We start from the raw sequence: 70,191 nt of genomic DNA, 5'->3' as shown, positions 1-70,191 counted from the left end.
AAGGGGGCAGGGGCTGGCCAATCTCCAGCTGCCAGGCGGAGGAATTGGCCCACAGGGCCCCATGAAGCTGGCCTGGAGCGAGGCCTGGGGAGGTTTCTAATTAGTGGCGGGTGTAGGTGTGTGTCAGCCTGTGTTCATTCAAGGAACTGAGTGGAGCCAGGAAGTCGAGAACGGGAGGGAGACTGCTCCCACCCAAGGCCTTGGTCTGTGGGGGGTGGGGAGGCCAGAGGAGGCCGTTCACTGTGTTTGCCTAAGATGGGGCTCTTCCAGCTGGGGGGACCCAGGTTAGGGTGTGGGGGTATGGAGTTGTTGGCAGTAAGCAAAGGATGCCACCTCATGGGGCAGATAGAACAAGAATTGGAATTGCTTTGTTCTGGACAACTGCTTCTACTAAGGAGTCCACTGTTTGTTTGTGTTTTCCCCCCTCAGCTCTGTGGTAGCCTCAGGATTCCCTCCACTTGTCAGATGAAGAAATCAAGGCTGGCTGCCTTCGGGGTCCAGGGCCAGGGCAAGCACAGTCTCAGCATTCTCACCCCAGGCCTCTGTTACCAAGATCCCACTTGCACAAAAGCAGTGAATTCTATATTGCTTCTTGGCAAAGCGCTTTTCCTGGGAGGTAGTCTTCAAGACATAACTTCTCAAAATGCTTCTGTATGCAACTCTGCAGGGAGATTCTTATAGACTGTTGTCTTTACTTCTGGATGGAGAGGCCAGGTGATCTCTGGATGGTACACTTAGTTTCTAGAAAATAATGAGAATGGCAGTTCTCCTGTACCCTGGGCCCAGCCCCTGTGACTCTCCAAAAATCCTGGGTGGCAGGGAGGGTGTGCTGGGCGGGATACAGGGCGTAGAATGGGCTGGGCTTATTGGTTCATAAAGGCTTTTGAATTTGGATGGGACCAGCTGCCAGACGACTGATGGCCTCCTTCCCTGGGAAGATGGGGGGCCCCGTCGAGAGGGGGAGCAACAGGAATGGAGTGCTGGGGTTCCTGGGCTTGGTTAGCATCTGTCTCTGATGATGTCAGTGACCGGATACCATTCTGGTTGATGGAGAGCTGTGAAGCTAAACAATCCGGGTTTGGTTTTGGCTCTGTCGCTGACTACATGACTGTGTGCAGTCGGCCTCCGACTCTATGTGTCTTTTATCAAGCACGAGAGCGGGTAAGGAATTATCAACCTCATGTGATGGCTTGACGATAAAACGAAGTTGTGTCTACAAACCACGGAGCACAGAGACTCACATAATCAGATGACATTATACAAGTTCCGATCCCTTCCTTTCTTCTGCCCTGAGCTCAGCATAGAGAGCAGGAGAAGGGCCAAGGCCTGTTCAGATGTTTTCTGATGGGTCGTCTTGGGAATCCTGGTGGCGGGTGGTGTGGCTACCTGGACCGCTGCTCTCTGCTTAGGAAAGCTCTCAGTGAATCCAGAGTGCAGAGCCCATGGCTGAGGGGTTTCCATGGGGTGGTCATGGCCACGAAGTTGTCTTTTTTTATGGTTCTCTCAAGCTCAATGGCCAAACCATGGTCCATTTTCACCCCAGTGGTGAGGTTCTCTGCAGAGGCTCTGCTGGTCACTGGTTTACTGCTTTTAAACCAAGACTGCAGAGGCAAGAAGGGCGACAGATGTGATGCTGCGTCAGATCAGACACAATCAGTGAACTTTTAGCCAAAGAAAGAGAAAAGCATGGTGACCTATTTAAAGACACTTATTTATATTCAGGACACTTCTTGTGCTGGTTTGAGAGTGTGGCTGGCAGTCCTGGACATCTTTGCAGATTTTAAATTTCTTTTTGCATCCAGGGTCTGGTTTGTCAGGTTGGCATACGTAGGAGCAGTTTTAGGGGAAGAGGCCCATGGAAGAGGAGGGTGGAGGGGAGGGTGGGAGGCTCAGTCTGCGTCGCTGTCTGGGGGCTGGGCCGTGGGGTCACAGCGTCAGAACCGAGCATAGGAGGGCTGCAGGTGTAGCTGGTGGTGAGGTGCTCACCTAGCATGTGGGAGGCCCTGGGTTCCATCCCCAGTACTGCCAAAAGAAAGTGTAAGGGACAGTGGTTTGAAATGGGTCTTGGGAGAGGCACCTGTCCCTCCTGTCCCATTTCAGACTTCTGTTTCCTCACTGCCTTTCTTTACCCCTAACCATTCTTGCTGCTATGGGGTCTGGGTGGTGAGGGAGAGACCAGAAAAAGGAGAAAGAGAAATAGTGTAACAAGATACATTAGAGGTGGGATGCTCCCGGCCCAGCCCGCTTTTCTCACGTGTGAACTTGGGTTGAGTACATCCCACGTGCAAGCTAGCGGACCAACTGTATAAAAGCAGTTGTCTTGCTGGAAGGGCATAAGAAAAGCATTTTAAAACATCAAATATAATCTGAGGATAAACCATGTCCAAAGAAATGTCTATTCCTCAGATGCAAATAAACAGGTGACTCTTAGCCTTTTGGCCAGGGCTCCCAAAAGATCTTGATGTTAAATTATGAGATCCCTTTGGGGTGAGTAAAGTCACAAAAGAAAGGGAATCGAAATTGATAGATATTGGAAGAAAGAAGCACAGCAACTTCCTCCCAGAAGAGCAGATGGAGCACATGGGTTGTCTCCCTTCCTGTCCTCCTTTGATCAAGTATAATTTTTTAAAGCTCTATGGAAGCCAAGACCAAGCTTGGGTCTTCCAGAAGCTTCCGTCACAGAGTCACTGCTTTTCACTGAGGGGCTTCAGGTAAAATGCTGGGAAGAAGTAGAGTTGAATTACTAAGGTATTCTGGCCAGTGATGCCTTTCATTGACTCCGACAAGTGGACCTCGGACACTTGGAGGCCACATTGTCCATTCCTCTTTCTCCTCAAAAGCTTCCCCTGAAACTAGAGCAGAATAAGTCTGTGATTTTCTCTTATCTGCAATTTGTTATCTGTCTCCTCATGAAGCTCCTGGAGGGTTTCTAACCTGGATCTCTCTTGTTTCAGTTGAAGCTGTTTTCTCTCTGGTCTTCAAGCAGACAGAACAACCATCCCCTTTCTCTTGGGTGTTACTGGCTGGCCGTTGGACATCTCTACCACTTTGTCACCCTGCAAGTGTTCCCCCTCCCCGAGTCCCTTGGGGCTGCACCAGTGTGAGCCCATCCCCTGTCTTTCCATATTCTGGCGCGACCCATCTGGAATTCTTCATCTTGCTCCTCCTACTTCCGTGACCCTCTTTTGCTGTTTATGGGTCTTTGCCCTGACTTATTTCCCAGTTCTCATGGCACGGAGATATAGCTAGGAACCCATGACCAGCTCTGATTTGTGGGCAAGAGACCTTGGTGGCATTGCATTAGCCAGTGAAAGTGGTGTTGGAGTCGGCCATATCACTATTGTTAGGCCCTCTTCCAGGGGCACTCTACTTTTAAGGATAACTCCTGCTTGACGAGGAGGGTGGGGGTGGAGGGCGTGAGAAGCAGTCCTGGGACTCAAACCCAGGCTCCCGTGTGTGCTAGGCCAGAGCTACTCAGCTACATCCCCAGCCCAGAGGAAAAAAAAAATTTTTTTAAGAAACATTTAAAATGTAGAAAAGTAGGGCTGGGGTTATGGCTCAGCAGTAGAGCGTTTGCCTCTCACGTGCAAGGCCCTGGGTTCAATCCTCAACACCACATAAGAATAAATAAATAAAATGAAGTTATGGTGTCCAAACACAACCACAAAAAAAAAAAAATATTTAAGGAAAAAAATATAGAAAAGTACCAAGAACAACAGCATAATAGCGGTCTACAACCTAGAACTACAAGCAGTTAATATTCTGTCTACTAGCTGAGTACTTAGCATTTATTTTTCTGGGCTAAACAGATTTGCATGCACTATATGATGGATGCTCAATTTCACATATTTGCATAAATGTACATATATATGATGCATATACAACTGTGATGGATGGCCAACATTCCAAGTTGTTCTCTGAAAATAAGTTGAAAATGCCTGTAAAGAAGCATATGCATTCCTCTACTAATTGCATTTATTCATTCACCTATTGAAAGACTTTTGAGTCAGGTTGCTGATCGTTTTTTGCAGCTACAGCTAATGCTTGTAATGAACGTTTTTGTGCACACAGTCAGTTAGGTGAGTGCTTCCTGTTCCCATCATCTCTGGTTCAAGTTTGCACCAACGTGCTCTCTACTCTTTTGGGACTTCACCAACAAGGTCACCTTGCTAGGTTCCCTGATGGCTTGAGTCTGAGGAGAAATGTTCAGGACTCATGGGAAGGAGTGAAAGCTGATAGTGCTGTTTGCCATCTTGATATCAGTTTCTCTGGCTCTTCAAGGACAGCGCAGCTTGCACAACCTCAGAGGACCTTGGCTGAATTTTGAACATGCTTTTGTTTTCTCAAACTGTCTGCCTTAGCCCTGACCCTCCCCGGGTCTTTGAGATTCCAGGAATGACCCTGGTGTTTGTAAAGCAATCCTTTAGAGTGTGCACAGGCGGGGAGGCTCTGGAGAGGCCCCACCGTCTCTGCTCACTCAGGGGGAGCCTGAGATGAGCCTGCAGTGTAAGGGCATGCTCTAGAAATCTCCCTGATGCCTGGCCAAGAGAGGCCTCTCTCTCTCTGTGTGTCCAAGTGGATGTGTCTGTTTACAAACCACGAGCAAATGGGTAGAAAGAACTTCTGAGGTCAGGTCTTTGTGAAGTGTGTACGTGAGGCATCTTTCTCCCTTCACCAAGTTCTTCAGGAAATCCAGATTAGAGGGAATCATGAAGGAATGGGAGCCCTGGAAAGGCCAAAGTTCACAATATGGGTCCCTTGGCCCTTGCCCAGGCTTGCTGTCTCTGAATCTCTAGGGTTGGCTCCAGGGAGATTTTTGGCAAGTTCTTCAGATGATTTCTGGTGGACGGTAGTTAGACCTAGTCTAACTCCCTGAACTTACAGAGAACACGCCGAAGCCTACCCAAGTTCAACACTGTCCGGCATCGCTCGGGAATGGTGAAGTCACAGTCAGAAGCTTGATTATCTAACTTTCAGGCCAGGCTAGAACCGTTTGGTCCAGGCTTTGAACCTGAATCAGTGTTCCCGGGAAATTCACCAAGAGTTCAGGCGGGGAGGGGATTGCTTGGCCAGGGAGCGGGTGCTCCATTCTGTCCTCTGGGTGCTGCTTGTGTCTCTTGGGCTCTCTCTTCAGCAGTTTCCTGAGTTCTTCACTCAGTTGGGTGGTGGGTTGTCCGTGGGAGCTGGGTGCCCTGGTGAGTAGTTGGGGGGACTTGTGAATCCTTCACATTCACGAGCCATTTCCTCCCACGAGGGGGATTTAGGGAGGAGGTGCCATGAGGTGCCACCTATTATGCGGTGACTGGCCCGCTGGCCTCGGAGGAGTTTCCCAGAACATGGTGGCATCTGAGAGACATCAGGCTTTGCTTGCCTGGCTCCCTTGCAGGGCTCAGGGCCCAGGGGATAGGAAAGGATGGGAAAGGAGTTTGGAATGAAGTGAAGCTGGGTGTCGGCAGTGGGTAGGTGGATCTAGCAGCTGGGAGAAGGTCAAACTAAGCTGAAATGTGTCCTGGGGGGCCAGTCTGCACCCAACTGCTGTGCTCTACGACAGACATCCCATGCATGGTGCAGAACTCTAGCGTGACAGGCCACTGCTGCCTGTTGCCTCTGACCTTTTTTTTTTTTTTTTTTTTTTTAAAAAAAAGGTGGGGGAAGACACATAAACAGTGTCACTCACCCAGAGAGACTAAGGTCCTCAGGTTAAACTTTAGCTCAAAAAATAACAAACAGGACCCTCTTTCTAACCTCTGGTTTCTCCACCTGCAGCATGGCCTGAATGACGAATCCCCGCCTGTTGGTGGGCTGTGTTGTAGACACAGTGGCCACATAGATGGAACTGGTGACTATAATCGACAGTCCAAAGGGACTGGCTTCACGTTCTCTTCATTTCCTGTGTGTGTTGGCCAGTGTCCCTTGCAGGCATGGTTCTTATGAGCCACTGCCCCTTGCCTCCTTTGTAGTTTCTTCCCTCCCTTCCCCTAAATTCTATAAATAAAGTTAATTTAGGCAAATCCAATTTTGCCCAAGAATTTCCAATCAATGATATTTAGCAACATAAAGTTTAACACAACAGAGCTAGAGATGTGGCTCAGTGGTAGAGCGTGTGCTGAGCATCTGAAAACCCTGGGTTTCATTCCCAGAACCATTAAAAAAAAAAAAGACAGGGCTGAGGGTATATGCCATTGGTACAGTGCCTACCTAGCATGTTCCATCCCTAGCACTGCAAAAAAAAAAAAAAAAAAAAAAAAAGAAAAGAAAAAGAAAGAATAGAAAGAAAGAAAGAAAAATAAAAATTAGAATATTTTTTCTTCCTTGGACCTTGGGAAAACAAGTGACAAAATAACATAGCACACACACCAAAAAAAAGAAAAAAAAAAATAACATAGCACAAATGAAACTCTCCCTGAAGCACTAAAAAGCAGAATTCAAACAGCTAACAAAGTGAAGCTTTAGAAGAAATATCCAGGTTTGGGAGTTTAACAGCTTTAGCAGCAGAGAACTTGCCTAGCACAAGAAAGGTCTTGGGTTCAATCCCCAGCACTGCTCCCCCCACAAGAAAAAAGAAATAACCAGGCAGTGTTGAAGAACTCTTAACTCAGTTTTTCCTTGCATTTGGGGGGAGCAGTGAGGTATCATCAGCCCATCTTGTCGTAGCCCATCTTTCATTTATCCATTCAAGAAGTAGATCATTCATCTACTTCTTCTAAAGCTTGATTTCGCCCACAATGGTGAGGCACTAAGCAACTCAGTGAGATCCTGTCTCTAAGTAAAATACAAAATAAGGCTGGGGATGTGGCTCATTTATTGAGTATCCCTGAGTTAAATCCCTTGTACCCATCCCTAAAAAAGAATAAAATTATATCCTGCTTTGTGTGTGTGTGTGTGTGTGTGTGTGTGTGTGTGTATGGTACTGGGGATTGAACCCAGGGCCTTGTGCATGTGAGGCAAGCACCCTACCAACTGAGCTACATCCCCAGCCCTAAAATTGTATCCTGCTTAAGTAGTAACCATCATTTGAGCAGAATTATTCCCATTTTTCAGACTTTGGAAATTAGAGCTCAGACAGATTAAAGGGTGTGGCCCTTTAATGAGTAAATGGTGTGAGGAATTTGGGTCTTGGTTCCTGATGCTCTTGGCCCATTTGAGTTTGTTGATGAATGGTCCACCACCGTGGATACTGACACACATTATATCTTTTGCAGTTCTGGGAATCAACCCAGGGCCTTGTGCGTGGTGGGCAGGATCTCTATCCCTGAGCTACACCCCCAGCCTTGCTTGCTGTAGATACCATTGGAGAAGTTGCCTGGGGAGAGAGAGGACAGTTATGGTTAGAATATATTCTTTTGCCCAGGATATGTCAAGGTTAAGTGCATTTTGGGAGAAGTTAATGAAGAAGGAGCCATTGAGTTCTCTACCAGGGTGGAGCAGGGAAAGCAACCAGCATTCATTCCTCTGGCCCAACACTCGGAAGCAATCCTCCAAGGGCTTCCAGTGCCATTACCTGCGGCAGGAGGTGAGATCACTGGGGGCAGGACAGGTCCAGGATGGGATGAGAGCATTTCATGGTGCCCCAGCTCTTAGATTTCAAGAGAGCCGTGCTGTAGGAGAAGGCTGGAAGATGGGTAGGATTTCTACAGAACCAATAAAAGAAAGGGAAATATGTAGATTTATTTGGAAGACCTGTGAGGTGTAAGGGGAAATGTCTCATGTTCTCCCCAGACCTGGATAAGGACCAATGCCACGTACTCTAAGCAAGAAGGACTGGGAGGTTTTTTTCCCTAAGAATGCTTTAAGGTCTCCCCCAGATCAGGAAAAAACTTTCTTTTTTTTTTTTTTTTTTTTTTTTAAGAGAGAATGAGAGAGAGAATTTTAATATTTAGTTTTTGGTATTTGGCGGACACAACATCTTTGTTTGTATGTGGTGCTGAGGATCAAACCCGGGCCGCACGCATGCCAGGTGAGCGCGCTACCGCTTGAGCCACATCCCCAGCCCAGGAAAAAACTTTCAAGTGGAGTGTTGAGGTCACACCATAGCAGTAGGAGAAGATAAAGCTCTGTAAGACACAAGGGGTTTTGTTGTTATTTTTATTTTTGGTAATGGAGATTTAATCCAGGGGTGCTTAACCACTGTGCTATATCACCAACCCTTTTTATTTTGAGATAGGGTCTTGCTAAGTTAGGGCCTTACTAAGTTGCTGAGGCTGGCCTGGAACTTGAGAACCTCCTGCCTAAACCAAGGGTTTTTGATTCATTAAATAAGGTCATTGATGCTGCAATCAAACTAGATTGCATTGGGGGAAAAGGGACATGCCAAATTAAGTTTGAGCGCCATTGTATTAATGCACAGAGGTAGACACAAAGCTCTTTCTGCTGGGGTATGAGCTTTCAGTGGGCCTCCTTGTAGTGGGTCAAAGGACAGTTTAGGGGGCCACAGGCCAATTGTGAAGGACCTCTGAGACGGCAGAGAGGGTGTGTTTTTCCCTGGAAATCCAGATGGGAGTTTTTCTAGGCCTCAGGTTTACATCTTTAAAATGAGACCATGATCCATCTCCTCTCATTCCAGCTGTGTCTAAGGTAGAAAGATGTGGTGCTACACCCAAGGCAGGACTCTTCAAGCCCCCTGCTCGGTGGCACTAGTTTTGTCTACCCCTTCCCCCTGTAGTAAAGCCTTACTTTCTTTATATCATCCTGCAATTCCCTGCTTCAGTATTGACCATTTCCTCAGTTACTGTGTAGGGGAGAATAGCGAATGCTTACCAATCCTTAGGGAGAAACTCAAAGTCTCTTCAGGAGCCTTGGAAGTCCCTATTAGTTATCTTTCAACCTGAAGCCTTTTCCATGGATGTCATTTGGGTTGCCAAGAACCATTCTTACGGTGGCCTCTGTGCCTTATCCTGCAGAGCTGCATACATAAGTGGTTGTTTAATAAATAAATATTATTCTGGACCTAACTGTCTTAGCAAAAAATGCAACTTGGTAATTTTGTTCCGAGGGAAAATTCCATCTCTAGTTGCAACTCCACATCTGGAATGTTTTCTTGCAGATGGCTCCTGAAACCTAGAAGAGAATATATGGGAGGAACTTGGTAGATGTGACGATGCCCTTGTCTGACTCAGATGGAGGGCTGGTGGGGAGGAAATGGAAGCAGTTAGCGGCCAACCCAGGTGCTCCTTCCTGTCTCAGCAGCCACGGCACTGGCATGCAGTGTCCCCTGGGTCCTCTCAGTAGTCCACCTGAGCTGGATGCCATTTGTCCTTGGTGGGCAGGTGAGCAGGGGAGACACAGAGAGCTTCAGTAACTTGCCTAGAACTGCAAAGCCGCATGGAAAAGCCGTAGTTCAGACTTAGGCAGTTCAGTTAGACTCTGGGGCCCGAGTTCTCGGACCTCTTTGGCTGGGAACAGTAGTAAGGTATCAGAGTTTTTCTCAGCCTCTGGTCTGCTCTGCTCTCTACCAGTAGACATCTCATTCTCTTCCCTGGACTTCTACTTCAAGACGTGTTCCCAGCTGGTCACTGACCTCAGGACCCGAAGCCTGTTCCAGAGAGACAAATGGATGCTGTACCGCCTTTGAAAAGCGCCTGCGTCAGCAGGCCAGGCCATGGATTTCCTCATCTTAATGGCATGTTTGTTGGCAGGGGTGAGATCAATAAAGAAATGGAACGAACGTACCCTTGAATCCAGATGGCCTCTGTGAGGGTGGACAAACTGACCTTCACCTCAGAGAGACTAGGGACATGTTAGGACAGGATGTCAACTCTATCCTCCCAGGAAAAAACTTCCCAGTGGAGCCCTGTCTTCTGGGATCCAGAGCCAGGGTCACGTGATTGACGTTCATGGGCCCTGGACATTTTTGTCTTTTTTATGCCCCTTCTTCCAAAAAAGCATTTTAAGGACACTTTATGGCTGTTTTTCTAAGAGCAAACATATCAATATGGTACATTAAGACTTTTTGACTAAAAAAAATTTGGTTTTTTTTCCTTCTGATCTTCTAGGCACCTAAGTGCTGTGCTTGCTTTGCTTAATGGACAAGTCTGGCTGCTTTCAGGCCTGAGCTCACATTGGTGTCTGTGTGTTCTGTCTCTCTTCAAATGTTTTCAGAGGGGGCAGAGAGCCTTCTGGCATACAGTGTTGGATTGACCTGTAGGACTCCGTTTAGGGCTGCTTCTTTGGCCACTGTCTGTGGCACCAGCTCCCAGGAGGGCATGGGAAGGGGGAGCAGCAGGCAGAGCGCTCTGGGATGCTCAGAGAAGGCCTTGCTCCCTGCTGTGGACCGGAGCGGCTGGGGATAGAGGGTGGTGGCTGGGTCTTAGCCACTGCAGGAGAACGTAGCGGAGCTAAATGAGCCATATGTGGGGCCTGGGAACTTCCTTTAGAGTCAGGTTGACTCCAGTGATTCTCAACCTGGAATCAGTGTTTGCTTCTCAGGTGCCATTTGGCAAAGTTTGAAGACATTTTTGGTTGTCCCAACTTGGGAGGGTGCCAGTGGCATCTGGGTGGTAGAGACCAGGGGTGCTGCTCAACATTCTGCAATGCACGGGCCAGACAGATCCTGTGACAGAGAATTATCTGGTGAACTGTCAGTCCTGCTGTTGAGACCTCAGTTCCATAGGATGTTGCAAGCAGTGGTTCGGTTGAGGGGAGCCTCCTCAGAAGCTGCAGGTGGGTGAGCTGCTTTTTCTTTCTTCCGCTAGAAAATATGTAGCCATCATGGAGACTGGCTGCCTAAACCAATCCTCAAGGTGGGCCTCTTCCCCAGAGGGTGGAGCCAGGTGAATTTCTGAGTCATAGGCCTGGAGCCCAGGCTAGAAGTTTCCAGAAGTGATGGAACTATGTGTCCAGATTCCCAGAGCCCTGGTCTTCTTTAATTTCATGGAGCCCAGTCTGAAAGTGGTATGGAAGTCTCCAGAAGGGAGGAAGCCAGATGGACAGGACTCTGAGGAGTGGTGATACTGAGGGAGATCTTGGGAGCAAAGGCTTGGGTGAGGGTGGATGGAGGTTCCCATTTGATTCCAGGTGGCTGGGAAGCTGCCATGTTCTCTTCCTCCTGGGTTCCCATTGTCTACAGCCGGGAGAGGTAGGGAGCTTGCCCAAGTCCAGGCAGAGAAGCTGGTCTGGCAGTGGAGCAGGATGGGGCAGTGAGGATGGGGCCGAGTCCCCCCCCTGTGGCAGCATCTGCCTGGTGCTTCAGAGGTTGGTTTTAAGGAGATGGAGATTTCCCTGTGGAAGAGCATTCCTATCGTCCGGGCTTGGCTCACCTCAGCCTTTTGTCCACCACCTCTGTGTCCATCTGAAGAAGTCAGTGGCAATCTTAATGGTTGACCCCTGCTGCATGGCCCAGTCCCAGAAGGTGACCCTCTGCAGACCTGGTGGAATAGAGGAAATCTGCGCAGCATGACGGGTGACTTGGTGTCTCTATTCTGGGGAACCTGGCAGGCAGCTGAGCAGGAAAACCCAACCTGTTTCTGGGGCCCTTGGGTTTCTGCTGCTGCCCACCTCAAAGCCCAGCAAGGGGGAGTCAGGGTGGAAGAGGAGAGCTTGGGTCTGGCTGCTGGGGCTGATTGAACCATGATGGAATAGGTCTCTCACCAGCGTGACTGCAAACACTAGGTCCTCAGCCTTCCCCTGCTGGTGCTGGGGCAGCTGGAACGGGCTTGAATCTTGTGTGATTTATGGTGCAATTTAGGCTATTCAGCACCCCTGGAGAAACAGCCATTCTAAGTGGAGGAAATTGCCAGGTTTCAGAAGGTTTGTAAAGTTAGGAAATTTCAAATTCTTCTCTAAAGCTTAACAGTTTTGGATAGAAATCTCTGTTAATGCTGAGCACTGGACTCTCTCCCCTTTGGTGATACTCCAGGGTCATCACCATCAATAAAATTCTTGTTTAGGGCTAGAAAACATGTTTGCTGTGCAAAAAAAAAAAAAAAAGAAAAAAGAAAAAAAAATCCCCTGAAGTCCTTATTATGTTTGTTTGTTTTGGGGTTCCTGGGATTGAACTCAAGGGCTCTCTACCACCGAGCTACATCCCCAGCCCTTTTTATTTTTTATTTTGAGACGGGGCCTTACGAAGTTGCTGAGGCTGGTCTCGAACTTGTGATCCTCCTGCCTCGGCCTCCTGAGTTGCTGGATTAGTCATGTGCCATTGTGCATGGCCTGTTGGTTTCTTAGTGTCCTTTTCCCCTCCTGTTTTTGGATACTGCTTGTCACCGTCCACACATATTCCTTCTCTCTCCTTTCAATTTCATTGATTTTAGTCTGTGGTGGGCTTGGACAGCAGACATCCAGAAGGAAGGCTTCTTGGAGCAACGGTGTTGGGAAGCATCTTCATGTGATGGTTCTCCTCGGGTCTCAGGAGATTTGAAAACGCGTGGTCACAGTGACAGCTGTTTTGATGCTCAAAGTCTTCTTTTCCTTTGCTTCCTGGTTCCGAGGCAACAGATAACTGAGGCAGTCTTCATCCCGTCAAAAGTGATAACCATGAGCAACATGCGTAGTGTTTCTGTCCCAAGCAGTTTCAGCTGCTTTACCTACAGCATACTTGCAGTAGTTCTAAAGAATGAACTATTATTATCCAGGCATTTTCAGTTAAGAAAGTGGAGGCACAGAGAAGTTACGTTCAGGGGAAACACAGCTGATAGAGAAAGTAGCAGAACTGGGATTTAACCTGAGTACACCCCCCTCAGCCAGCACTGCTGCTGGTGGATGCTGGGTAGTCAGTGAGAACCCATTGGTATCTGCCCAGTGGGAGGGGAGGGGAAGGGCTGGGGCAGGGCTGGGGCGGATACCTTTAATGTTTCTGATCTTGGAGACTATGTGACACCCTCCCTTTGTATCCCTTGTCCCCAGGGCTGTAGCTGGTATGGAAGAGGTGACCCTCCCTTAGCTGAACACAATTCACAGCAGTTCAGAGGGCACTGCAGCTCCTCTTTAGTGGCTCTTTCCACCATGTAGCACTGCCCAGGAGAGGGACCCTGGGGGCCACCACACTACCTGAATTCTAAAGGGACCACCACGCATTTCGTGCCTCATCTCAAAGTCCTGTGTAGAAATATTTTAAGAGCCATTCTGTTTTGTGATCAGGATTGTAAGTTTTATAAGGCACATTAAAGGGGAAGAGAAGATGGAAGATTTGTTGAAAAACACCCCCTCTGCACCCACCCAGATCTTGCTGGGACCTGCAGACTCTGGCTCTGGGCAGCGTGGTCCAGGTCTCTGTTGGCTCTGCCTGTGTTCACAAGGGGCCCTGGGGCTGGGTTGTCACTCCCTGCCCTTGTAGAGCAGGCTGGGACTTGTCTCCTTGGTTACAACCCTATGCAATTCTGTCCCTCCCGGCCTCCTCAGCCAGGGTGAACTGGGATAGCTGGGCGCCACCCTCCAGGTCCTCTCTGCCTGGGCTGTGCACACAGTAGTTTTAAGAAAGTCTGAAGAGACTTGATGTTCCTTGGAGCATCTTGATGAGGCCTTATGCCCTGTGACAGGCGGATACTAGGAAGTCCAGGAAGCCAGAGATCTTGTTCGTGGGGTTTCCAGTGTGACAGTGTTGGGGTACAGAGCACAGACGTGGAAACAGCAGAGTCAGTCGGGTGGTGCTCTAGCAGCCTAGGAGCAAAGCACTCTGGGAACTTCTCAGCCAGGAGGTGGAATGGCTGCCAGGGACTGGTTCTGGTTGACAGTGTGGCTCTACCTGACACTCCCGTGCTGGAAGTGTCCGGTGATCTTTGCGGCATGAGTCTTTAATCTGTACCTTTCAGACCATAAGTGATGAAGTACTTAAACTTGAGGTTAGTGGTGGGTCAACCTGAGAAGTATCGATGAACTCCAGAAAGGATCTAATTCTATTCTATGCTGAGAGCCTTGGGTAGGTTCACCCTTTCCCTGATCCTCTGCCCTATCCTGGCCTCATAGGATGGAGGCAGAACAGAGTAGGGGGTTCCCTGTTATTTCTTTGGAGTCACACAGCCTGGGTTCAAGTCCTAGATCCATGACTTAGCAGGTTTATGATCTCAGTCCAGCAGTTGGCCCGTGTGAACTACAACTTCTCCATCTAGAGGTTGGGCAGCGTGCCCTGGTACCACTAAGAGTTACTGGGAAACAAGTGGATGGTCCACATAAACCACCATGCGTGGGCCCTGGCACGAGGCTGGCGCTGGTTGGGTGTTACTGATCTCTGTTCTGCCTGTCGTTAGGGGTCCAGGAAGGCCCAGCTCCCTGGGGCTGTGTACCTAGAGCTCTTCCCTCCCTCTCTCTGCAGACAGTGGAGATGAGCACTCTGAGGGAGGCCTGGTGGAGAACCATGTGGATGGGACCATGAACATGTTGGGAGGTGGCGGCAGTGCTGGCCGGAAGCCCCTCAAGTCAGGCATGAAGGAGCTGGCTGTGTTCCGGGAGAAGGTCACCGAGCAGCACCGGCAGATGGGCAAAGGAGGAAAACACCACCTTGGCCTGGAGGAGCCCAAGAAGCTTCGGCCACCACCTGCCCGGGTCAGTGGGGCCGAGTCTGGTTGATGGGGGAGGGCGTGGGAAGGGAGTCTTCTGGCTGGGGAGGGCACCCTCTCAGGACCACGTGCTGAGCTGCTGTCTCAGAGCATTTTTGTTCCCATTACTGCCACTAATAGATTCAGTGACCTCTGGGCCATAAGATGGACTCGATGTGGTTTCTTGAAGTTTATTTCTTCTAAAACCTCTGCATTTCTGCTTGACTCTGGGACATCGATGAAGAAAATTGAGCCCAGGCATGATGAAGCTTGCTCATGCTTGCTGCAGCGGGTCCCTTTCCCCTTTCCATCTGAGTCTTAGTTTCTCGGGTCTGGGCCCTGATTGGGTTTGTGGCAGAGACAGGTGCTTGGGCCATGGGTTTGGTATAGACACTCTGGAGGTAGCCCATTTTGATCTGTTAATCACGGATGGAGAAAAGGAGGGAAGGAGTGAAAATCACATGCATATGAGTTTCTTTAGGGATGGGTTGGGCACAGTGAAGTCACCGGACTGGTTGTCTTTGGCCGTACTTACTAGCTGCGTAGCCTTGGGAGTCTCTTCCCGGGGACACGTTGCTTTCAAGACTATATCCACGGCCATCGTTTGTGTGTCCGTTCTTCTCACTCTGTGCCTGCTGCTTGCAGACCCCCTGCCAGCAAGAACTGGACCAGGTCCTGGAGCGGATCGCCACCATGCGCCTTCCTGATGACCGGGGTCCCCTGGAGCACCTCTACTCTTTGCACATCCCTAACTGTGACAAGCATGGCCTGTACAACCTCAAACAGGTGAGTATGGGTGCTAACCCGGGCCAGAGAGGCTGCTTCTCAGCCGGGGGCCCTGGTGGGCCTGGTTCCTGCCCCACCCACCCTTAATCCTCTGAAGCCTGAGAGCTGAGCTGAGACGCAGGCTTCTGTAACCATGGGGATGGGATGGCAGTGCCAGCTGCCAGGCCAGGGAGGGTGGGGCTGACTCCACTCTCCCAGCCACCTGCCCATGGTGCTAGTGTCCAGGTGGGGAGGAGCCTCCAGGAGAAGTGGACATAAAGCAACCACCTCGGATTTTACAGAGGAATACAGTCACCTGAAGCCCATTTCTGGGTCCACACCCAGAGGCTGATTGGGTGTGTTGGATGGGGACCAAGAGTTTGCATTTCTACAAGCTCCAGGCGATGCTGATGGTTGTCCATGAACCACATTCTCAGAGTTGCCAATTTAGTCCAGTGTCCAGGTAGCTGCCCTGGTTTTCAGGATCTCAGGGGACGAGAATCGGGGATAGAGAAATACCGTGGAAAATCTTTCTGAAAAAACGACCAGAACATCGTTCTGAGTACATTGGAGAAAGTGGAGGAAGTTTACCAGGAGCCCTTTGCCTTCCTGGCTTCTCCTTTCTGTTCTGCTCTCCTTTCTGTATTTGAATGATCGATGTGCATTTGCAGTATTTCCCTCCTAAGATTCTAAATATTTTCCACATGGACCCATGTGTGGCTTATCACTGTAGTGATGAAACATTGATCAGTTGTCAGTTTCCGTAGCCCACCCCTGGCTTCCACCTCCACATCCCTTTTATAGGGAGGAGTATGCGTACGATTCCTGTAGGAATGAGACAGAGACAGTGCCGTCTGCAGCTCATTCTGTTTTCAGGCAGAGGTTCTCAGCCCTGGCTGCACACTGGGATTTTCTGGGAGCTTTATAAAAGATGGATGCCTGGGCTTACCCCAGAGATTTAGGTTCTGGGGTCTGGGGTGCTTTCTGGGTCAGAGTTTTTAAAAGCACCCTTAGTGATCCTCATGAGCAGTTGGCATTGAATTGAAGGGTGGATGCAAGGAGCCAGGAGATGGGGTTCAGGGCTCTGTTGATCCCTTGGGGGTCTCACGCCCCACGTCCTTCACCACATCTTGCCTCTTGAAACATTACTCAGGTGTTAAAAGCTCTCTGTAGATCTGTCCATCAGATGTAAGGCACCTACTTCATTTGGAGCGCAGGAGAAGTAATGGTCCCTTATGAAAAACAGGCTGTGGACTGTACATGTAGGTAACTAAAGTGATCCATAAGTGTAATAGTTAACTTATGGTTTAGAGAGTGGGGACCCTGGAATGTGCCTGCCGAGTTTGAATCTCAGCTTGGTTCCTACTAGCTGTGTGACCTTGGGCAAGGTTTTTAACCAATGTGCTTCAGTCCATCCCCTACCAAGTGGGGATCATAAGGGTGACCTAGTTCTCAAGGTGGCTGTGAGGGTTATGGGAATGGTGGTGCATCTCTTATATAACTTACGGCACACACTTTTATTCTGATGTGAGTTTTTTCACCTCACACTACACTGGGTCCTCCACGGGGGGGACCTCCTCGAGGGTGGGAGCTGGGCCTTTGCCTGTGGGAGTCTTGAAAGACAGTCCTACTGACAGCAGTGATCCCTGGGCCAGCAGCCTCCGCATCGCTGTGGAGCTTGTTAGCGGGCAGAGTTGCAGATCTGCCTCACGCCTGCTGAACGGGGATCTGGGTTTTGTCAAGATTCCCGGTGCACCTGGGAGGTTGGGTTGTGCCACCCTGCAGCACTAGCTCGGCTCAGGGTGGCTGTTGAGTAAACCCTCAGCTGAGTGCAGGAAAGAAAGTGGATGGTTGCCGGGGCGTCTTCCAAGTTCTCCTCTTGTCTCTTCTAGTGCAAGATGTCTCTGAACGGGCAGCGTGGGGAGTGCTGGTGTGTGAACCCCAACACTGGGAAGCTGATCCAGGGAGCTCCCATCGTCCGGGGGGACCCCGAGTGCCATCTCTTCTACAATGAGCAACAGGAGGCTGGTGGGGCGCATGCCCAGAGGGCACAGTAAGCCACAGTCAGCCGGTGCCTGGCCCCCGCCACCTCTCCAAACACAGCGGAAATGAAGAGTGCTTGGGTGGTGGGTGTGGAGGATTTTCCAGCCATTTTGACATGTATTTATATTTGGAAAGAGACCAGCACCGAGCTCGGCACGTCCCGCTCTGCCCTGCCCCTCCCCAGCTAGAGATGCTTGCTCCCTCCCCTTCTTGCTTCTCCCTGGGGAGGAGGGGAGTCTGTGCTGGGGGAGTTGGGTGAAGGTTTGGGCAGGGGTGGGGAGAAAGAAATTTTTATTTTTGAACCCCTGTGTCTCTTTTGCTTAAGATTAAAGGAAGGAAAATTAAAGAGTGTGTCTTGCCTGAATCTTTGGGGCCTCCCTGGGAAAGAGTTCCTGAGGCTTGTTGAGCCTTCAGGAGATTGGGAAAGGTACTGCTCTAGCCCCCCACCTCCAAACCCCCAGTGGGAATTAGCTGGCAGCGGAAGGGCAGCCTCCTGTGTCCAGATCAGACACCTCAGTGCAGCCCCAGGAATCTGCTGTCCCCTTTCTATACTCTTAGGGGAGTCTTCCTGCCCCCATGGGGACCCTGGCTGGCCCTTTATGGGGGCAGGGCAAGTGGTGGGAGAGGAGAGGTAGGGAGCATAAGTCTGTGTGTTCCTCTCTGCCACAGTGAGATGACGTTCTAGTGGAAGATGGGGAACCGGAAACGCTGACACTGGGGCGCTCTGGCCCTAAAATAAAGGACAGTGCTCTCTTGACCCCAAGGGGGGGCATTTCAACTCTGCCCCAAGGAAAGAGTGGGGCTGTTGTTGACCAGCCTCTCTGCGAAGGTCTGAACCCTGACAATTCAGGAGCAGCTCTCCGAGGGGCCCCAATAACTATCCCCCCTGACTGGCAAATGTCCACTGGGTTCAAAGGACTGTATGTGTGTAAGTCGGGCTGAAGGGCTGTGGAAACGGGGTGACAGTACAGGAGCAGGGGTTATTTCTTAAGCTCTGTGTCCGAGCTCTATCACTTTGTTCTGGTCCCCCTAAGACCTAGTGGAGCCTGGGGGTTCCCTCTCCCTGCGTTGCAGTGGGCCACGTGGTGGGGAATGGTGGCATCATAAGGCCCACTGTCCCCCTTCTCAGCTCCTGGTGCTGGCATGACTTTTCGGGGTACTCCCTGCCCCTGTCAGACCCTCTGGCCACTGGGAGGCCCCCTCCAGTGGCTTTGCCCTGTGCACCTCCCCGCCTTCTGTCTAGAAAGCCTGGAGAGGCTGAGGACACAGGGGTCCTTGCCAGGTGTGACATGAGCGTACTTGGAGTGCGAGAAATCCTAGAGAACAGAGAGATCCCTGCCAGAGGCTGCCCCAGGCCACGCCAGCATGAGTCCAGCTGCCCTGAATGTACGTGAATTCGGTTCATCCTCGCGAACTCATGAGAAAGGCATTGTTAGTAGTTTCACTTTACAGATGAGGGAAAGGTCCTCAGAAGTTCCCCAACTGCCGCCCCGGGCCCGGGAGGCCCCCTAAATCCACAGCAGGCTGCTGCTCAGCCTGGGTTATGCTGCCCCCCTGTGGGCAGAAGCAGGACATGACGCTTGGAGAGACTGGAGTGGTTTGGGGGCACTATGCTGAGAAGCACAGTCATTCTCTGCCTTGGCACATGTTTCAGTGGACAGAGACACTTAAATGCCAATGTCAGGATCTCATCTTCAGAGATTCTGGACTGATGGGTGTGCGGGGCAGCCAGGCAGGGTGTCTTTCTTTTATAAGGTTTCAGGTGTTCTGATGGGTATAGTCAGGGCTGAGGTGAGATGGATGGGTTTGGATGGTTCCACCATGCACTGCTGCGTTCCCATGGGTCGAGTCCCTGTCCTTTTTGGGGGGTGGCGGGTATTGAACACAGGGGTACTTAACCATCGAGCCACCTCCCCAGCCCTATTTTGCATTTTATTTAGAGACAGGGTCTCACTGAGTTGCTTAGCATCTCATCTTTGCTGAGTCTGGCTTTAAACTCATGATCCTCCTGCCTCAGCCTCCCGAGCCGCTGGGATTATAGATGTGCACCACTGTGCCCAGATGTCCCTGTCTTTTTTGAGCTACACTTTTCATTCTCTGCCTAATGGCAATGCTTTGAGCCTTGAATAATGGTGATGTCCCCATGAGACTGTGGGTGTGAAGTGCTTGTACAACTGGAACACTACCAGACAGGGGGGAATTTTCACGGGATGTTACTGCATCAGCTCTCTGCCAGCCCCGGGCCCCAGGTTGCCACCTTGCTTAGGTCCTTTCCTGTAACATTCTCCAGAGGGCTCCTGAGATGCTATAGCCATTCTGCCCATTTCATGTCCTTTGCCCATAGGAGGAAGGGGACTTGTAGTGTGTGAGCAGCACCTCTGCTGTAGTTCTGCTCACAAGAACCACACTAACTGTAATATAGTGCAACCAGGAAGCCTTTGTTGGAGGAAGGTTTAATTGCATCTATGTGGGCAGGCAGCTGGCCCACAGGGATCTTGGAGTCCAGCGCGTCTCTCACCTGAGTTCAGGCTCTAACTTCAAGGTTGGCTGTTGCCAAACGTGGGCCTATACTGTCACCTTGTGGCATCCTGAGGAACTACAGCTTAGCCTGTCTTGGGTGGTGAAGCCTTATTTCTTGAGAGGCTATCCTAGGAATCCAGAAAGAGTCAAATGGGGATGCTCCTTAATTGTGGAGTCTTAGACCCCTCAGATTGCCTGGAATTGCAGGAATGCACCTGTGAATATGCATTTAAATATACTTCCTGTGTGATTTGTACATAGGACTGGAGACTTAAATTGTAGGGCAAAATGAAAAATTGGAGCCCCCTGTTCAGGAATCACTAAGCATTTTAAGACAGAGACAGAAAAGCATTAAACCAAGCCCAGGGCCCTGTGTGACTGCACAGATGCAAACCACCCAGATTTGCAGAATCCCTGCTGTAGTCACTGAATCTTATGTGACTTTGGACACATTTCTAACCTCTATGAACCTCATTTATTTTCATCTTTAAACATTGGGGTCATTTCTATCTCAAAGAGTAGCTTTGAGAATATGAAATTTTTTCTATCACCTAGTAGGTGTTGCTTAAATACACTTATCACTGTATCCCAGGCTCAGTGACAGGGTGTCAGGGTGCGGAGATGAAAAAGATTATGGCCTTTGCACTGCAGGGCTGATATTCCAGTGCAGCAAAACAGCTTCATAAATCAGCGATACAGTCACGGGATACAGTGTGATGGAGGTGTGCCCCCCAACAGGTGCTCTAGAGGCGACTGGGAAGAACAGGTAGGTCTGCTGCCAGGGAAGGCATCTCAGAGGGAGGTGCAGAGATGGAGTTGTAAGGAAGAAGCAGCAGTTAGGGGAAAGGACCATGCGTGCACATGTGTGTTTGTGTATGCATGTGTGGGAATTCATGTGTGTGCATGTGTGGGAATTCATGTGTGTGCATGTGTGCAAGGAACAAGATTCAGGAGCAAAGGCTTCAGTCCTGAGCTGCACCATGAACTTGGAGATGTGCAGGTGGTTGAGATTGTGTTTGCTGATGCGAGATTCAGGCAGAGGACAGCTGAAGAGGAAGCCAGAGAGAGGCCCCTCAGGAAGGACAGTGGGTGTCTTACTAAGGCCTTTTAAACCTGGGGCAGAAGTCAGGAGGCATCAAGGAAGGAATTTAGGCTCAGATTATACATAATTGGGTCTGTGTTTAGAAGGTGGACTGCTGTGAAGCAGGGAGCCCAGGACTCGGCAGCATATTGGATGTGGGTCTAAGGGAGGCGTCAGGACTGGTACCTAAGGGTCCAGTTCAGAGAGCTGGGTAGATGGAGGTGCCATTGCCTGAGACAGGAGGAGGAGCAGGGGGAGGAGGACAAGGGCAACAAAGAGGGTAAAGAGAAGAAGGAACAGGGATGGCTCCAGGGAAGATGACATTGAACTTGAACTTGAACTTCATAGGGTATATAATGTGGTGATAATAGAGGAAGGTGCCTGAACTCCAGGATGAATTCATGAGGATATGCTGAGTTTGAGTTTCTTGGGGGGCACTGGGTGGGGAAGGTGCTTTGCCTTTCCCCTAACCCTCGAGTTCAGCACTGTATGGGGGAACTATGTTGGAAGGAGGGGCTTATCCAGGACTGAGGGGCTGCCTCCAGGCAGGTGAGGCCCAGACAGAGGGCAGAGTAGGAGGGCTGAGGGATTAGGAAAAAAAAAAAAAAATGGGCAAGACTTCATCCTGACTCTTCATTAGGCAAAATGCTGGCTTCGTGGGTTTTGCCCCGTTTCTCTCATTTAATCGTAGGATTGAAATGAGAGTGGGATTTTTCAGAGTTTAGATGTGGAACCCTTCAGGGTCCCAAGGCTCGAGCATAACGAAGTGGGTGGGGAGGAAGACCCCTGGAGTCAGAGCGTAACAGAGCTCTGTTACCTGGGACCACCACACCCTGGGTGTGAGGGTGGGAGTCAAGCAGATGCCAGGCCCAGCTCAGTCTGCAAGTCCCCCGCCCCCCCCCTGCCGTGAATCATAAGGTTGCTAAGGTGGCTTTTGAGTTAGACTGAATTGTGCAGGTGGAGAGCAAGGAGTGGAGTGGCCAAGAGCCAGAATCTTAAATGGCCACATACCCCGTGCAGTAAGTCAGAAGACAAAGGCTGTAACGGTTGGAAGAGAGGGAGTGGGGGAAGGGTGTGTGGGCTAGGATCATGATAGCTGGGGATGAGATGAGCCCCAGGGTGAGAGGAGCCTGGGGGAGATCCTGGCTCTTGCCCTCTCCAGGCATAGTGTGGATGACGGCAGGGTGAACCGATTCCCAGGGAGATTCCGGGGAGGTGGCATCCTGTGGCCGGCCTTCCACACGTTCCTCTTTTAGGGGGGTGGGGTGCTACCGGGGATTGAACTCAGGGCACTCGACCACTGAGCCACATCCCCGGGGTCTCACTGAGTTGCTTAGTGCCTCGCTTTTTGCTGAGGCTGGCTTTGAACTCTCAATCCTCTTGTCTCAGCCTCCCGAGCTGCTGGGATTATAGGCATGTGCCACTGCACCTGGCCACAGATTCCTCTTCCCATCTCCTTTCAAAGTGCCTGGAGAAGGAGCCTGTTCCCTCTCTGCACCTCCTGCTGCACCTGTCTTTCATATGTTCCACCCTATGTCCCCTGCTGGGCACTAGCTGCCCACACTGCAGGGTGGGAGTCAGGTGGCCCAGCATCTGGATTGCTGTTCATGGTCTTTGGGGCTAGACCGGCTCCTCTGGAGCTTGAGGGAACCTGGTGCTGGGAGGTCTCAGGGAAGAGTCTCAGCCATCCCAGGAGGGTATGTGCTTCATGAAAGGCCAGTCCCCCCATCAAGGCAGGGACACCCCAATAACTCCATGTGACTTGGAGCAAAACACCAGGTTCCCGAAGGCTTCAACCCTTGACCTGGGCCAAATACAGATGCCACCACCTCTGTCTCCCCAGGTGTGGTGACGGCCTGGGAGGCCTACAGGGCCCCTCGGAGGGATCCTGAGGGGCGGCCTGCTCTGCTAGGCTCTGTGATTGAAGAGAGGAGGGAGAACAAGAGGAAGAGCCGAGGGGAAAGGGGGCACGGGAAGAAGGAAGTCAGGAGTCTGAGGCGGAAGGTAGGGGCTGTGGCTGAAATCTGAGGGCCATTTCACATCTTTGTTCTTCACTGGGCACAAACAGCAGCGGGGGCTGGGTAGAACTTGGAGGTAGGAGCCACCTTGACCAGAGGTTCCCAGGAGCTAACTGCTTAAGAGGCACCAGAATAAGGGACTGAGGAACATTCTAGAAATGACTTTCTGAATACCCTCTCCAAGGAGAAGACTCATCTTTTGCTTAAGGTGGATGGAGACCACTTTAATAGCGTGGCTAAGATGAAATGGTATAATAATGCTAATAGTCATAACATGTGCTGAATGCCCATAATTCTAAGTGCTTTGTGTCCATTCGATGGCTGTCCCCTTATGAGGCTGTGTCCACAGAAAGGGAGGCCCTGACAGGTGGAGGAATAAGAAAGGGGTACTCCAGTTCTGGAGGGTGGGGTTGTCTGCGGGGAGAAGCCTTCCTCCACTCAGGGGTCCCCTCTGGAGGGAGTGGGCCCTGGGCCCTGACCCTGCCTAGGTCCTTTGTCCTTCCCTCTGGTTTGTGACCTGCGGGCTTCCCCTTCTGCCTGTCTTCCCTGCGCCCCCGGAGGAAGCCGACGCAGGCTGACCGAATGCATAACTTTATTAAATAAATGCTTTGTCATGACAAGAGACAAAGATCAAGGAGTAACATAAATTATAAGTTGAATAAATAGTATACAGCAATCTTCACTTCTTAATAAAACGTGAGATTCTCTGTTTTTGTTTTTTTTGTTTTTCTTTTTATTTCCTTAAGTACAAAATGCTAAACAGGAGCCGAGCTCTTCCGCATTCAGATGATTTTTTTTTCCTGCCTTTTTTTTTTTCCACAAACTGGTTTCGTTTGTTGGTTTGTTTATTTTTCCATCCTTTTCATCAGTAAAGATTATGAGCATTTATTTATTTTTTTCTTAAAAAAGTTGAAAACAAATGAGAGAGAGAACAGAGCTATGGTATGTCTATGGTATGTAACACTATAAAGAACTACAGTAATATGCTGTGGTTTATTGCTGTCCTAAAAAAAACCAAAACAACCGGTAGGCAACTCGGAATCTGAAGGAATCTTGTCTGACAACTGTGCTATCCGTGTGGGCTACTGTGTGACGGTGGTGGTGGTGGAGATGGGGCTGAGGCTGGTGACCAGGGACCAGAGAAGTGGGGTGAACGAGCACAGGGTGGCTGGGGACCCCTTCTCCTCTGTCCCTCCCACCTTCTCTTCCCCATCTGGAAAGATCTGAGGAGCGGAGGCCAGAGTCTGTGAAATGACGGAACTAGAAACTCCATTAGAAACCCAAGAAAGGATGTTTAAAAAAAGAAATAAAACCTAAGAGAGAGGGGAGAAAAAGGTGGAGAAACAGTGCAAAATAATTCTTGCACTTTAGTGGTTTTTAAAAATAAAGACAGTACGACCGACACCCAGGTTGCTGGTTGGTCAAACCCTGTTCCCTTCTCCCCTTGTTTCAAAACTTGGCCTCGTTTTCTCGGAAGGCCAAAGGTTCCTCGGAGACTAGGGGGTCTCTTCTTCTGGGGCCACTCCTCTCTCAAGTCCCCATCCTGAACTGGAGCCCTTCAGGGGTCTGAGTGGATGGATGGAGATGGGGGGCTGCCCTGCCCCAGGGGCCTGGCAGTTGCCATAGCAGCCCCGTCTCTGCTAAGGAACTGGTGGTGGGAGAAGGGTGGGAGAGGAGGTCAAACTGCAGGGTTACCATGGAGACAAGAGGGGGTGATGGGAAGAGGGGGTGAGGGAGAAGAGGAGGGGCCACACAGGGCCTCCTGGCCCTCCCTTCCTCCCAGGGTGGGGCTGGTGTTCCCAGGCCTGTCTGCCTAGGCCTGGCTGTCCGAGAAACATTGATCTCTTCCTCCCCAGGTGCCCTACTTTGCAGGGTGAGTCAGGGCGGGCTGGGGGAGGAGAATCAGTCTTGACCAGGCCCCCCTCAGTTACCTGGCGATCGTGGGGGAAGACAGAGGTATCTTCTCCACTACTGGAGTGAAGCATGAGTCAAAGGGCAAGGGGAGAGGCTTGTGGGCGTGGGCTGGGGGAAGGCAAAACTTAGACCTGGGCCACAGATAACCCCGAGACCAAGGCCTCTAGGGGAACTAGGAGTGGCCAAAAGCCAGCTGGAGCTCAGGACTTCCCACCATTGCAAACCTGCCTTCCCACTCCATTGGTAAGGGATAGATGGTTCCTCTGCCCTCAGTGACTTCATTTCTGTGGTCTCCCCGACCTGGGCTTGGCCACACATCCCATTTGGGAGATTTAGTTCCATCTGTCCATGCGAGTCCAGCTTCCTTTAGGGAGAGGCCAGCTGCCCAGATGCACCTCTGCAAACCTGGAAGCTTGCAGATTTGGCTGAGTAGGTGGGAACTTAGGAGACCTGAAGTGACCGGCGCTGGTGTTAAACTAGGCCATCACCCCCAACACTTGTGCTGTGGCTGACAGCAAAGAGCTCTCACAAGTAAGTGGCAGAAGCCCGTTCCAGGTCCAGCAAACAGTGGGGTAAAGACAGAGGCCCTCTCAGGAATCAGGTGCAGGCATGGGGTGGGGGATGCAGTTCCTGGCTCAGTCTTTTCTTAGAGGAGATGGCACCCCAGGATCTCCTTGGCAGATCCCAGCTAGATGACTACTGAAGATCCAAAGAATGGCAGAAGGGACATGGAAAAGCTTTAGGATACTGGCCTAAGATTCAGGGAAGTGTGAATTGGGGGTCTGGGGACAGTTGTGCAGAGAGATGGGGGTGCGCTGTCTGGGAAGGTCCAATAAGTTGTCACAGCTGCCATCCCCATCAGGCCCTTTGTCTCGTGAAGATCGACCACCTTTCTCATCCCCAGCCAACTGTCCTGTCTGGGGAGTGGGGGACACTCCCTAAGCTCCATAGCAATGAGTTGGCTTCTTCTCAGTCCCTCTTCGTTGCCCCACGTTTGGCCCTGTGGGTGTTCTCCAGCATGCCGAGCCTTCAGGAAAGAGGGCAGACAGCTTGTCCACAGCCAAAAAGGGTCTCCTTTACCAGTGTCCAAGCCCCTTCTCCTGGCAGGTTATCTTTAGGTTTAGAGGCCAGTCACAAGGCTACCCCTTTGTTGAGGAAGTCAGTGGAGAATGGGATTTTCTTGGATCAGAATTTGGCTGAGAGATGACAGCATCAATTCCCAGATTGTCCCAGGTCTTCTTCCTGTCCTCCATTCCAGAGAGGACACAGTGACTGGCCGGGATGGACAAAGGTCTTGAAAGGCTCTCTGACAGTCCCTCCTGGTGGGCTGAAGGTGGGACATCTGAGCACATCGTCTTGTCCCTTGCAGTCCGTGGCCAGTCTACTGATCCTTGTTCCCACCCAGCTTCTCAGGTCTAAAACCCACCTAAAATTAGTCACCTTCCCTGGCTCTTTGGCCTGGCTTGGGCTCATTTCTATCTCATAGCCTCTTCCCCCATTTTCCTCCCTTCTTCCTCTTGAATCCCAGAAGGCTTGTAAGTTGGGGAAGCCAAGGAAAGTTCTGCTGGCCTCCCTGCTCTGTTGCTTGGCCCTGTCTCTCCACTCCAGCTCCTGTCTTCCTCTACTGCAGCCTCCCTCCAACTTCTCCCTCTTGCCCTCTCTCACGTGGGTCTCTCTCTGGCTGTGCCAGCAGGCAGATGGAGGGAGGCTCTCAAAATGTGGTTCTGCCCAGGTGCGGAAAAGGCTGGGCAGGACCAGCAGGTCAAACTTGGACCTGAGCTGGGCTCGTTTGGCGTGGTGTCCAGAGACCACACCTGAAGGTTTGTACGCTGCGACGCGGTGGACTGGGCAGCAGAGTATGCACAGCATTGGGTGCTGGCAGCACCTGGCTGGTGAGTCCCCGTGAATACACGTGGGAAATCATTCAGACATCCAATATGGTGCCCCATGAAGAGCTGAGCTAGTGGCTCATGGGAAACCACTGACCAGAGGCAGGCAAAGCTAGCATTATGGGTGGTATTAGGAGAATATGGATTTTCCTGGTTTTCCCAGAATGAGGAAGCTCCTCAGTGCCCCATAGGAACTACTTTGAAGAGATAATGCAAACCCTTGAAAGAGAGGAAGAAAGAAAAAAGAAAAAAAAAAAAAAGATTTATATGCCTATATATGACTATACGGAGCCTTGTAGATAAATACAAGCCCACTTTGTCCCCAGCCTGTCCTCCTCCACAGAGGCTGCTGCGCTAGTTGCGAATTGAAAAACAACAACAAAAACAAGGGGCGGAGACCCATGTTTCCGCTCATCTTGAGTCACCCCGGAAGAACAATTCTTTCCCACGTGGGGGTGTGTGTTGATTTTTAAAAATCTGCACAAGGAGTGAAATGTGCACACAGAATTCATATTTATGAATCACCTTAGGGAAACCTGTTGAATATCAGAATATCATTTGGTAACGAATTTGCCTTGTTTTCAGGGGCATGGAAGGCATCTTCATCTTCTGAGTCTAGTGGGGTGAGAAGAGAGGAGGGAGGGGTCAGCCATCCACCTCCCTGGCTGGAGGAGGAGACAAACCTGAGAGGCACTGACCAATCCAAACCGGGAAAACTCCAAGGGGGTCACTGATGTCACGTCTCAGGCCACACCTAGCGCTCCAACCTTTTGGAGCCCAGGTCAGGGCTGGATGCAGCCCTGGTCCCTGGTCCCTCCTTCCTGCCCAGCTTGCTCTCTCCTCCTTTTCCTAACCCTCTTGTCTTCCAGCTCCTCTACGCAAACACTCCCTTCCCTTCTTTCTGTCTTGTTCTTCCTCTCGTTCCTTCTCTGTCCATTCAACTTGCCTCAAAAAGAAAACCATTTTCGGGTTGGGGGGATCTCCTTATCTTTTCCATCTCTGTGGTTGCCGTTTCCAACGTTGAGCCCTTGCTAGAGATTCCGAGGTCCTCAGTTTCCTCAAAAAAAAGTATATATATATATATATTTTCCCTTAAATGAGATGAAATGAGTGGCGTCCTGGGGTGGAGGGAGGCGCTGGCCGGAGTCAGGGCTGGGGGTGGGAGGGGACCAGGGAAGGACGGGGAAGGGACGCATCACTCGATGTTGCTGCTGTCGAAGGCGTGGCACTGGAAGTCGCCGTCCACGTACTCCATGCCGGGCAGCTTCATCCCGTACTTGTCCACGCACCAGCAGATGCCGCGTTTGCGGCCACGGGAAGGCTTGCACTGGGGGAGGGAGCAACGGCCCGTGAGGACGATGCACCCCAAGGCTCTGCTCCTGTCTGTCCTACCTCTTCCCCACCCCCAGTGAGGCTCCCCGGGGTTGAGGGGGCCACGTCCAGCCCTTGGAGATCGGTGTCCCCTTTCATGGCGGAGCCCAGAGCCCCCCATGTAGGCAGCCTGCCCTCAGCTGGCTCCTGCGATGTCTATTTTGTGTTACTCATTTGGGGTCCTTCAACCTGGTGTTCCCCAGAGATCCTCAGGTGGGGAGCACTCTTTGATAACCAGGGTGATGACAACTGTCACCATAAGGGGACATCACATGTGAGCGGTGTTATGTGCCATGCTGCTCAGCTCACCAAAGCTTTAAGGAGATGAAGCTCTTATTCCTCACCATCGGTAGGAATGTCCTCCCTGTTTATAGTCCCCATTCTACATGAGGCACCAGAGGCACAGGGGCTTGAAAAGCCTGGGCCGAGGGGTATAGCTAGTAAGTGGCGGGGCTAAGATGCACACCAGACCTGCCAATCAGAAACTCAGGGACCCAGCCATCAGCATTTTGCCAAGCGCTTGAGGTGGTTCTCTTGGGAGATAATGGTAGGCATCTCAGGCACTTGCGCAGAAGTAGTTTCCTGGCAGGTGCCAGGAGCCAGGAGCCAGCTGAGTCTAGGAGCAGCCCTGGCAGACGTACCTGCTTTCTCTTGTAGAACCCTTTGCGGTCACAGTTGGGCAGGTACACGGCCCGGGGCACCATGCGTGGGCTGGCTTTGAGCTCCTGCAGAGAGGCCTCCATGTGTCTGCGGCAGGGGCCCTGTGCGAACAGGAGGAATGAGAGCCTGGTGAGCCAAGGGGAAAGGACCCAGGTGGCAGGTATGAAGCTCAGGCTGGGGGCCAAAGGGTCTGCTGGGGTGAAGCAGTTCTAATCAGCTGCTGCCAAACACCTTTTCTCCTTGTCACCTGTCATGTGCCTGGGGAGTGTAAAAAGCCCGTGTTTAGCAGTCCCAGAGCCCTGTCACCTTCCAGGACACCCACCTTCAGCTTTTCTACCTGCCAAGAAGTGAGGCCCCGAGGTTTCTGTCTCCAGATGCTCTAGGAGAGTGTTCAGCCTCTGTGAAGGAACGGACCTCGTTCCAGGGAACACACACCTAGAGAGTGGTCACTGTGCTGACCACTTTTTCCTAAAGGAACACTAGCTCTGTTGCTGCTCACCTGGACAAACTCTTGGTCCTGACAAATGCAATTGCAGAAACTACCCTCCCAATCCTACAGTGAGCGGCCACGGCAAGCACAGGTTCTTTGTTAGGCATCTCCTGCTGGTACAGATGGCCAAAGAAAATGTCCAACGTTGGGGTGGTGGCAGAGGAAGAGGTGGGGAGAGAGTCCCTGAGACTTACCTGCTCCGATTCCTGCCTCATCTCAGGGGCTGCAATGACCCGGGGGTGGGCGGTGTTCTCGGCTCCCCCGACGAACTTGGACTGGGTCAGCTTCTTTCTGCGGTCCTTCTTCACTGCCTCGGCCTTCAGCTCGGAGATGCGGGTGTGTTTGGGTCGGAAGATCTTGGGGGAGTAGGTCTCCTCAGCCATCTCGGAGGTGGTGGGCTCCTCGTGCTCACGAGAGTCTCTCTCTGTGGGGAGAAGGGGTCAGGGGTCAGCCTCTAGGGGCTGGGGCACAGTGTGCAGAACCCTGGGCTGGCCTGATACTCCAGGGGAAGTGGGACCCGAGGGAGAGGGCGTTAGGAGGCAGGGATCAGGAAGGCCAGGAAATGGCTCATGAAGCTGCGGGTTGTGGAAGCAAGTCCCTTGCTAGGGGGAGGGTCAGTAGATGAAACAAGGGGTGCTCATGGCCAAGGAACCCTGAGATCTGGGCCGATGGAGGAGAACGGGCTATCCCCAGGCCTGGGCAAGAGCAGTCTCTCTGTTTTCTTAGCCAGGTCTTTATATTTTAGAAACTCAGGGCATTTAGAGGTATTTGGACCTGGGGAACCAGGGGCAGGAGCGGCAGGGTGGTGAGGACCATCATAAGGAACAGAAGAAGTGGACCTGGGAGATGGGAGAACCAGAAATGTGGGACCAGGAGAAGAACAGCGTGGGGACAGATGGCATCTGGTGGCCTTGCTTCCTGCTCTGGCCCTGAACTGGCTCTATGCTCTGGGTCCTGGCAACTGGGACATCACTCAGCTCCAGTCTGAGCGAGTCGGCAGCTGGCTGGGGCCAGAGCAGTTATATATAGGAGTGACTTGGTGACAGTCTAGACTTAGCTGACTTATGACCTTTAGAAGGAGTGGGACTGGTTCATGTGTTTGTTGATCTGTTAATTCCACTGCCCAGCCTCCTTCAGGCCACAGACTTCCAGTAAACTCGTCTCTCAGAGCCACACACCTTTCTGCCCTCAGCTCCCCGGCACCCTGACACCCCAGCTGACCCAGAGTCGGGAGACGTTGGCTTGCTATTTCCAGGATGTGTGAGCAGGGCAGGGGGACGATAGGAGCCCCTCTTTTGACCCTCACTGTCCTCTTTTCATTTTAAATACTCAAAAAAGGTAAAGGTAACAAACAGGGCTCTGGGTGACCACAAATAACGAATGCTTGGTAAAGAAATACATCCTATTCTACGAATACCTCAAAATGGTGATAATTAGGCATCTGGGATGGGAGAAGAGCGGAAGAATTCAGGGGAGTTGAGACGAGAGGAAGTTGCCAGGAAAGAGCAACTCTGGGGGAAGACGCTTTGTCTGTTGTTGTGGCAGGTGTCGGGCAGGACCGCTGACCTCTCAGCCCAGAGGATATTCAGGTATGAGTTGGGGGGTATTCATGGCACTAAGGGCTGAACCCAGGGGTGTTCTACCACGGAGCTACCTCCCCAGCCACCTTACACCTCCTTTTAAAAATTTGAGACAAGGTCTCACTAAATTGTCCAGGCCAGCCTCAAACTTGCAATCCTCCTGTCTCAACCTTCTGAATAGCTGGGATTACGGGCCGCTCCTGGCATTTGGGACATTTGGAGGCCCAGTTAGGACGGCAGGCCCAGTTAGGATGGTCCCCCTTGCGGCCTCTCACCCCTCTTCCCCTGTGCCCTCACTACTTTATCACAAAAACTGTGGTGAGAATAAACGACCAGGCTGTTGTGTGAGCTAGGGATCTAGAAGAGCAGTGACTTGGGATAAACTAGATTTTCTTGGTCGTGGGGCAGATCAGGCTGCAGGTGTGGATGCCGGGAGGAGCAAGGCTGGTTCTGGGGACTCTGAGCAAATGGAAAGTCCAGGACTCCACCTTCTAGTCATGGCTCCCACCTGAGGCTTGGCCTTGGGGGAGTGAGTGGGCAGAGGGAGAGCTAGCCTTGGTCCAGGAGGGCTGCTGGCCCACCTCACTGAGCTACTGGGCTCAGCCTCTCGGGGCATCACCATGCATCTAGTCCTTAGAAAGCACTGGATCCCTGTGGGGGCAGGCAGGTGTGTGGGGGGGGATGTTTGCCATGACAACCTGGGGACATGCCCAGGCTGCCGACCTAGAAGAGACTATGACCAGATAACTTAAGAGGGCTGGCTGCTGACCAGCGGGGGAGCCCCTCCTACAGTGGTCTGTGAGCACTGATCCAGAGAGCTGGCAAATTCAAGGGCAGACAGCCAGGAAGCTGCCTGTACTCCAGTGGCTTTCAAGAGGCCACTGAGCCCACCCCCATGGCCAAGTACACAGGTGTCTCAATGGTGCACTGTGAGGTTCCTGAAGACCTTCAACTCAAGACCCGCATCTCTGAGAAGTGCCTTGGGCCGCCTTTAACCTTGAGTCACCAAGGTTAGGAGTCATCAAGGGAAGAGTTTGTGGATACTGTTCAGTAAACTGTGAGCGAGTTTATTTTGACCCTTGTTGGTCTTTGAAAGTGTTCTGTATTGATCTGAAGCTAACCTAAGAACTTTGCAAAACCTGGGCCTTACAGAGGTGGGCGGGCACCCCAGCCCTGCTCCCTGTTTGCAGGCTCTTTGGCTGCTTCTGAAGGGCAAGCTTAAGGTTTTGATATGCCTCCTAGTTTTTGGTGCCACTTAACCCCGTGGGACCTATTACTTAGGCATCAGGAGAGTCGAGTATCAAAGATACTAATCAGGGTCTTATGGTCACCTGTAGGCTTCAGAGAGACAGTGGAAACTTGGAGGGGAGTCAATGCAGAGCAACAAAGATTAAAGGGTTGGAAAGCAAGACTGCAGTTGGAATGCCAGAGCCAGCTAGCCTACTCAGCAGCTTTAAGGCTGAATCATAAATAGATTGTCAATTTTGGAAAGGTTTAAGTTTTAGATGAAATAAGAGGGCACAAGTAGACTGGCTTACTCCTGAGCTATTTCACCAAGGGAGATAAACTGAGGTTGCAGAAGGGATTTAGGTGGGATTTGAAGAAGGACTTCCTGGTGAAGGGTGCTCTGTGTGTGAACAGCAACAAAGGAGCTTTACAGTGGGCTCTGGAACCTGTTTGACAAGTCGACCAGTACCTGGAAATGGCCAGTAGATGGCGTAGGAGGCCGAGGCCTACACAACCTATGCTCATTTCTAGACTGTAAGCAACTTTAAGATCTGGCATCTACTTCTCTGATAATCACTCTGATCCTTTCCCTCTCTTTGCTTGTCTCCACCATGCATTTAAAGCTTCAGGGAGATGGAAAGCTGGGGCTGTGCCAAGAGTACGGGAAAGGCAGGGGAGGGAGCAGGAGGATAAAGTTCCGCTAGTGCTTTCATTTGCAACTGTGAAAACCATCCAGGAAGGAAGAGATACACACCCCAAACCTCCATCTCTAGGTGCCATTCTGAGAGAATTCTACAGAAGATGAAAAAAATGGAATGCTCAGTATCTTTCCCGTGTCCTGGAAGCTGTAGGGCAGGACCTCTCATTTCACAATCTAATCCAATGATCAAGGGAGCCAGAGCCACCCTATTATCCTCATGTTCGCCTTGGGGTAGGTTCTGAATCTACGGTGACTTCTAGCCCAAGTCCTTCCAACCAACTGAGCGATGCCCCAGTTCTGGCCAACGCTGGAGTGGCCTGTCCAGGTCCCAGTCACACTCGTGCAGTAGCACCCACAAAGCACACGTGGGTGCGCTGCCTTCTCCCCATGGCGACACCAACAAGGGCTTGAAGGCTGTGCCATCCTCCAAGGCCCAGCAAACAGGGAGGACCTGGGTGTAGGCCCAGTTTTCCTGACCCGGAGGCATCCCAGGTGGGCAGCCACACTGGGCACCTCCTCCAGACCTGTCCTCTGGCTGCTGCATTTCTCTTGCAGGGGTACAGTGCTTCACCAGCAGAGGCAAAGGTGTATTTCAGAAGCCCCGGCCCCATCCTGGATAGCAATGGAGGGTCCCCAGTGGGCATCTGCTGATCCCTGAAGTCTAACCTTCTACCCTGGGGCCCTTAGTCTCACACTGGTACCATTAACAACTTGATCCTGTACTGGTGTTAGTTCAGGATCTATCCTGATCTCATGCTCAAACATAGTGAAAAGTGGGTGGCCCAGACACTATGATCTGACTGATAGAAATTGTGGAAACTGAGGCATACTTAGAATTCACACCTCAGGGGGGCTTTTCCAGGCTTCCTCCACCTGGGGAGACTCTCCAGACTCTTTTCTAGCCAGAAGATAAGAAAGGAGGTGCCCAGAATCTCTCTACAAGAAATGCAATAGTGACTGGGTTTCCTCCGGCTCCCTTTGTGGAATTTAAATGGTCCACCTCTGAAGGACGGAGCTTTGTCACTTATCTTTACCTCTCCAGTGGATGGTATTCAACAAGTAATCTTTAAATGCATGAATGAATCTGCGCAAGGGGCAAAGACAAGTCCAGAAGCATTTCTGTAACATGCTGTGGCAGGTGGGAACTTGGTGGATGCCTTGAGAGGTCATCTCATCCATGCCCCTGCCTTGAAGCATGATTATCCTGCTGCAGAAGGGCACAGGGAGCAGGGGTTGGGCAGCACAAAGGTGGGGAAGAACTTAGTTTCCCTGGGTCTACTGGGCTTCTTTTTTTTTTTTTTCCTCCCCAATATGGCAGCCACTAACTAATGTGGCTATCTAAATTAATAAATATTAAATTCAATTAGCAATTGAGTCCTCAGTTGCTGTAGCCACATTTCAACTGCTCTTTCACTACACATGGCTGCTGGCTACTGTGCTGGACAGTGCGGATATAGAACACTTTCATCATCACAGAAAGTTCTACTGGACAGCGCTGGCCAAGGGCACTGATCCGTGCCTGAGAAAGGACGAAAATAGCAAGGCCAGGCTGGATGCTCCGCAGTCCCCCTCCCTTACTCTGTCTCCCAGCCAACGTGCAGTCTCCTGCTCTTGCTACAGCCCAGGGCTTAGGAGGGAAGGAGGGAATCAGCTGTTCGCTGTTTAAAAAAAAAATGTAAGACATGTCTCCCTCCCCAAAGTCGGACTGTTTCCCAGCTGTGGATGCTAATTAACTCAATTGCACTGTGTGTGCATTTGCATAAAGAGAAAGGGCACAGGGTGGCGGGTGAGGAGCCTTCCAGAGGAGCTGGGAAGTCCCTCTTCCTACCCATCCCAACCCTGACCAGCATCTGCCTGGCTCCACTCTCTAAGTCTTCTTTTCCTCTGTGGTCAGAACAGACGTGAGTGTTCCAAGCTCTTTTTAACTGGAGTTCTGAGCAGAGAAGGAGACAGGTATTGACCTTCCAAGAAGGGAACAAATCCAAATAGCTGTCATCTTAAGGGAGCTGTCATCTGCAAGGAGGGAGGACGGCCAGGAGGGCCACACTGTAAGAGTCAGGAGATTCCCTGAGTTCTGTGGACTGGTGGCAAGAGCTGTAGGCTCACCCAGCGGGACTCCTCTACAGCCCCTATTAGATGCAAAATTGGCCAAGGTGGGACTGTAACCCTTCTATCCTGACCCGAGAAACAGACACCATGTAGCACTAGTGGGAGCGCAGTGTGAATCCAGAGCCAGGCTTCCAGGGATAAAATCCCAGCTGAACCACCGCATAACTACAGCAAGCTGGGGTGCCCTTGACCTTGCGCCACCTTCCAGGGAGGAGGACCGGGCTGTTAACCGTCAATCTTGGGGCAGATTTATTTTGACCGGAGTATGAGTTTCTTCTCCTCTCTCATGGGAGTTATGGGAGGATGGTAATAGTACCTTCTCCCTAGGGTAATCATGAGGATTAAATGAGCCGACACATGCTAATTAACTCTCAGCACAGGTCTCTGCTTCTGTAGGTCTCCATTGTCCCTCACCTCCCCCCCCCTTCCAGTTGCTGTCACACATGGTTGACAGATTATAAACCACAAGATCAAGGCTCCTGGAACTGCAGAACGTGATAGCTCTCCCTCATCTCTGGGGAGTGGGCTTGCCAACCCCAGGTGAGAAGGGGTTTGAGCTGTGCTCTGGGAATCTGTCTGTACTTAAGAGGACATACGCTGGGAGTTCTTCCCTCTGTCTAATTTCATTCCACCATGCTGCATTTAGGGCACTAGGTCTCTTTCCCTGAAGATGGAGAAAGATGACCCAACACCCTTGACAGTATATATGTGGTAGGTGTCAAGCTGGTGGCATCCCACAGAGTGGAAGGCTGAAGTTTCACTTATAAATGCCTCACTGTCCAGGGACCAGAGGTAAAGAAGAGCTATTTATTTATGTATATATTCATTCATTTATTCTGAAACCAAACTAGGATTCAGGGCCAGGACTTTGAAGTGATTTGATGGTCCCCGGGAGGTGAGGAAAGTTGGTGATAAATGTCCATGTAGGAAAGACACACGTTAGCAGGACTCCCAAGATGAGAGGCAGTCACCAGGCAGTCTACTCTAAGAGTTGGGGAAAGAAGCACAGATGCAGCAGAAATGTTTCTAGTGTTTCCAGTGCACCTCAAACTTGGCCACATTTCCATTCAAGACTCACTCAGAACATTACACAAGTCCTGGATGGCCATTAGAGGGCAGCAGGGAGCAGGCAGGCTCACTCCTCTGTCCCTGGACGAGCACAGACCTCTGCTTTTGTGGGGGTTTTGCTAGGGGTCAAACAGGAGAGTCCTGACTCTGCTAGGGAGTCCTGTCTGTCAACGAAAACTCAGACACCTCTTGATTCACTTCTGGGGTCCAGAAGAGAGAGTGAAGACAGCAACTCCCTTCTCTGGTGACGGAGAAGCTTGTCAGTTGAGGGGTGAGAAATGAGATAACTTCCTAAGTTGAAACCTAAGTTTCCTCTGGCAGTTCTAACCATTGGGAAAGGGGTTTGTCTCTGCCTCCTTGTTAAGCATCCCTGAAGGAAAGAGCTGCCTCGGTCTCCAGGATGGGTTAAGATGGCTCTTGGCTCTGTCTCAGGTCAACCTAAGGGCCAGATGTGACCTGGCAGCCTGGGCCTCCTGTCCTACTGAAACATTTTGGTATGCCTGAGCCAGGTAGCTCTCTTGGGCTCTTCTTCATCGGTTTCTGGGGCAGATGGTTTCTGTTCTTTCCTTCTGATGCAGAAATCCCCCAGGCCCCTCTGTAACCCCACCCTACCTCATATCTTGTCATCCTGCTGGCCAGCCCTGTGGAAAGCCATGCTGTTGGATGCAGGTTGCCATAGAAACAGGCCACTTCTGTGCCCCCTTAGGTGCTGGGCCACTGTGCAGCCAAGGGGCAGCAAGAGCCCACCTGGTCACATCGAGAGAACTTCTTGTCATTCAGGAAATGGCACCTGGAACTGAAGGCTGGGCTGATTACCATTCCTTCATACCCTCCTTGACCCATTTCCGTGATCAAAACCACCAGTATCAACCAGCCCTGTCTGCAAGCCCATGTAGAACAAGGGATAGAAGCAAGAGCAAGAACAAGAAGGTGCTGCGGTCTCCACTTCCTTCTCCTGCTCCTAAAACAGAGCCTCCCAAAGTGGATGGCTCTAATTTCACCTTTATGACCCCCACCTTAGGAGGACAGCATTTGGCAGCGCTGACCAAGGGCTTCTTGACAGGTTTCGATAGGCCCCAGCAAGAGCCTTGGAGAACAGTAAAGTAGTCCAGAATGGTGGAAGGGGCGCTAGAACTGTAGGGAAGAACAGACTTTGGACCTGTCTCTGCCACCAACTCTGCCCCTTATCTTGGGCAAGTGACTTTCCATTCCTGGCCTCAGCATCCTCATCCATAAAGATGAGGACCTTGACTGTAGTGATCCCCATGGGTTATTTCCAGCTTTAAAATTCTTTGGCCAATACTCAGACAATTCCTGGAGAGAGCGCTAAGCTGAGTGGACAGGCAGGAAAGGCCACTTCTCCTCTCACAGAGATTTCTAGTCACTTCTGTAGATTTGTATTTAAAAAAAAAATCATAACAGAAATCATGGAAAAAGTAAAACTGGAAACAAGAGGAGGATAATCTGAATTTAGGTGCTTTTGTATTTCTGCAAATATGTAATCGACCTTGTTGCTTTGAATAATATACCAGATTAGAATTTAAGGATCGCCTTTGAGAATTGTGACTTTCGGACCGCCTGTGGTCAAAATGCAAAACTAGAGTGAAACAAAACTTCTCCTGCTTGCTCCCTTATCTCTTATGACAATCATTCTCTGCCCTCTGTGTCTTGTTGGTACCTGGTTGTTTATGAAGTTCTTCCTGTTTCTGGATGTAGTGCCTCTGGAGTGTGGCGATCCTTCTCCAAAGTTTTATTTTCTACAATTTAAATATTTAAAAGTTTCATAGGCATTGCTCAGGTAGAAGTAAAAACTTCTGGCAAATCTTCCCTCCCTTTCCACTAGCTCCTCTTCCCTTCCTTAGGGACCCAGGCATCTGCAGGGATTCCTGCTCCCATGCCCTTTGCACTAACCCCCAGGGTGACCTCTGGCTCAGGGTCAGCCCGGCCCTCCCTCTGCAGCTGCAGGCCCACCTGCCTACTCAAAGCCAGCTCAAGCCCCAGGACTAACAGCTGCTGGGACTTAAAACTCCAGCCCTCTGGGGATGCTTGAGAATTGGGGGATGGCATTCTGAAGGAGAGAGGGGGGGCGGGGGGGGGGGGGAGGGAGGTGCCAAAAGGGAAATCAGAGGAATGGAAAGAAAATCAGCCCTCACTTCGGCCAGCCATGCTTGTTCTTCCAGTCTGAGCTGACACAGCAGAAAGAAGGGAAAGATTGGGGGGAAAAGGCAAGAAAAGTCAAGTTAAAGCACCGTCCCTTATCTTCCCACCTCCCGTTTTGGTTGGCTCAGGCACAGCCAGCCTCTCAAAGACTTGTTTCAAAGGGAGGGAGAGCTGGTGGGAAAGGAATCTGGCTCCTTCAGTTTTCCATGATCTTGTTCAACCCAGACATAAATTTGGCCAAAAAAACTAACGCTGGAACTTGACTTCAACATGGCATTTGGACTGGGCTTGGAGTTGAAGCCAGGGTGATGGAGACCAAACCCCTCCAAGTAGCAAAGGCTGAATTCATTTTCACGTAGGTAACGCGTTTTTTTTCTTCTTTCTTTCCTAGAGGCATATTTTCTCTCTTTGCCTCTTATTTCTCATTGACAGGACTGAAACCCAGGACTGCTCCCTACATTTCAAACTTCAGGTCTCTGCCAGCACAGGCGAGGATTCCCAGACCCAGTTGGGTATGCCCAAGACCCCTTCCCCTGACAATGCCAGAGCAAAGCCCCGACCCTTCTTCGACTCGCTCCAGCTCCCGGACATTTGTTAAGCTGGGCCCAATAAAGAGCTCCGGTCTCTCGCCTCCTCACAGGCTCACGCACACCGCCCTCTGTTTCTATATCTATCCCTGCCCCTGAACTGGCCAAAATAAAATGCAGGAGAGCTGCGCTCCCAGCGCCCAGCTCTCCAGGCGACTCCCGCTCGGGTTGCTCAGCAACGCGCCCAGCAAAACACCAGTCTCCGCCCTCCCCCGAGCTTTGGCTGCCTGCCGCCGGACTCTCCTCCACTCCCCTCCACTCCCCACTTATGATTCCAGAAATGCACCTTTTATTTTTTGGGGGGGTGTTATATAATATAAATATATAATAGATTCTTTGGTTGTATATGTAAATATATAATTTAGTATATGTACATTAAGTGGCCATATTATATTGCAATATACAGTGTTATGTATCTATATTCCCTCTATATATCCATGTATCTTGCAACTGCGGGAGAGGCAGCAAGTTCATGCTCAGATTTGGGTGACAGAGGAGGGGACACATGAAGAGGGGGCAGGAATTTTGGCTACAGGACCTAAAGGATACTCTCCCCCACCCCCCACCCGCTGTCCATTTTCTTTTTCTTAAAAACCGTGTCTGCGCCATCTCCAGCCTTTTAGGCACAGCTCTCCAGCTGAAAGGCTTTTTCCAGGAGCTCCCACTCCCACCCGGTCTTTCCGAGGAAGGCGTCAGCCTCGGTAGTGGTGGAGCGCCGCCGGGCACCTGCCTTAGGTCGGGCGGGGTTGGCGACAAGAGCTGGGGCTGGGAAGCGTTGGAAAAGGTGCTTCGAGTTGGGCCAAAGGCACCCAGAAGTTGAGAAGTTGAGTGGGAGTTGAGAAGAAGAGTTGCAGGAAACTGTAAAGGGGATCTTGTTTGAGACAAAATTCGTGTGTGTGAGTGTGTGTGTGTGTGTGTGTGTGTGTGTGTGCATGCGCGCGCTTAGAGCGTGTTGAACTGGGAAGCTGGACGCGCGCTTGCTTTGCTGTTCGCTTAGCAAATGCGCGTGCGCGTGCGCCCAGCGCACACACCTCCTACACCAACTACAACACACCAATCATACCGCCGGGCAAAACATATGGGGCCAGGAAGCAGCTGAGTGATAACTTGCATATTTGCGATGTGACAGGATTGTTACCCAAGTGCTAGCTCCTGGGCCAGGTCATCAATTCATAAATTTTCGGCTGGAAGGGGCTTAACAAAAATAACCCGGTAAATTGGTCCCTGAGGGGGGCCTGTACGTCCCCCCCACGCCCCCCCCCCCCACTTTTTTCCCCTTGTCTTTTTTAGGCTGCAACCCGTTGAACTACTATCACATATTGCAGGGCTGGAGGGGCTAGTGCCTGCCACAGTCAGACTCTACAGTTCGCCAGGGATGGAAGCTGAACCTAGGCAGGTTCTCCTGCCTCTTGGCCTGCGTGGAAGCACTCCTCTCCTACATGTTAGAGTCCATAGTTTGCTTTTAAGAAAACTTGCGTTGGATTGCTTGTGAGTAACGGAGAGGGATAGGTGGGAGTGAATGGCAATGCAATAAACTACACCAAATAAACATTATTTTAGCTAAGTGTTAACACCTTTAGGAGACATCCATAACCAAGTTGACTTTTCAGACTTTTGTAGCGTTAAGATATACGTATTTAAAGTCAGTTAACTCCAAAATGAGTTACTCCAGTTTAACTGGAGGTAACTCCAGTTTAAGGAGGCAGAACTGTTCTGATTGAACAAGCAGCTCTGTCAATCATTTAAACCCCAGACTCCAGGCGCCGAGAATTTGGGGGCGGGGCAACGGGGGCGGGGCAAGCGGAGGGAGGCTTCTGGCGCTTTTCCTCCGCCCCTTGAATTTTGCATTCCAAGGCCCCTCCTGCATTTACGCCACACCCACTAATGATCTGGTTTGAGAGACTTGGGGCGGGGGTTGGGGCTAGGGTGGAGTGGAGGGGACCGGGTGGGAGGGGGGATCAGCATACTGATTGCGAAGTTTGAATCCCCCAGCCCTCTTTGCCTTCCAACCCTATGTCCACCTTTCGTCCTAGGTAAAATCCGAATTGAGGAGACAAAAAAAGGGAACCTGATTTACAGACGAACACCAAATGATTCTTTCCTATCCCTCCACCCCCATGCCCTACCTCAGCGCCCGTATTCTTTCCCTTACTGAAAGGAAAAAAAAAAGCTTTTTGCAATCATATCCAGTCAAAAGCATTGTGTACACATGGGAGGGGCCTTAAGATCCCCATCCGAAAGGTAATTGCTGCTAAAGCTGTGTGTGTGCGCGCGCGGGGGCGCGCGCATGTGTAGGGGTGGAGGGTTAGATACTTCTGAAGGAACGGGGGTGGGGTGGAGGGCTGGGAGGGACAAAGGTGGAATTAGCTCAGAAGATGGGTAACGCCTCTCCAGGCCCCAATTAAACCAGTATTTTAACAAAAGAGTTTTTTTTTCCCCCCAAGTTCAGAAAAAAAGTGGGGGGTGGGGTGGAGGAGGGAGTCAATAACGTAACTTACACTTTTTCAGATCCGATAATGGGTACCAGGGGATTTGGACCTTGAGACCGAATAGGAGCTCAGTCAGTATTCGGATGAGGTGGAAGGTGAGGAAGGGCTCAGGTACGTGGAGGTAGGCGAAGAAGGAGCAAAAGTTAGGGGAGGCTGGGATAGACCCCCAGCCTCCCAGGGTGGCAGAATACTCCAGGGCTACAAGTTTGAGGTGCAAGGACCCTCCCCAAAGACTCCCAAGATACACCCGGCTCTAAGCCACTTGCTGCGCAAAGCGCGCGCGGGCCCAACCCGTCCCGTGTTCCCCGCCCGGCGCCGCGTAACTGGCACACTGAGCGCGCTCACCGATCTTGGCTTGCTCGCGGTAGCTCTTTTCGTTGAGGCAAACCCCGCGGCCGTGCAGCAGGGCGTGCAGCGGCTTCTCCTCGTCTTGCCGGGGGAGGCAGCGCAACCCTTGGGCGCAACGCTCAGTGTAGACGCCGCAAGACTGCCCCTCCGCCAGGGCGCAAGTCATGCAGCAGCCGCAGCCTGGTTCCTTGACCAGCTCACAGCCCAGGGGGCTGGGGGGGCACATGGAGAGAGATTTCTCGTCGCAGGGCTCACAGTGCACGAAGGAGCCCAGGCCCTGGGTCGGCCCCGCATAGGCGGCCAGCAGCAGGAGGACCGTGGTGAGCACCATCTTCTCAGAGTCTCCCTTTACTTTGGGGCGGGGCAGGAGATCGAGAGTGCGGGGAGAAGAGAAAGGTGCCAAGAGGGCGTCCGGAGATTTTTTTTTTTTTTAAATCTTTGGCAGGTAGAGCAGATGCCCTCCCCCAGACACTTGCAAAATGTGGGGAGAGAAGGAGGATCGAGGTGCCTGCGAGCAAGTCCCAATTGCAAAGATTAAAGACTTGCAACAGGTAGGGGGGAAAAGGAGTCGCGCCAGGTGCACGCAGAGTGCGCGGAGGCTAGAGAACCCCCCAGAAGGACCTGGTCAGAATTGCAAGGGGGAAAAGTCACACAATTGCTCACCCTAAAGCAACCACCGAAATAATAAGCTCGGAGGCTGTGAAGAAGAGGGTGGATGGAGGAGTGGGGGAGAAAAATGGATTTGTCTTCAAAAATTTTGCTTAAAATCTAAAATACACCCCACTCCTTTCTAACCCAGGGGCGTGCGGCTGCCACCGAACAGGTAAAAGACGTTGGCGGCAGCCGAAAGGGTGGGAGAAAAGGCTGAAATCAAGGGGGTAAAAAGCCCCCTAACACCAAACCCAAACTCTAACACCTCTTTTTCTCCCACTCTGCCACCACCTCTTCGAAATTCGCAGGTTGTGCGTGAAGTCGGGAGAAGGGTGCAAATGGAGGGGGCAATAAAAGGAGGGGGGAAAAAAGAAAAGAAAAAGAAAAGAAAAAAAAAAAAAAAAAAAAGGAAAAAGCCCACACGGCTTTGCAGCTCTTTCCTGGCTCTTTTTCCCCACCCCCGGCAGAAGTTTCCAAAGAGACTGCGGGCTCCGGTCGAGCAGGCGCTTTTAAATAGACGGCCCCTGGCTGCCAGCCAGTTTGTAGCTGCAATTTGAGCTCCCCAACACCCAACCCAGGCAAGGATGCCAAGGAGCTTTGCAGCACAACTCACACGGGGTGGGGGTGGGGAGAGGCCTTCTAGACACACTGGGGGCTCTCCTTCGCTCCCCGAACAGCTCCCTCCTCCCCCCGGAATGTAAGAAAGGGGCTTTGGGGGACAAGCTGGAGCTGCTGAGAAGAGAAGGGGAGGTCGTGGAGAGGCAAGTGGAAGGGAAAATTCTTCGGAGCAAAGTGAACACAATGAGAGTGACTTGGTGTCCCTCCCCTTCTGTCCCTTAACTAGCCAAGATACTGGCTGGAGAAATATGCATTTTCTTATTAGCTAACTAGATATATACCATGCCCTTACCATGTAAGGTGTGTGTGTGTGTGTGTTTGGGGGACCAGTAATGTACAGTTGTCGGTGATGGGTGGTGAGTTGAGTTTAAAAAAAAAAAAAAAGAGGAAGAAGAAGCAAAAGAAAGAAAACCTGAATTTCCCCCACTTCTGCCAGAAAGTCTGGGAATGGAGTTTCTTTCTAGTAGAGTGACTGTCTTTGGTCATATGATCAAGAAGTGGTCAGGGGGCTGTGTGTATGTGTGTGTGCATGCTGTGTGCTTGCAGGAAGGGACATCACCCAACAGCATTGTTGGGGAGTAGTGAGTTGCTGAGACCCTCTTTGGAGGAAACATTGCTAGATCTGTAAACCCTGTCTGGTGCCCTAAGGTGTCCTTGTGTGGAGTTTTTAGATGGAAGGAAGGCAGATAGGAGTGATAACCACCCTTCATGCTGTTTTAAAGAGGTATCTCTGTTGGGCTGGACCATTCCTTAAGGAAATGGGTGCCAGACCAGGGGAGAACTTGTCCTAAGAGTAATGGGTGCAAACAGACACATCCCAGGGATTTTTGATTTCAGGGCCATGGGACCTGCTCAGAAGAGATCCTGACAACAAACTTTTTGTGCCACCTGATACTTCAACAGCCAGTCTATTAGGCACTGTGGTCCCCTTCTTTTCTTAGGAAAATGAAAGAAAACTTAAGCCCTGATAGAAGGAAGGTGATCTTTTCTGAAATTGACGTGATAGGTGGGCTATGGAAGACACAGGCAGATCAGAAAATGACCAGTGGGCAGTGACCCTTTTGGGAGTACTTGGGGTGGGGCTGTTACCTATTTTACATTTCCCTTCCTCCCTTTGGAAGTTCTCTAACACTCCTTTGGAGAAGGGGCTGCATTTCATGAAGTTTGCCACTAGACTGCACCCTTATCTATGATAAGAATTCTTTCTGGTGGATTGCTTTTAAAAAAAATATTTCTCTTGCTAGTTCAATTCGGGAACATCTCACTTGATGCTATTCACACCCCCAGATCCCAATCTCTCTCCTCACTTATCTACTTGCCGAAAGGCACATTTTAAAACAAGCCTAAAGTTTAAAATTGTGCTTTTGCTCCTATTGCCAAAGGAGTTTTAGGCGTTGGCTGGGAGAGGGAGGAGGAACTGTGTGTGTGATGATTAAATTAAAGAAAAAATTAGTAAGGCTGATTCCAATTGCTTCTCCCTTCTGTCTGGAGTCTTGGGAAGCAGGGAGCAAATTAATATTCAAAAATTTGGTTGAAGCATTTTAGAAGTGAGGGAAGTCATGTGTTATTTCCTCAAGTGTGTCCAGTTCAGACTAGAAGAACAGTGCATGGTGTGTGATCCCTTTCTGCAGGGCCCCAGCAGCTCTGCTCACTGTGGGCACACTGGTAGCATTTGAGATGAATGGGGAAATTGGGTGTCCTTTGGAAGGAACATAAGTTGCCTAGTTCTAGACACCCTGAATTCCCAGAAGATGGTGTCAAGTGACACCTCTTTTTGTACAACTGATTTCCAGTGGCTGAAAAATAGAATGTGGGAGGACAAGGGAAAGGAAGAAGGGTAGAGAGAAGGAAGAAGAGAATGTGGTGGAGCTGGTTCTTAAGGGAGGACAGGGATATGGGGAGAGATCACTCTGCTTAAGACTGTCAGCGATAAGCCACTGATTTTTTTTTTTTAGATTTTTATTATTGGGTTATAATTATGCATAAGGAGGATTCATTCTGATATACTCACACATGCACATGGCAGACATGGACCTATTGCATTCCCCTGGACTTCTTCTTTACCTCCTTTCCTGTGTCCACTGATCCCCATCCTCCTGGTCTCTCTTCTATCTTCATGATGTCCCTTTCCTTTCCTTTTTAGCTTTCACATATGAGAGAAAACAAACAACCCTTGACTTTCTGAACTTATCTTTCTTAGCATGTTCTCTTGTTCCATCCATTTCGCTGCAAATGATGCAATTTCATTTCTTAAGGATGAGTAAAACTCCATTGTGTGTGATATATATATATATCTCACATTTTCTTTGCCCATTCATCTATTGACAGGCACCTAGGTTTCTTTCATAACCTCTAAGCCACCATTATTTATTTCCCCTTCAAAATGGGTTTAGGTCTAGAGGAATTCAAAGACTAGAGCTACTGTCCCAGGGCTCAGGTGAAGTTTCCCAAAGACACAAGAGAAATAAGAATTCTGGGCACCCTGGGATGTTCTAGAATGATTTTTTTTTTCCCTAAAGATTGGGGATTGCCAGTGTGAGTTTTGCCTCGAGGAGTCCATAAGTAATATAGATCAGTGGAGGGGGAAGGTATGGGGTGGTGGGGCTTTTCTGCAAGCCTCTGCTGATTCCATTCCTCCTGTCCTCCATTCTGAAGGTCCAGGACTCTTCACAAATACCTTTAGAAGTTTGCTTCTGGAAAACAAAAAGTTTGCATCAATGAGTTTCATTGGGAAGGGCTCATTTAATCATGCAGATACTAATGTCAGAGGCAGGTGCCTGGTGCCCTCCCCAGAGACCTGCTTTGCTACTGATTCATTTTTGCAGCCATGAACTTTCCTACTGTGGCACAGATGAGCTTCTGTATCTTTTAGCCATATCTTGCTTGGAGATGTAAGGATTTCAATATTATCCTCTTGTGTCCTGTTTTCCCAGAGATCACTCCTCCCTTTCCTTTAAAACATTAACTCTGTATTAAAACCAAGTTTCAAAACATGGGACTGGGTCAAAAATTTGTGGTCTTTATCTGCACAATTGGTTTCAAGAGGCAGATGGCATTTTTATTTTATAAAGTTTCCAAATCCTTACCTGTGGTCATTTTCCGTGAGTTTCTTAGTGATTTCCTGGGCAAGGAGATGCCTGATAACGCAATTTAGAGAAGTTAGGCTTTTTAACAGTACACAAATATTATGGGTTCTTCTGGTTAGGAGGGAATAACACCAGCCAAGGGGTTTTTCCTCAGTCTCTTCTATGTGTTGCTCTTACCATTGTCTCAGAGAAACTTATTTTACACCATCGATTCCATTTTCAAGACCTCATGACATTGACTTTAGTCCCTTTCCCAGAGCATACTAATGCTGCTGTCTCATCTGAGTCCCAAATGAAGATATGCTGACCTTCAAGAAAGAGCACCCAGTTCTCAGGTCCCTCCCTAGGTAAGGGAAGCTCAACAGGACTCAGGTCTGTGGAGGAGCCCCTTATGGTAGCTTTGTGGTAGTGACTTCGCTGAAGGCTAGGTGGCAGAATAGATACACCATTCAAAACACGCCTCCTTTACCAAAGGGGGAGAAGTAGATGCTGGCCGAATTTAACAATGGGGATAGGGCCTGGGGAAAGCAAAATCTTGGATGGAGGGCCATACTGTATAACCACACACGGTGGGTTCACTTATTCGTCACCCCAGCCTTGGCGACGTTGCTCATGCCATCCGGACTCTTGCCTGAGCTGCAAAAATCACCCAGATCCAACAGGCAGCTGCCTTCAGGATCCCTGGGAGATGGCCAATGCTGAAATTGATGACTTTAGGTTCATCAAAGGATGTCCTGCAACTTCTCTGACGATTAATTAGAATGTGATCTTCCATCAAGTGCATAACAGTTTTCCCTTTTCAATTTCAAAATGTTTATTATAGCATATTTTGTACAAAGAACAGAAGCTAATCTAACAGCTGTCATGTACTCTCCACACCTCGTGGAATGCATGTTAACATTTCGCCGTGATTATTGAAGATTTTGTTAGGAAACAGCCCAGTGTTACAGGTAAGAACTTACCTCCTGCTCCATCCCATCCCAGCCTCTTCCCTTGGTCGAAGTAACCGCTCTCTTGACATAGCCTTTTTGCACAATGTTTTTCTAGATTTTATATGAAGTTTTTTATGGAGCAAAGTTAGGATGATTTGGAGGGTCAAACCACATGCTGCTTTAAGAGTTAAAATTTGGTAGTGGTGCCTCTTGCAGTGGTAATTTAACTGGAGTCTCCAGTGACCCTAAGGCTGACTATTAAAGGAGCAGGAGCCAACTGTGACTCAGAGTGATTTTTATCCATGTGTGAGCAGCATATAAGTTAATAGTTTTATGAATTGATGTTTAGGAGGAGGCTCTGGATGCGATCCAGACAGATAGGGCAGAACAGAGAGAGCTCCATAAATGCAATTTTGGGTTGGAGCCCTCCTGTCTTCTTGGAGTATGCGATCTGGCATGTTCCTACAATGGATAGCTCAGAAACGGTTTGAATTTTGGAGAATGAGATTAACCAGAAATAGTGATCTGTTGTTGGTTAGAAGGCAGCATTGGTAGATCCAGATGTAGGAGGGAGAGAGAAGAGGTAGGTTGGGAAATGGAATAAGGGGAAAGAGAAAGAATGTTAATTGCTTGAAGCAGGTTTAATATGAGGCATTTGAGCCTTGAAAAGGTGAAATAAAATCACGGAGCTGGTGGCACCTGGGTTTCATCACAGGTCAGCAGGGAGAGGTGGTAAAAGCTGGCTCACCGCCATCAGGTCACAGGGCAAACTTATGTGAATTAGGAAAAAATGCCCTTCCTCAAGCTACTTTCTTTCTAGTCATCAGAAAGTTGTTATAAGATACAGATTTTTGGATTCTTAAAATAAAAGCAATTCCAATAGACTCTTATTGTTGAACTTAAAATATGTTAATTGTAATGTAACCTTAATTTGTACAAACATATTAAGGTCGAAATTCCATATGCTTATGTCACTGTAAAATCCATCAAAAATGTAAATAAAGTCAACCAAAGCTACCAACCTCAAAAATGCACAATGACAACATTAATTTACTGTGTTGGTTAATGTCAGGCTGATGTGTTGCTGGAAATAAATCAATACTTCTGCTGTGATTATGGTTTAACTGTCAGGGTGCAAGGTTTTTGAGCTGGGCGTGTACAAGTTTGATATGATTTAATCCTTCCACTACTTTAAAAACTACAGTGGACTTATGTCTTGTGTAGTGGTTAGTTTTATAGTTAGCTTGCCATATCAAAATTGGGTACAATCAAAATTTCCTACGAAAATTCCTTACATCACTCGCAAAACAAAATGGAACCATGAAAACTTCACTTTTGTGATGAGGCAGCGTGTCACTCAGTCTTCATGCAGCTTTTCCCCATTATCTCAGGATCAAGTCCACCTCCTGTCTTTTTCCCATCAGCAAACGCCAATGCCATTGTCAATGGTGGGACTTGGTTCTGATGTCTTTGGAGAAATGGAACATGTTCCAGAGCCAGATTAGAAGGTAGTTTTCCAAATGACCTAAAATATTTTCAGCTTTCAAGATTAGCAAATGAAACACACATGCACATGTGGGGACACACACACACACACACACACACACACACACCCTCAATGCAACTTTTGAGGATATATCTATAGACCATTCTAATCTGATAAAAAAATGGTCTACTCCTTCACTATTTTTTTCCTTTTCTATCTTATCTGGGATGGCTTTGTACTTACTCAAGGAGAACAGGAGTGGTATTCAGTGCCACTTCCTTGGTCCAGGATCAGAATGCAAGGAATACAGACATGTATTGACCATGAACCCAAAGCAGGATTCACAGTTTCGCAGACCTTGAGCTGTCTGGAACTCCAGGAAGTTTATCAGCAGAGATTCCACCCCAGCTCTGGGCCTGCTGGTAGGACCTTGAACTTATTATATCAGTTTAACTGGGTAATTAGTGGCTTTTAAACAGTCATGGCCCGTCCTCTGAAAGCTTCCTTTTTAGGCTGGGCACAACTGAGAATCTGAGATATGGAATCTTCATACAAAACGAGTGATGAGTTTTGGGCAAAACCACAAATTAAACAGCAAATTAAAACACAAATTAAAAACAAATAACAAGAACAGTCTGTACTGTTATGGCTGGAGTGTGTGTGTGTGTGTGTGTGTGTGTGTGTGTGTGTTATGCATCAGAGATTGTAGGTTGCAATGAGAAACTGATGTGACTACATTTTTGAAAAACCAGCCTGTACCTCAGAGCAGGGCCTGTCCAAAGTGGGTGGGAGGTGACCCTTGTCCTTGGAAAACCCATTCCTGGGCAGTAAGCTATGCTGCTGGGTCATTTGTCTGTACCAGATGTCCTTGACTCAGCAAATGCAAGTTCCTAGGCCTGAGGCCTAATTTCAGACCATGGCAACCACCAATCAGAGTGAGACAGGGAAGATACCTGAAATGCCTGGGATCCTCCCAGTAGTTTGGGTGATTGATAACAGGAATAGGCCACCCTGCAGTTTAGCATATACACTCTTGCAACTCCTCTTGGCCTAAATGAATCAGTTCAAAGGTGTCCACCACTTGAACTAACTAATCACCCTTACCCACCAGTGAATGTGCTAATCAATGTTAAGAGTTGTTGTTTGATTTTCCTGTGATATGAAATTATTTGCTGTGTGACGTTGTGATGCATAGAGTATCCCCCCCCCCAAAAAAAAAAATTCTAAAGATTCTCACTGAACTAAGGGCCAGGACTCACTCCTATGGGGACCACTGCATCAGAAACGGTTGTGAGTCCAGGCTCCAGCTTGCAATAAAGACTCTTGTGTGATTGCATCAGATTCGGCTCCTGGAGGTTTACTGGGGTCCCACAAATCTGGCATTACAGTATACAGAGAGGTCACAGGGCTTCTAATTTGTTGCTAAATAAGGAGGTAGGAGGTACCGTATATGGCATAATCATTATGACTTACTAGTTCCTTCTGCTTGCAAAGACTTAGAACAAGTAAATGCAGCAATATGACTACCAAGTAGGAGATGGAAGTATTTTATCAAGCCAATCAAGAGGCAACATCTATTTAGAACAAGAATTGAAAGAGAAGATGTGGATTTACCCAGTTGGAGTAGATGTGGAAGTTGGGTTTCCTTGAGCCCTAAGCTTTGAATATCACTCTCCTATTTTGGTTTGAGCAGCTTGACCTTGAGAAAGTTGCTTAGCTTTCTTCTGGCTCAGTGTATTCTTCTGTAAAATGGGTATGATACACATTAATAGGTTGCTATGAGGGTTCAATGAAATAATCTGTGAAATCATTTGGCACCACACCTATGAGACAGTGTATTAATTAGTTTGCTAATGTTGCCCTAACAAAATATCCCAAACCAAGTAACTTAAACAGCCGAAGCTAATTGTCTCACAGTTCTTGGGGCCAGAGTCCAAGATCAAGGTGTCAGCAGATCCTGGTCTGTTTCAGGGCTCTTTCCAAGCTGCATGGTTTGTGGCACCATAAATCCAATCTTCATGTGGCATTCTTTCTGAATAAGTGTTGAGGCCTACATTTCCCCTTTTTAGAAGAATACCAGTCAGACTGGATTAAGGGGGTCCCCTTTTGTCCATTATAACCTCCTCGTAGCTGATTATGTCTGCACCTATACTAGTTCCACCACACAGGGCACATTTTGAAGTGTTGGTGGTTCAGCACTGCATACCCTAACATATGAGTTCCGAGGGGACAGAATTCAACCCATAATACAGAGTAATCTTTCAAGTAGTTGTTTTTATTATTCTTATTCACAATGTCCTCTGTAATCACCTTGATATGGATGGGTATTTTAATAGGCAGAATTTTCAGACTTGCTTCTCTATTCTCCTGGTCTTTTTAGGCTTCAAGAAAGTGCCTTGATAGGAGGCAATCTGAGTCCTTGTTCATGTGGCATTGCTTGGGCTTTACATAGCAATGGCCACAGCAGGTGCTCAGAGGACATTCGTGGGTAAACAAATGAAGTCTGTTAGTTTTTTTCTTTTGTTCTGTTTCCTTCCTTCTTTCTTTCTTTCTTTCTTTTTTTTTTTTTTTGATTACTTAGTAGCCAGACTCTCTTGTTACCTTTTCTAGATTACCAAAATATTAAAGGCAAAAGAAAAGAAACCAAATTTGAATTTCCTTCATTGGTGATTATTAAACCCTCCATAATTGATTGTTTTCTGAAGTTAGTTAGAAACTCAGCCAGATGGGAGAGGGCAGTGGTGGTGGGGGTTGTGTGGTGGGGGTAGAGAGCTGGAGTCTGAGAAACTGATGTGACTCCATTTTTGAAAAACCAGCCTGTGCCTCAGGGTAAAGCCTGTCCAAGGCAGGAGGGATGACCCTTGTCCTTGGAAAACCCTTCCTAGGCACATAGCTACCCTGTCGGTACCAGATGTCCTTGACTCAGCAATGCAAGTTCCTGAAAAGATCAAAAGTATGCTTGAGGTCTAATTTTGGACCATAGCAACAATCAATCAGAGTGAGACAGGGAAGATACCTTAAGTACCAGGTGACCTTCCCAGTAGTTTCGGTGATTGATAACAGGCTTAGGCAACCCTGCAGTTTAGCATATACACTCTTGCAACCCCTGGAGGCCTAAACCTATCACTTCAAATGTATCTACCACTTGAACTAACCAATCACCCCTACCCAACTTGTTCCCGCCAATGAATGTGCTAATCAATGTTAAGACTTGTTGTTTGATTTTCCTGTGGTGTGAAATGATTTGCTGTGTGATGTTGTGACACATAGAGTATCCCCCCAAACCTATAAAATCTCACTGAACTAAGGACTAGGACTCACTCCTCGGGACCACTGCGTCAGAAACGGCTGTGAAGGCTCAAGCTTGCAATAAAGACTCTTGTGTCCTTGCATCAGGTTCGGCTCCTGGAGGTCTATTGGGGTCCCATGAATCTGGCATTACAAGTCTACCCTGGACATTTCCTAGGACTTGATATTGGCTGGGACTGGGACTTTGGAATACATAGGAAGAAACAATATCGGCTCAATATTGGCTCTATTTGGTTCAGTTTAAATGAGAGCTGGGCATGGTGGTATATGCCTGTTATCCCAGTAACTTGGGAGGCTGAGGCGGGAGGATCATGAGTTCAAAGCCAGCCTTAGCAATAGTGAGGCACTAAGCAACTCAGTGAGACGGTGTCTCTAAATAAATACAAAATAGGGCTGAGGATGTGGTTCAGTGATTGAGTGCCCCTGAGTTCCATCCCTGGTACAAAAAAAAAAAAAATTTACCTGAGAAGTGTTATGGTTTGTATGTGAGTTGTCCCCAAAAAGCTCATGTGTGAGACAATGTGAGAAGGTTCAGGGGGCAAACGATCAGGTTGTAAGGGCCTTAACTCAATCAGTGAATTAGTCCCAGATGGGATTAACTGGTAGCTGGATGCAGGTGAGGTGTGGCTGGAGGAGATGGGGAGTTGGGGGTGTGGCTTTGGGATATATATTTGTATCTGGGGAGTGGAGACCTCTCTCTTTGCTCTCTGATCATTATGTGAGCTGCTTCCCCCTGGCACACTCTTTCACCACGATGTCCTGCCTCACCTTGATCCCTGAAGAATGGAGCCAGCTGTCTGTGGACTGAGACCTCTGAAACCGTGAGCCTCCAAATAAACTTTTCCTCCTCTAAAGTTGTTCTGGTCGGGTCTTTTAGTCACAGCAGTGAACTAGCTGACTAAAATGAGGAGCCATGGATCTGACCAGGTACAGGGCTTTATTTGGTCCTTAGAAAGGGATTATATGAGCCAGGCGTGGTAGCACATACTGCAATCCTAGCCACTCAGGAGGCTGAGACAAGAGAGTCACAAGTTCAAGGCCAGCCTCAGCAGTGTAGCAAGACCAATTTAGGGAGAACTTGTTTCAAAATAAAAAATAAAAACATACTGGGGATGTAGCTCAAAGGTAGAGCTCTACTGGGTTCAGTCCCCAGAAACACACACACAAAGGGGTGATGTGTGCCCTTTTCACCTGATGCAATGACTCTCTAATACACAAGCCACATGCATATCTGAATCAGAAGGGTCTTGATCTGAAAATGTCTGGAGCTGCATAAATCTGGCAGGAACTGGAATGTGAAATGAGGGGAGCCAATAGTCTGCATGATTGGAGCCCCAGAGGTGAATGTCATGCTAAGGATCTCCTGCAGTGGTCTTTGGACCCACTCCCCCTACCCCATCAAAAAAGCAATGACTGAAAACCAAAACCATAGTAACAATTACTGATTATCCATGCCCATGTGTATCGTCTATCCCGCTGTTTTCTCCCAGCTGCAGAACAGAGGTTGCAGTGTGGGCAAGATGCATGAGGGATGCAGGCTGGGTGGGACCTGGAGACACACAGGTTCAAGGAGGGAAGCTTCAATTCACTTCTGGCCTCTTTAACAACTTGAGGCCTTAAGGACAGGACTGGCTCATTCTCTCCCATTCTTTTTTCCCCCCTTCCTTCTTTTAAAAATATTTGACTGGTTATTTGAATTTATTTAAAAAACTTTTCATTGTAGAGAATGATTCAAACACACTCAAATGCAGGCAGAATAGGATAATGAATCCCATGAAAGCATCCTTCAGCTCAGCCACCCTTCCAGGGACATCCTGCTCCTTCTACCCAGCTCTGCCTTCTGCCTTCCCATGGGCTGAACATAGCCACGTACTGCATGACATTTTAGTCAGTGGTGGACTGCACGTGTGGTGGTGGTCCCATCGATGATGGTGGAGCTTAAATGTCCCTACTGCCTAGTGACATGGTAGCGGTCCTGACGTGGTGGTGCAATGCTTGACTCAGGCATTGGTGGTGACGTTGGAGCAGACAAACCTGCTACATTCCAGTTGTTCACAGGAAAGCATATACAATTATGGACAGTCCACACACAGTACTACAGGATGATCCTAAATGACTAGGTTATTTGTTTATGTAGTTACTGTACTTTTTATTGCTGGACTGTACTTCTACTCATATTGCCGCAGTCTGGCTGGGCACAAATCACGAGCCACTCACAGCTTTGTAGATTCAAACAGCAATTCTTTTTCCCGATCTCACACCGACAGTCTACAAACACGTTCTGGGGAAATCCACGTTCTCTGTCCAAATCCACACTCCACTGGGCTTCTGTCTCCCAAATATATTCTGAATTCCGTGAGAACTCAAGGGGAACTCAGGCAGCAGGATACGCCCTATTCCCAGCAGGAATAACCTTAAACTGGGAACACACTAAACTCCGATTATCCTACACCCCTACACCGGGAACACCCTAAACACGGATCCGCCCTGGTCCTTGAGCAAGGTCACCTTACATGCAATGTCGCTGCAAAATGTCCTATTTCCACGAGTCCTTCCACTAAAGAAACATGGGGGTACGCTGGCAAGGAAATTGTCATACCTACTTGGCTGATGGCTCCCAGCATCATATAAAAATGTGGACTGTGAAACAGTCTGCCATGGTCTGCCTGCAGCAGCTTCAAACATTTCATGCATACCATACCATGTCTTCTTGCATCTCTCTCTCTCTCTCTCTCTCTGTCTGTCTGTCTCTCTCTCTCTTGTGCTTGATCTAATCTCCTGTTTTAGCCATCATGTCCCTAGGAGTAATGGGCTTCATCTTATGTACGTGTGTGTATATACGTATGTGTATAGGCACATGTGTATGTATGTACATATATATGTGTGTGTGTGTGTGTGTGTGTGTGTGTACACATACACACATACACACATACATTTAGGGACTCGTGTGTAGTAGGCTATACCATCTATCTAGGTTTGGGTAATTACACTTTACGGTGTTTGCAAAAGGACACAATGCCTAATGTCACATTTCTCAGATGGTATCCCCCATGTTAAGTGGTACCTGGCTGTAGGAGAACAGCATGGCTCTTTAGCTTCAGGTGTGTCAGGTTTATGAAGCATTTTTTTGTACCCTAAACGTGGATCCAAACCTTCCTGAGTAATAAATAGGGAAATAGACGATATGCCTGTCTACTAAAGGAAGATTTCAGTGAACAACAAAAAAGACATATTTGAGAAAGGAGCAGTGGAGATCCATGATCTTGAGGCCCTAGAGTCTGGACCTCTGAGAGGATGGGGCAGATGATGTGGGCAGAGGGAGCCCTGAAGAAAAAGGAAGAAGTAGGTGGAGAAGAGACCTCGGGATGAAGCACCCTGCACAGAGGAGATAGCCCGGCTGGAGAGCAGGGCATTGGTACAGATCTAGATGTCACTAACTTTCCTCGAAGGCTTAAGGCATGCTAGCCACTTGACATGCATTATTTTATTTAATGGTCAAAGCCGTCTTATATGGGAGAACCCATTCATCAGCTTCACTTTATAATTGAGGAAACGGAGGCACTGACTGGCTTAACCTAGCCCAGGCTGACCCAGCTAAGAAGAGACTTGGGCCTTGGGCTCCGACAGTTTGAGTTGACAGTCTACACACTCACCTGTCAAGCTAGCTTCTCTGCCAGACTGCCTGGAAAAGCCACTGCTGGTGGACAGTCACTGGGGCTCTGGTTCAGGGGAGGTGCAGTGGAGAGTTGCTGAGAGCAAAGGTCATGAGCCACCAGAGAGATCAACCAGTCTCAGAGACTATTCTAGAAAGAAGGAAAAGAGATGTGTGGTGGCTAGATGAATGGCTATGTGCTGAGAGCCACAGCCGAGTCGGTATGGCCCCTGGCATTTTGCCAACAGTATTGGTTGACAGGCGAGGCATTACTATCCGCCTCGGCCACTACTTTTGAGTTCTCATGCTACTTTGGAGTTCTCCTGGGGATTCCCGGGGATTCCCCAAGAGTTCCCATTGGTTGGGGAAGTGCAGGAGGAGGGATTTCCAGAGGAGATATTTCCGGTGGCTGGTTCCTGGACTAGCCATGTGGCGTTTGGGAGGAGTTGCTGGTGGAGTTCAAAAATAAAGTTTGTTCCAGCTTCAGTGGCTCGTGATTTGTGCCCAGCCAGACTGCGGCAGCTATGGTGGTTAGTTTTTTAATTTTTATTTTAAAAATTAGTAAAATTTTTTTTTCCTGGTGCTGAGGCTTGAACCCAGGGGTGCTTTACCACTGAGCTATCTCCCTAGACCTTTTTATTATTTTATTTTGAGATAGTGTCTTGCTAAATTGTTGAGGGTCTCCCTAAGTTGCTAAGGCTGGCCTTGGACTTGCCAGCCTCCTGTCTCAGCCTCCCGAGGAGCTGAGATTATAGGTCTGACCCACCTGCTTGGCTGTGATGGTTAATTTTATGTGTCAGCTTGACTGGATTGAGAGAGCTGGTACCTTTCTGATGTGTCCCTGAGGGCATTTCTGGAAGAGATTAGCATTTGAGTCAGTGAATTGTGTAAAGAACAGCTGCCCTTCTGGATGTGGGTAGTGTCATCCAATGTATTGCAATCTATTGAGGAACAAAAAGAACAAGAAAGTGTGGAAGAATGTGCAGAATCAAAGCCATTTGAGAAATCTAGGGTATTTTAAAAAGTTTAGTAACAGCTTTATAGAAATAGGACCATTCATATACCATGCAATCCACTCTTTTGAAGGATACAACCCAATGATTTTTTTCAGTACATTTATACAGTTGTATAATCATCATCATAATCAATTTTAGGACATTTTAGCACCTCTGTCAGTAACTCTGAGCTGTTTAGATATCATCTTACAGTCTCTCCAGTGCCCTTAGTCCTAAGCAATGAATCAACTACTTTCTGTTTCTATAGATGTGCCCATTCTGGACCTTTCCCATGAATGGAATATGATACATGATCTTTTGTGGTTTGCCTTCTTTGACTTGGCATGCTGTTTCTGAGAGTCAACCATGTTGTAGAATGGATCAGTATAATGTCATTTCTCTTTATGGCTGAACAATATTCCATTATGTGGACATACCATATTTTGTTTATTCATTTGTCAGTGGATGGAAACTTGGATTGTTTCTATTTCTTGGCTTTTAAGAATGATGCCAAAACGAATATTCATGACTAGGTTTTTGCGTGAACATATGTTTTCATTTCTCTTGGGTGATAACACCTTGGAAGAGATTGTTGGTTCATACGGTAACTAAGTCTATGGTTAACTTTTTGAGGAACTTCCAGACTATATTCCAAAGTAACTATACCTTGAGCATTCCCTGGAGCAGTATATGATGGTTCCAATTGTCTACATGCTTGCCAACACATATCGTTATCTGAGTTTTGATTTAATCGTTTTACTGGGTATGACATTATAGCCCAGTGTGATTTTGATTTGCATTTGCCTGTTAAGCATCTTTTCATGAACTTATTATATTTGCTTTGTAAAGATGTCTATTCAGATCCATTGCCCTTTCAAAAATTGCTTTTTTTAAAAATGATTGACTTTCATTGGGATGCTTTTTGATTATATTCTTCCATCTATCCATTTGTTTTGTTTAGTCAGTTACTAAAACCTTCCCAGATGAGTCTATCTACCAGCTCCACCAGAGTTTTTACAGTAAAATGGGTGAAAACTCAAAAAACAGGGACTGTTCCTTTCCACCTTTGCTAGGAATGGCCTTCTTCCCTTTTTTTGGTAGGTCAACATTTTTTCACCAGCCAAGAGTTATCCCAAGCCTGTTTCACTCTTGGAAACCTCCTCAGTCAACAAGTATTTATTTATTGAGCACTTACTATCTACCAGTTCTGGAGGCAGGAGCTGCGACTCGAATGTCAGATGTAGTTCTTGTACACTCAAGGGTTGCAATATAGCAGGGAAGATAGACAGGAACAAATAAGTACAAATTTGAGGTCAGTCAAGGTGGCCAAGGTATGTTAAGGGGATAGAACAGAAGGTCATTAACCAGACCTTGCTTTTCCAACAAACTATGGTGTTATGGTTTAGATATCAGATGTCCCCCAAAAGCTCGTTTGTGAGATACTTTAAGAAAGGAACATCTGTTGAGGAAAGTTGCAGGAATCATGCAGAGACAAACCAAGAGAGAGGCCATATGGGCTGCAACCAGCCAAGCCACAGGGCGGAGCTACACAAGCCCTTTGGAGAAAATATCATGATGTGATGTGCCCCAGGTGCTGGATGTGGAGCTACAGGACTTGTGTGCCCAGATGGACTTCCTTTGGCCCTATTCCTTATTTCTCTGCCCTATTTCTCCCTGGTGGGATGAAAGTGTTTACTCTGTGCCTTATATGGTGGACATATGTAACATGCTTTTGGTTTTTACAGGGGCTCGAGCTGAGAGTTCACCTTGAGTCTCAGAGGAGACTTTGGTCTTGGACTTTTGGGCAATGCTAAAACTGTTAAGATTATGGGGACTCTTAAAAATGGATTAAATATAGTTTGCATTATGAGATGGGCATGAGTTTTGGGGGCCAGGAGTGAAATGTTATGGTTTAGATATGAGGTGTCCCCCAAAGAAGGTTTAGAGGTGATAATAATTGAGTTATGAGAGTTTTAACCTAAGCAGTGCATTAATCCTCTGATAGGGATTGGTAACTGTAGTGCGTAACTGTAGGCAGGAAGGGTGTGACTGGAGGGTCCCTGTGGGTGCCTTGGGGGTATATATTTTGTCCTTGGTGTGCAAAGCTTAGTCTCTCTCTCTCTGCTTCCTAGTGCCATGCCCAAGTGTCTTTCCTCTACCACACCCTCTGCCATGATGTTCTGCTTCACCTCAGGCACAGAGCAATGGAACTGGCCGCCTATGGACTGAGACCTCTGAAACTGAGAGCCCCAAATAAACTTTTCCTCCTTTAAGATTGTTCTTGTCAGGTCTTTTGGTCACAGCAGTGAAAAAGCTGACTAAAACACAGGAATAGACCACAGTCAGGATGAGTTAAGGACAGAGTTTAAAACACATGTGCGTGCACACACACACATACACACATGGGTTCTCTCTTACACTCCACTTACACTAAAAGGAAATGCAACAAACTATTTTCAAGTATATGATTTAGTTTTCTATGCTATGTGATACATTGCCACAAATGTAGGGGCTCAAAATGACACCCATTTCTTGTCTCATAGACATGATTTAGCTGGGCCTATTGAAATAAGTCATTGTGGGCTTGTTTCTGACTTTAGGGAACACCCAGGCCCTCTTTTGAAAAGCTTTCCTCGGTATGTCAGGCTTACCCTTTTGAGCAACTCAAAGTCACCTGCTCAGGGACCTTAATTATGTCTGCAAAAATCTCTTTACCTTTACCATATAAGGCAACAACCTTAGGAACAATGTTCTGTAACCTTTGCCAGAGTCTAGAGGTAAAAAGCAAGTCACAGGTCTCACCAACACTCCAGGGATGGGATCACACAGGAACATGGATCGTTGGGGACAATCTTGGGCTTCTGTCTCCCATAGTACTTGCCGAATCAATGCCATTTTTGTCCTTAGGTTCTCTACTAGTAAAATTGGGCTAAACAGGAAGATTTCTAAATTCTTCTTCTTCTTTTTTTAAAATCTAAGCTGTATGATAATGACAATGGCAATACTAATATTAATACCAATAATGTTAATTAAAGAAACATACTGATCTCTCTGTAACACCCATTATGTATCAGATAATCCAATTAAGCATTTTCAATAATTGTCTTATTTAATCCTCATGACAATCCAAGAGGTAGGATTGTTCTTATTCTAAATTCCTTTGGAAAATGAGGAAATTTTCTAAGTTTGTACTTTCTAATAGGATAGGTATTAGGCACATTGGACTATTCGAATTAAAATGAATTAAAATTAAATAATTTGAGTTCCTGAGTCAAGCAGAAAGTGGTATGAAGCAACATTATTATAGAGGCCAAGTGACATGTCCAGGATTACACAGGGGTCATCCATGATTCCTAGGCTCTGAGTTCTTGGACCAGTTCTGAATCTCATGCATGAACCCAACTGGCAAGGAAGAAAGACCTGGAGAGGGGAAGAAATGTGGTGACTTACTTTCCTAATTCTCAAGTTCTGTAGTGTTTCAAAGAAGTCAGAGGAGGCCACCAGCAAATGAACCCAACTCTGCAGACTCCTAACACAGTTAGCACTGGGCTTCACTCCGGGTTGCCAGGGACACGCAGAAGAGTGTGTCTCCTGATGGCAGAGATCTCTGGTTTTCCACGGGAGACACCCGTAGTTAGTAGAATGTGGCAGAAGGGTGATGTCTTAAGACAGATGCAGGCCACTGGCCTGGAGGTCGCAAGGTCCACACGCAGGGGCATCCCTACGATACACACACTTTGATCAATGTTCTGTTTCTCTGGTCATATGAGCACCCCACCCCCGCCCCCAGGTCTCTCTGACTGTCCTAGGTAGTATAATCCACTCCGGGAAAGAACATACAGAGTCATATTGCAGGACTGGGCTTTGACATTGGCTGACATCTGGTCAACCTCTCAGTAACAGAGTCGCCCAGGCCGGCCGTGCCGAAGAAACTGACAGCCTTGGTGAAAAATTGGGTTTTCCACTTCTGACTTCCAGGGGTTATTTAAAGTGTGAGGGAAGTGAGGGAGGTGGGGGAGAGGCATTCAAGAAAATTGATGAGGAGCGTCTGGGCCAGTGCCTTTTGGAATCTGCTCCTGTCCTGAGGTTGGCCCAGCCCGTCCCAGCTCACCCCGGTGCCTTTGAAGTGCGTTACCTGGACGGTGAGCTAAGCCAGCTTGGCAGGACAGGGAGAGAAGCTGTGTGGTCTGGCAAAGAGCAAAGCGGAGGGCAGAGGGACAGAGTTTGAATCTGGGCTGACTCACCGTGCCCCTCAAGCCAGGCATTTCACCATTCGGTGCAGCTGGAAAATGAGGAAAAGACCCAAGTCAGGTCTCGCTGAGAAATCCAGATGTTCTTCACAAGGAAAAACAAGACAGTCTCCTTTCTCTCTCTGGTCTCTATTTCTGCGTGTGTTGGTGGGTCTCTAGGAGTGTGTGTGTGTGTATGTGTGTGTGTGTGCGCACTCACACCCGTTTCAGCTTTGAACATCTCTCTTCTTCCTTTTCTTGTGTATTCTCTCCAGGGCTTGATTTTGGTCTGTCACGGTCACAGTCCTCAGGTATAACTGGGCAGAGCCCAGAGTACCCCTGCCATCTATTCCACCATTCCTGTCTTTAATTTTTGTTCTAGTTCAAGTGGAACTCGGGTTTCTGCTGTGTCTTCTCAGCAGTGTGCCTGGGCAGGACTCTGCCCTTTTCCCTTGACAATAGAAATGTTGGGGAATTGGGGATTGAAAATGCTCTGGACCTGCTAAAGCCTTTGCAGGGCTCTGCTTCCATCTGTTGCTGGAGCAACAGCAGGATTTTTTTTTTTTTTTTTTAAATAAGCACTTCCGGTACAGGAACAAAGAGCAACAACAACAACAAAATCACTCCTTTAAAGTGAGCACTTTTCTGTGGCCCTGGATTCCATTTTTCTCCCCTGCCCCCACTCTCCCCCAGGTTCTCAGAGGCCAGACTTCTCCCACCTTCCTGCCATTGCTGTCTTCTTATTTCCTCAAAGAAAAAAATCCACTTTCCTCCCTTCATCCTTCCTCTTCCTATTCTTTTTTTCTGGGATTGGGGGCGGGGTAGGGTGATATCAGGAATTGAATCCAGGGGCACTTAATCACTGAGCCACATCCCAGCCCCCCCCCCCCCCCCGCCCCCTTTTGTATCTTATTGAGAGACGGCTTTGAACTCGTGATCCTCCTGCCTCTCCGAGCTCCTGAGCTGTGGTGATTATAGCTATGTGCCACCAGGTCAGCTCCTTCCTACTCCTTCTTGTTCAGGGGCCTTTGGGGAGTAGATTGTCCTTTAATGATGAGTTTCAATCGACTCGACTTGCAGAGGAAGAACCCTGTTGGGTGGCTGACTCTACCTGAAAACGTACTGGATAAGAGTCATTCAATCTGGGTTGGACCAGAGTGCCTCTACCAAGTGGCTGAGAGACCACAGTCACTTACTACCTTGAGCTTCAGCTTTCCTTATCTGTACAATGGAAATAACTCAGCCAACTGTGTAAGACTGGAGGGAATACAAAAGAGGATCATATATAACAAAGTCCTCACATAGTGCCCAATAAACCATATGAGCTTCTGACTTGGAGTCTAAATTCTTCGTCTTCATCATGGACAGTGGAGAGTTCCCCCTTCTAAAGGTGACCTTGCTTCTCCTCTTGGTTCCTGTTTCCCTTCTGTTTCAGGCATTGCTCTTCTGCCTCTGTTCCTGGGTAGTGAGGGTCAGTGCTTGGAGCCTTTTCAGACCCTGTGAGGGTCCATCCCCAGGTGAGGCTGGGCCAATTAGATTTCCTCTTTCGTAAGTATGAATGGAAGGTCCAAAAAAAAGGCACCCGCTGGGACGCTTGTGGGAGCTGAGAAGTCTTAGGCTGGGATATTGTGATCAGGCCAAGATGAACAAATTTTCAGTAGCAAGCATGGAGGATGGAGCCCATGGTTAAAGATGGGTGAGAGTGGCCCTGGATCACAGGGGCTTTGGCTTTCCTGTCCCAGGAACCCATACAGTCCGACTCCACGCCGTTCCTGTTACTCTTTCCAAAACCTCTCTCTTCCCTTGAGCCCGTTGGAGAGGTTTCCTCTTCATCCACAGACGTCTTCACAGACTTCCTGATTTTGAGTGGTACTTGGCCGTCACCAAAGCCTCTTTTTAACCCACTCAGAGAGCATTGGGACTGTGTCTCTTCATGTAATGTCCACTCTGAAGGACAGGAGTTCCTGACAAAGGTTCATTCTTCTGTCTGTCTTTAGGCCAGGCGTTTTTCACTCTTAGGAAGTTCCTGCAGTATTCTTACTATATTTTATTCTTCTATTTTTCTTTATTTTCCTCAGGGACCCTTGGAATTCCATCACTTTCCTCTAATTTGGTTGGGTTCTAGGAGACCAGAGACCTTTTTCCTGATCCTGAAGACTCTGTTTTTCAAGAGAGAGGCCCCAGAGATCTCCAAAATCCGATCTGAAAGCCTTAAGCCTTAGCTTGCTCTCACAAGACGACTGGTGTCGGGTCTCTGCTCTGCCCCTTTGAGGATTCCCCTGATGTTTGCAGACATTACCCACCTGCAGACACCCAGCTGGTTAAGTGAACCTAATCTAACCTGGAGCGAGAAGGCTGGCTGTGTGAGTCTCCTAGGCCAGTGAGCTTGAGAAACAGAGGGAGAATGCTCCTTCCCTCACCTTCCCAGGCTGACCGCCAAGCTGCCAGAGAGAGACCCGGGCTCTGGGTGGAGCTCATTTCAGAGTGAGTCAGAACATGAGGGAGTCCTGTTTGCACGTGCCCAGCAAGAGAAAAGCCCCACGGGAGATGCTTCCAGGGACCCCAGCAAGCACTTGGGAGATCTTTTTTCCTCTTTACTAGGAGAGAGAGCCCACCAACTTGGAGGGGGCACAGCTGTGCATGCTGTGTGCAGGGAAAGGGCATGGGAATATCCTGGGATGCCCCATGTCATGGCCAGTCTCTGTGCCCAGAGTGCAGGGTTGGGAGCCATTCTCAACAGGCACAAAACCACTCCTCCCGTCTGTTAGCAACAGATCCACTAAGACACCTCCGCCCAGGCCATCTCTGGGATGTTACCTTAGAAACCAGAAAGAGCAATCTAAGCCCCTTTGATTTTTTTTTTTCTAGCACCTGGGAATTAAACTTTTTTATATGAGCCAATACTTTCATCCTGTCCTTAACCCAAACATCCTCTCCCAGGGCTGCAGTAGAGGAAGAATTTAGAAGGAGTGACATAATAACCTTCTGGGATGCCAAAGGTCTTTGACATTTTGAGAATCTGAGCACCCCTTTCCCTTTATCCTTTGAGTCACAGACCACATTCCTGAGTGAGTTGAGGAGCCAGGCAGATGCAGAAAGGCCTGGAAAAAGTCTGCTATTCCTTAGATCCTCAGCCCTGCATAATGTCAGATGGTTATATGAAAATAGGGAAAATTCACAATGGGTCAAGGGTCATGTTCATGGGGGAATATCTACATGGGTTTGGGTCAGAATACCTCTGTTGGGGACCTAGAAGTAGATGTTTATGGTAGAAATCCAGATAAAATCTAGAATGTCCAGTTAAATTTGAGTTTCAGATAAATAGCTAGTTTTAGTGTATATATATATATATATATATATATATATATATATATATATATATAATCATTCAATATTTGAAACATATATTAAAAAGCATTTGTTGTTTACCTAAAATGCAAAACTGAATATTCTATATTTTCTTTGTTGATTCTGGTGACTCCATCAGGGTGGGCACAATCTCTGGCATCTTCAGTCCCTGCAGATGTTGTAGGCACACATTTATTTGTATGTAGGAAGCCGGGCACCTAGACAAATAGGGTGTATGTCAGTGTGGAATTGTATCTTAAGAGGAAGCAATATTTGGGTCAGAGGTCACTTCAGTGTTTTTATTTTTATTTTTTGTTTTTGAATGATTCCACAATGATTAACTTTCTGTTTCCAAACATTTCTCAAGTCCTTTGGAGATTGTTGGAGAATTTCAAAGGCCCTCCCAAAACTTGACCAGTTGATCTTCTTAATTAAATTTCCCACTAGGTCATTTGGAAGAATAAGCTAGCAGGGAGGGATTCTTAGACTCATCTGTAGATCTTTCCCCCTTTCCTTATGTCCTTATTTAGAACTACTGTCATCACACTCCTCTTCTTTCTCTTTGATGAGCCTCTGAGAAGATAAAGCATGAGATAGAAACTGAGGGAGCTTAGGTGTAGTTGGAGAAAAACAAATCAGATCTTAGCAGTTCCAGCCCATGAGAATGGGTGTCTAGCGAGGGCTCTGTGGATGTGGAGAGCAGAGGGTCTGGGCTCCGTTTCTGGGGAAACTGGCGGCCATTGGTCAGATCTCGGCAGGTCTAGGGATGACTTTGGACTGTGCAAGGGGTATGGGGAACATGGGCTGGTAGCCCCAGGCTACCAAGAGCCAGGAGAGAGGGCCAGTTATGACTGCAAGGCTGCAGGGACATCTCAAAGGTTGCACAGAGCTCTGTGGCTGCCTGTGAACAGTAGTGTCTGGATCTTTCTGTTGTAGATGGATTTGCCAGTGTTGGATCCTAGCTGTCAGAGGACCTGACCAGGATGAAGTCGTGTGAAGACTGGGGTGGGGAGGAAACAGCTGGTTACAGGTTTCCAGCTCTGGCAAGTCCTCCCTGTTTGCATGGCTGGACTCGTACCGAGGTACCCAGTGTTCCTGGGTCGCTCAGGCAAGCGTCTCCTCCTCTGTTTCTTGGCTGCCTTATCTGGGGACGTGCATTCCACCTCAGTGAGGGGCCATGTGGGTCCACCAGCATCTTATTCTCCAGACCCACACAGTATAGCTGGCACCAGATCCCAAAAACTTGGGTTTGGTCAAGCTGGAGTCTTTGAGTGGAATCCTGCTGGTTTTCCTATCCCTTTCTCTTTACCATCCCTCTAGCTCCTATTTAGCTAAGGTCTGCAGACAGAGTTGTATATGCTTTTGGCCTCAGTTTTCTCATCTGTAAAGGGGGTGGCACCTCATCCATCCCTCAGCCCCCCTACTGTGACGTCCCTTCCTTAAGCCTATGCTGGTGTTAGGAATTTCTTTGTGAATTTCCCTGGGATGTCCCTGATACGAGAACCTGGACATATAAGCTTTGAGAGGGTCACGAGTTGACTGACGACACCAAATTATTAATAGTGTATGATATGGGTTGTTGGGGTAAAGAATGCTCTTAAGTGTCTTTGTGCCTTTGTGTATCAGAAAGCACATTGTACAGTGCGAGGTGAGGACAGCAGGAGGGGGACAAGTCTAAGACACTTGTTCGCTTGTTTCTCAAAGGTACCAATGGACGAGCCATGGTGTTGGGTCAGGAGGCAGAGTCCATGCTGTGCCTCCAGGAAGCATGTGGTTCTGTGCACGCAGCAGCTGTCCCACACCCAACCTGAGCACACTGCCAGGAACCAAAGAAGGGGGAAGGAAAGGAAAGGGAACCGAGAGGAGGAAGGGAGGAGGAGGAGAGGAGGAGGGTGAAGACCAAATGGCACTGTCATGTGAAGTTTGGAACCTTCCTTTCAACTCTCCCTTATAATTAGCTGGTGCAGCTGCAGGGGAAGAACTCTGCAGCTGAGTTGCGACTTGCTGGGCTCCAGTCCTCAGGACGCTTTGGACTGGCTCCGTGTTTGGGGGGAAGCGCCGGTCAGTGGCTCCCCCTCCCCCTCTGCCTTCTTGCTCTAATTCCCCGCCTGGGAAGGGCTTGGGAAAGGTGGACAAGTGTTTGGTGTCCTTAGCCAAGAAGGCCTTCTCCCCAGGGCTGACCTGGGGGTGCTGGGGAGGGGTTTTAGCAGAGTTCTCTCCAGCTCCTCAAAGGAAGGAGGAGCAATGGAGAAGGCTCTGAAGGAGGGGGAGGGACAGGGTCCTGCAGGGGCTAGAGGAGTCTGTTTGGATCCTATCAAGGCCGGGAGCCTCTTGGGATTCCACAGTTGCCATGTGGGCATCTGCTACCTCTTAGCCTCCCTGAGTCTGTGGTTAGCTAGGGGGAAGTTTCTGGTACTGTGGGTCCCTCAGACTCTGCCAGCATGCCCTGGTGGGAAAATCAGGGCTTCTGCGTGGTTTGGATTGAGGTGTCCCCAAAAAGCTCACTTGTGAGACAATGCAAGAAGGTTCAGAGGAGACATGATTGTGTTGTGAGAGTCTTAACCCAATCAGTGATTAATCCCCTGACAAGGCTTAACTGAGTGGTAACTGAGGTGGTGGGGTGTGGCTGGAGGAGGTGGGAATTGGGGTGTGGCTTTGGGCATTTATTTGTATCTATTGAGTGGAGTCTCTCTCTCTCTCTCTCTCTCTCTGCTTTCTGATCATCATTGAGCCTCTTCCCTCTGCTGCTTCCCTCCGCCATGATGTCCTGCCTCACCTTGAACCCTGAGAAATGGTGCCTGCTGTCTATGGATTGAGACCTCTGAAACTGTGAGCCCTCCAATAAAACTTTTCCTCCTCCATAATTGTTCTGGTCGGGTCCTTTAGTCACAGCAGCAAAAAAAACCTGACTAAAACCTTTCCAAAGTTGGATGACTAGATATGAATCTTGATTCTTATCATCTGCAGCAAGCTACTTCATTTCTCTGGGTCTCAGTTTACTTAACAGGAAATGGGTATAATAGTACTAGTCCCTTCTTAAGGGGGCAGCTCAGCCCAGCCCCTAAGACAGGCGCTTAGATAGAAGCTTCTGTTTCTTTGCTATCCTGGAAGATCATGGGGGTTTTATTTGTGGACAGGACACATCTGCCTTCTTGCCCCACTCAGCTGGGTTGCAAGTAGGGTCAATGAGAGAAGCCAGTGTGGCTCCTGAAGATGGAGGCAATGCCTTTGCATCAGACCAGAGGGGGGCCCTGGCAAGGCTGCCTGAAGGTGGCAGTGCACGGAACAGAGGATCCTGTAGGTCTTCTGGCCAGCACTGCTCATGGCTCAGTATTTACTTTTTTCTATTAGCCATGCCTGGTATGGAGCAAGAATTTAGCACGTTTGCTAGCTCTCCGAGCAGGGCCAACCAGGTGAGCAACAAAAGTTGAGGGAACAGAATGACCCTCCAGTGTCATTCAATTTCTGTGTCGTGTGAGGAGTTTTCCCTGCAGGTGAGCCTGGCCAATGCACCTCTCTTTTATGGAATCTACCAAGTGCCAGACTCACTGCATGAAAAATCTCTCAACTTCATGACATCTCTGTAAGTAAGGGGGATCATTCTGGTTTCATGGATGATCAGCAGATACTTAGTACATTTAAACTACAAGGTCAGACAGATTGAAAGTGCCTCCATTAGATTTGGAATAAAGAGCTGCATAATTCCAAAGCTTGGGTTCTCTATACTAATAAGAGTAATTGCTTCTAATGGAGCCATTACTATGTGGATTATTTTTTCGAAATCCTTTTTTTGTTCTTTCTTTTTTTTTTGGTACTGAAGATTTAACTCAGGGGCACTTTTACCACAGAGTTACAGCCCTAGACCAGCCCACTCCCCTCCTTTTTTTCTTGTCTTTTTTGAGACAGTTTCTTAGGGCCTCGCTGAGGCTGGCCTTGAATTTGTGATCCTCCTGTCTCGGCTCCTGGAGCTGCTGGGATCACAGGTGTGCGCCACCACACCCAGCTATTTAATGAAATCTTAACACCAACCAAGAACAGTTGCTCTCTCTCTTTCCTTTCTTTCTTTCTTTCCTCCCTCCCTCCCTTTCTCCCTTCCTTCCTTTCTTTTTTCTATCTTTTGTGGTACTGGAGATTGTATCCAAGGCTCATGCGTGCCAGGCAAGTGCTCTACCACTGAGCTGTACCCTCAGCCATAGCTGCTATCTTATACATGGTGACTTTGAGGTGTGGAAAAGGAATGACCAGACTTTGATTGTCTCCTTTAGACCCAGATAGTGCTCTCAGGTTTGCCATGGGGTTGAAGTCTGTCTTGCTGCAGAAATAATTCTTTGCTTACCTAGAGTACCCATAATCTTGGGACTCTCCAGCCTGGCCTAGATGCCCTGTAGGAACGGCCTGTGTCCTGCACTTGACCATAAACTCACAAGGAGCTGACAATATCTTATTATCAAATGTCTACACTGTCTCATAGACATTAAGTACTTCATAAATGCTTCTAAATGAACTTGATAGTACTTGTGACACACGTACTAATTGCTTACTGTTTTGTTGTATGGAGTATCCTGCTTGCATCCACCTATGTGATCCCCAAATGTCTCATTTGACAGAGGGACTGAGGCCAGTGGAGGTAAAACAGATTTTCTCAGTGTCACAGAGCAGCACGTGGGACAGAGGGACCCAAGCTGTCTTTCCCCTCCTCTTCACCCTCTCAAGGTTTTCAGAGGTGGCATTTCCTGGAGCCTTTCCGTGTCCTTTTTCAGAGGGGAGAAAGCAGTTTGCAGATTGCTCCCCTTGGAGCAGGGCCGCTGAGGGCATGAGGAACAGCTACCTCTTGTCAATGTCAAGTCCGTGGCCTGGCCAGTCGGCTGCAAAACCACTGTCTTGCCCTTTGCTTTCTACCTCATTTGCATTTGGGTCCCAAACCCATTCCTTCCCTCACCTCCAGCGCCTAGAGAGTTAGGGCTCACCCCATCTTGCAAGAGGGTGGCGGGTTGTCCTTAGAGGTTCAGTAATGTGCACCTTTTCCTCCTGCTCCTCCTTTATCCTTTCTCTCCCCGTCCGGCCTCCTCCTTAAGCCCCAGGTGTCAGTGAGGCACTCTCAAAGGACTGAGTTAGTTTCCTCTTGCTGCCATAACAAATTAGTACAAACAGTGGATTAAAAGAGAACAAGTTTATTCTTTTATTCTGGAGGCCAGAAGTGATCCTAAAACCAAGGTGTTGACAGGGATGGTTCTTTCTGGAGGCTCCAAGGGAGAATCTGTTCCTTGCTTCTTTCGGTTTCAAGCTGCTGGCTACCTGGGTTTCTTGACTCCTGGCTGCGCCACTCAGTCCTCTGCTCTTGCTCTCACATTGCTCTCTCCTGGCTGTGTCTTTACTGCCTGCCTCTTAAAGGACCCCTGTGATTACATGATTGGGCTCATCTGAATAATGTCCCCATCCCAAGTCCTAGGTTTATATCTGTGCCGTCCCTCTTGCCATCAAGGTAACGTGCTCACATATTGCAGGGATGAGGACCAGATACCTTGGTGCAGGGCATTGTTCAGTTGACCACACGAATGTTGAACTGTGCCCCACCTACTCGTCCATTATACCAATAAGCAAAGCTGCCATCGTTTCACAAGGCTCCGTACCTGAGAACTGGACCAAGCACTCTGTACTTGCCACTTGGCTGACTTCTTAAAAAACCCTTCTGCCGCATTGGCACTATTATTTGGCACCTGTTTTATATAAAAGAAGGTCACACAGGGAGTGGTCAAGGACTTGAATTGGAACTCAGGTCTATTTGGTTCCAAGATCTTTCTATTCAACATCACTCTTCCCCTGCCACGGTAGCCAGTCTCCAAGATGGAGATGATGCCTGATGATGCCTGGTCATCCTCTTATCTAGACCTCTCCCGGAGGGTCAGAATTGGTCAGTGGGACAGAATACCATGAAGTGATGGTGAGTGTCTTCTGAGGTCAGGTCCACAGAGTCACTGTAGCATTTGCTTTAGTCTCTCTCGGACACTCACTGTGGGGATTAGGTGCCCATGTCCTCGTGTGTCACAAGTACTATCAAGCAACACTTTGGAGAAATTTATGTGGTGAGGAGCTGAGGCCTCTCACCAACAACCAGCATCAGTTTGCCATCCATGTGAGGAAGCTGCTGTGGAACTGAATCCCCAGCCCTAGTCAGATCCTCAAAGGACTGCAGCAGCCTCGGCTGACATCTTGACCGCAGCTTTGCAAGAGACCTGGAGTCCAAACTACTCACCTAGGCTCCCTCCCCCATTTCTGTTCTGCAGAAACTGACATAATAAATGCTCATTTTTGCTTTTAGCCACTAATTCTTGAAATAATTTGTTATGTACCCATAGATAACTAATACAAAGTCCAGGTTCTAGAAATCTGGACAG

General features: G+C 48.8%; 2 protein-coding genes across 3 annotated transcripts in view; one reads left to right on the top strand and one right to left on the bottom strand.

Moving 5' to 3' along the window:
- Positions 1 to 17,480, top strand: part of Igfbp2 (insulin like growth factor binding protein 2) — a 24,981-nt gene extending 7,501 nt beyond the window's left edge. For both annotated transcript variants that reach the window (XM_076866332.2, XM_076866333.2), the window contains exons 2-4: positions 14,249 to 14,478; positions 15,117 to 15,257; positions 17,129 to 17,480. In XM_076866332.2, the coding sequence (XP_076722447.1) occupies positions 14,249 to 14,478; positions 15,117 to 15,257; positions 17,129 to 17,293 (536 nt within the window). In that variant the 3' untranslated portion in view covers positions 17,294 to 17,480. The remainder of the gene's footprint in view (positions 1 to 14,248; positions 14,479 to 15,116; positions 15,258 to 17,128) is intronic.
- A 5,993-nt stretch (positions 17,481 to 23,473) lies between these two features.
- Igfbp5 (insulin like growth factor binding protein 5) lies at positions 23,474 to 42,611 on the bottom strand. Its single transcript, XM_076866580.2, has 4 exons — positions 41,488 to 42,611; positions 29,417 to 29,646; positions 28,714 to 28,833; positions 23,474 to 28,028 (listed from the first exon to the last, which is right to left on the bottom strand). Exons 1-4 carry the CDS (start codon positions 41,819 to 41,821, stop codon positions 27,897 to 27,899), a joined length of 816 nt encoding a protein of 271 aa, XP_076722695.1. The 5' UTR covers positions 41,822 to 42,611; the 3' UTR covers positions 23,474 to 27,896.
- Between the last annotated feature and the right edge of the window lie 27,580 nt (positions 42,612 to 70,191).

This window comes from Callospermophilus lateralis, chromosome 9 (genome assembly GCF_048772815.1).
Source record: "Callospermophilus lateralis isolate mCalLat2 chromosome 9, mCalLat2.hap1, whole genome shotgun sequence".
NCBI lineage: Eukaryota > Metazoa > Chordata > Mammalia > Rodentia > Sciuridae > Callospermophilus > Callospermophilus lateralis.
The sequence above is the reverse complement of the archived record's forward strand: the minus strand, read 5'-3'. Positions and strand labels throughout refer to the sequence as shown.

Bases quoted from the DNA above. Each gene is read 5' to 3' on its own strand.
- Igfbp5 (XM_076866580.2), bottom strand. From the start codon at position 41,821: ATGGTGCTCACCACGGTCCTCCTGCTGCTGGCCGCCTATGCGGGGCCG. The intron at 28,834-29,416 runs GTAAGTCTCAGG...CTGTTCGCACAG, and splicing joins TGAGGCAGGAATCGGAGCAG to GGCCCCTGCCGCAGACACAT. The intron at 28,029-28,713 runs GTACGTCTGCCA...TCCCTCCCCCAG, and splicing joins GGTTCTACAAGAGAAAGCAG to TGCAAGCCTTCCCGTGGCCG.